The sequence below is a fragment of the Pseudochaenichthys georgianus genome, chromosome 22 (assembly GCF_902827115.2).
Source record: "Pseudochaenichthys georgianus chromosome 22, fPseGeo1.2, whole genome shotgun sequence".
Classification (NCBI taxonomy): Eukaryota; Metazoa; Chordata; class Actinopteri; order Perciformes; family Channichthyidae; genus Pseudochaenichthys; species Pseudochaenichthys georgianus.
This window is the reverse complement of record NC_047524.1, coordinates 11,306,974-11,367,921: the sequence shown is the minus strand read 5'-3', so window position 1 is coordinate 11,367,921 and position 60,948 is coordinate 11,306,974. Positions and strand designations below refer to the sequence as shown.

Here is a 60,948-nt window from a genome sequence, read left to right as displayed (position 1 = left end):
ACAAAATTCCCATAAAACAGTGTGATTGACTCCAATTCAATTAGCAACTACAAAAGAAAATAAATAAAACATGGATTCTGAATTTGTTATCTATAATAATATATAATATGTTAGATTAGAATGTTGGCCACAGACCCCACTTTGAAAATCCACCTACCTAACCCCAAAGACTTGAAAGGCAGACTATAGTTTTTGAGGTATCTCAAAGAAAGGCTGATCATTGTGCATACACAAATATGTCAGGTATCCAGTTTAAAGAATAAAATCTTTATTATTCATGTCAGAACATACACAGATGCATACAGAATACTACAGAGATTTGTCACCAAACTATTTAAAACACACAGTATAATACATAAGCAATGTACAAAACGATTTTGACGGATCCCCTTCTGTATCCATTTACTTCCTTTAGAGTCCTTGAAGTTTGCTGTGAACACACATGTACATAACTGATTAGTATAAGCATTACTGATGGTCAATACTATAATTTTCTGTTATGAAAGATCTCAAGTAACAAGTTTAACCTAAAAAAAGCATCCTACCTGTCCTCAATAGTTCTGCTGGCTGGGTAGTACACCTTAAATGTGAAGCCACTTTTTGGGAACGAACCCTGTAGAAACAGATTATTTACAAATGATAAAAGTGACAAAATACAATAGAAATTCAAATATCATTTTCTGTCAAAAGACCACTGTTTCTTCTCACCGGGTTGACACACAGGCAGTCTGTGTTTTTGATGCTGAATGGGTCGTATTTGTCTGCGAAGATGATGACATCAGGGATTGGGTATACCCGCAGGGAGTAGTCGTACGCCCAGAATACGGGACTGACATACAGAGGCAGTGGAGTCAAGTGACCCTGGGATAGGATGGTCTTAACAAACTGTGAAGATGACGAGTAAATGACAAGATCATTTATTTTAGAAAAATAAAAGGACAATTCACATTTGTTTTGTCAGAAAGGAGACCAAGTTGGATAATTTACCAATATCTTTGCAGCAACTACTCCATGTTTCAGTTCACTCGGTAAGAATGTTTTTCAAAGAAGCTGAAACTCACATGGTTTGGAATGTCCAGATTGTTATTGGGCAACCGGACACAGTTCCTGCACATCTTGTTGACCAGGTCTTCCCTGATAATGACGATCTCCTGGGTGCAGTACTGGATCCTGAAAGGAAAACAAAGCAGTTAGAGCTCGAACAGTTGAGTACTTTAAAATGTCAAGGTACCAGTCAAAAACATTCTCAAAGACATACAAATCAACCCTGATCATTCTCCATAAAAGACTGTTACCTGCATGGGTTAGTAGTGAACACTGAAAATGGCACCCTCTCTCTGAAATCCTCCGTGATGTGATCTGCCAAGGGAGGCCTAAGAAAAACATATGTAGCAACATTTGTCCAAATCACTGAGCAAAACTCACATCATTCTATTAAAAAGATGATGTTTCTGAATGTTTACCGTGGCAGGATGGTGCCAGGACCGGGGTCTTCTGGGCCAGGAACAAACACAAAGCGACAACTGCAGGACAATTGCAAACAAAATTCAAGTCAAACTTATTGAAACTTAAAAGTTGAACAGTGCAGGAGTGTATTGTGTTATCTACATGAGCTTCCTTATGCACATGCACAAAAGAAACAAGACCTACTCAATAGCGCTACTATGGGTCACTACAGGGAACCTTAAAACAGAGCAGAATAGAGGAAGAACTCTATGAGATCCTACCTGCTGTGAATGCTGGGGTATGAACATATAGCATCAGCAAGCGTCTTCAATGACTCTAAAACAGAAAAACAAATTAGATTCCGAAATACTTTCTATTCATCATTCAAAAATCTGTAGTTTGTTTGAAGTGATGAAGACCCAAAAGTCTCACCTTTGAGAGATTTGATCTGTGTTTTTCCATATGGGGCAGACGAGAAGTTTCCACAAAAAATGAAACAGGTAGGAGGCATCGTAGCATAGCCTGTAAGAAAAAACAAAAAGCAAGGCTAAGTGGGAACGATGTCTCATAAAGTGCATATATGGGACCTGTGAAGTCTATGATGCAACACCAGACCTGAGAACATGACATTGAGCTTCTCCATCACTTCAACGCTGTCGAGCCACACATCAGAGACAATGATAAACATGGCGTCTTCATTCTCTGCCTCCAGCTGCTTCAGCTTGGCTGAGGCCTTCACTGAGGTGGTGGATGGACCGCCAAAGAAGTTGAGATTGCCGTAGTATGCTCTGGAAATAAGGCAAGGAGCATCAGTGACTAACTGTTCTTACACATACATTTGTGTTCTTTTTAAATAAACAATTTAGAGTTAAGTGCCCCGAACTCAAACAGAAATGAGGGGAGTTGCAACAAACTTTGAATGCCAATTTTAATATCTTGTGAGTAATAAACATATATGTTTAAACATCCCAGTGCTATTATATTTGGTTAAAATCGTTAAAGATTAATGTCGTTATTACAGACAGTTTCAATACTCTTGATTGAAAAAAGAATAATGATGTTGGCCTTCACCTTAGTTTAATGACGATTTCGCCGCATATCAACAACAAGGTAAAACGGCCTCACAGATGTCATACTAGATTCTTATTTCGCTTTGGGGTCATTTTAAAATGTGAAAAGCTACAGATTAACTCCCATGTCTATCAGGTTGCACACATCTCTACTGACAGCTCACTGATTTTTCTTGTGATTAAATGTTTTCTTAAAAGCTTTTTCCATCCACTGACCTTGTGCCTGATGACGACTCTGTTGGTGGAAACCCAAAGCCATTGACGTGGAAAACCGAGTCCTCGTACCAACCTGCAGGACAAAGGGGACAACTTTCCTGCTAATAATCTTTGTGATAATACTTTATATTTTTAAATATTAAATCATCTTTTTGTATTTTCAATAATGCCATTTTTAGAATGAGTTGATGTCTTACCCTCTGCCAGCACAAAGCAGGATTCTGTGTACAGGCCATTATGAAACTGGTGAGAATCTAGTTAAGGAATTCATCCATTTTAAAAGCATTGTATATTGATCAATACAAATTCGTTTTTGATCACCAGCTATAACAAAGATTTTGAAAGGATATTGCTTTGGACATGTCCAGTTGTACTGTTCCACTTAGGTCCTCCAGGTAAAATTTACCCTGAAAAGAAATTAAGAAATGTTTAAGAAACTAGTTGAAAATATAAAATGTACTGAAGAACAGACAGGAGGCTTTTTCTCCCCAAGTCACCTCTTTTAGTTGTGTGATCATCCCCAGTACGATCACTTCTCCCAGTTTAGCTGTGCTGCCAAGCAGTGCTTCAATTGTCTTGAGCTAGAAAATACAAATAAAAAAGGAAAACAATCTGTTAGTCAAATGCAAAACATTAGGATGTGTTTTATTTTCTAGTAGTGTTTTAAGATGTGTTACCTGAAACTTGTTTTGACCCTCTTCAACAGCAGCTCCTATTGCAGGAGGGGTGAAGAGCTGGTGCCGATGTATACGCTACAAAACAATAGGTCTGTATTAATACAACGTGCAAACTACGCACACTGGACTGGCAGCAAAGACATTGAATCCAATTTGATAAAGACAGACTCACTGACCTGTTGCAAGATGGTGTAGCGCTCCCTGAAGAACTCAGCTTTGTCTCTGGCCAAACCACACAGACTGGATGCTGTATGGCTTGTCATACTGATGCTGAAGGAAGAAAGCCAACAAAAAAATCTGTTAACAACTTTGTCTGCAATATATGTAAGTATGTAAACTGGGTCTTACATCAGCAGCAAAAAGGTAAGAAATATAATTCTGGGATTATTTGAACACAAACAACAAAGAAACTGATTAACTCACGGTACAAATTTCTTCCGCTCCGAACTGTAAATGTATCTGGGCACATCAAAGGCTCCAATGATGTTGAAAACATTATCTCTGGAAGGGAGTTTTAACAACTTTTAGGCAAAGATGTAAGAGATAAGATAAAGCTTTATTGTTTCCCTTAGGAGAAATTTGTCTTGGGCATCGAGATAATACACATAAAACATTCAGGTCAATCAGTCAGAGATCACATTTCACATGGCAAAGAAACAAACAAGAAACATACAGGTACAGCACTTTTCCTATTGCATTCATACATAATCAAATATTGCACTTTTCCCTATTGTATGTAGTTTGTAAATCTATTATGATCAGTAAATCAAATAGAAACACTTACATGTTTTCATCACAAGACTGAGTGCAATCCTGAACAGCACTCTCCACCACAGACAGCTCTATCATGTTAGAGGACACTGTTGGGAAAAACAAACAGCGGTCACAACTTGCAAACAAACTTCAGGTAAACATAAAAACACATTACAGTGCTGCAGAAGATTCTGCACGAGGGTTGACTGCCTCTTGTCTCTCATACTGACTGCTTGCCAGGGTTTTGTAAGTCTAAGCGAGCTCTGCTGGACAATGTCTAACGTGATGAAACCATCCTGTTAGTGTTCCACCCTGCTTGTGCATGTTAGACAACATATACACATGTTATAAGGCTCTAAAACAAACAGTGATTTTGTGAGACAGGTAGTTCTGTACTTACATGGTTGCTTTTCCACTGCATCCAGGACCTTTTCAATAATGTCATCCAGCTCAGTGGCATTGACAGACTCCAGGACCTCCAGTAGGTATTTGCTGGCTTCCCTGGAGCACAAAAACCATGCATATAAAAACAAGAACAAATGCGTGTTTCTTACTTTTGACTGCTTATATGAAAGCAAACTAATACAAAGTTTCCCAGAGAAAATGTGTGTGTGCTGGCTTTCGATAACAAATATCCCAGAACACATTTATGACTTCTATATTTTGCCCAATTTTGCTTAAGAAATAAACTGCAATGTTTTCAAAATGTTCATATTAGACGATATTTTGTATTCAAGCTGGAGCATAGAAAGAGTCACCCTAAGTGTAAACATGAAATAAGTTTATCTTTCAGTATGATCGCATTTGATGAAAGCAGCTGAGGTAATTCCTGCAACCAGGTTCATTAACCTTAAATTGATCTTTTTTTATTTTCTACATAAGCACCAAGGGGATGTTTCAGTAGAAGTTAAAGTGCTGAAATTGGACATACTTAGTAGAAGTGGAATCACTGCAGAAATGTATACTAAAGGTGGGGGACTAAAAGCAGTTGACATTTCTTAAGAGTTGTTACTGTTTATTGTCACGTCAAGCGGTTTAAGGTACATTTCCAGGTTGTCACTGCCATAACATTAGACAGACATAGCCGACCGCTTCCAGACTATCACTGCCTTTGAGGCGACAGATATCTTGTATGAAGTTAACGCTCTTGTTACTTGCAGTAACGTTACAACATTAACAAAACGGTTTAATATGATTAAAATACATACGGTCGAAGTATAAGTCCCCGCATTTTGAATCCAGCAGACACTTTTATCTTAATTTTGCGAGCAACATCCATGGTTGTTACAATGAAGCGTCTCTGTTGTCACTGCTCGACTCAAGATTTGGCGCTAAATGTCAACTTCCGGATGTATTTGATCACTTCCGCTGACGAACAACACAAAGTCCTCTGTATAAAAAATACAGAGCAGCACCACAGATTGGACCTTTATATATACAGTCTATGGATTGGACCCACACATGTTTTTTTATCTTAAAAAAGGTTATAATAAAATAAAATAAAAGTAATAATAAAATACCAATAATAAATTAAATTACAATTATAACAAAAAATAGTAATATATTCAATTATAATAAATACAATAATTAGAATTATAAAAGTGATATCAATTAATAAAACATTATAATGACAATAAAGAAATGACAAGTACAAATGCAATGAATTAATACATCAAATAAAAAAATGATATCAATACATAAACAATGAATAATTAAATAATAATTAATATTGATAACATATTAATAATATTAAAATAAATCATAATAAAAACAAAAATAATAAAACAATAAAAAAAGAAATAATGAAAAAGAAAGACATTTTTGGTCCCCGCACATATTGCACATATTCCAGTTTGGTGCTGTAACTCTGCATTTATACAGCTGTTATTGTTGTTACCGTCATAGCCAGAGCCTTCAGAGAATTAATTTAGTCATTTTTACATTTTCTTCTGGGAATTGCTGTGTTCCGTCTCGACCGTCTGCAAATTAGAAATAAGGTTGTGTTTTCGGGCAGAAAGCTTTTACTTTGTAATGTGTACTTGTAAAGCGCTTTGAGCACCTGTAAAAGCGCTCTAATAAAAAAATGTAATGCATTATTATTATTGTTATTATTATTATTACTTTGAAAAGCCACAGAATACCGGAAGTTGTATTTTGAAACGGTTTATGACAGTAGAGCTAGAGGTATTTTTTGCTATGCTGTGTTTTAGTGTTTACAACATGAGAACAAAAGGGACCGTCAACTAAAAGCCTTCTGAATCAGGTGAGTATGAGTATTAGTATATTGGTAGAAAAGAAAATGTAAAAAATATGTGTATTGTCGTCGTCGACAACCGTTGTTGTTGCCACTGTAACGTCAGCTCAGGGTAACAATGTTATGTAGCTTTCAATTTTGTACAAATACCAAAGCCTATAATGTACTTTTACATTACATTTCATTTAGCTGACGGTTTTATCCAAAGCGACTTACAATAAGTGCATTCGACCAAGAAGATACACACTTGAAGAAAACATTCGGTTTCATAGAGCCAAGCCACCATACTTACGTTTATGTTAAAGCAATGACAACAACATAAAGGGATAGAAAGCTTGCTTGCTTTTTAGCTCTGCTTGCCGTTATGAGTCACTTCCCTTACTGCTTTCAACAGCAGCCGATATTGTTGGCGACCTTTAAATACATTTCTTTAACAAATATATCATTTTAACCTCAAACCTTTTCTATTGATAGCACCCAGCTATGGCCTCCGCATCGAGCCCCAGCTCGGAGCTGGTGGCCCGGGAGAAGAGCGGACACACGGCTGTGGTCGAGGGGAACCTGCTGTATGTGTGGGGAGGGTACATGGTGAGCAAAACAAACAATAAACAACATTTCTAAACCAGCTGTTTAACAAAGGAAAGAGGGTGGCTACATTAACCAGAATTTACTCTACTCTCAAGTTACTAACTGGTTACTACATGTCAGGTGGAAGTGTTTAACTTTTCTATTATTAAATGAATCTGTTTGTTTGTTTTACTTTACTGATTAGAATTTTTCTACAAACCGTATTCTCTGCTTTTTCAATATGAACCATAGCTTAAACATTTCAATGCTGTTTAGGCAACATTGTGCATTATTAATAATAGATCAATAATAATCAAGTGTCGGAATATCAAATTAGCCAGTTTGCATAACAAGTACTTGTAGGATACTTTAAGTTTATTCTGCAGATAATACTCTACTATAACATTTTCAGCTCTTTTACTTTTTGGAAATGTCTGCAATATGGTAGTACTACTTTTACACACGCAAAGGATCTTACTACCTTTATCACTGTTTATGCAGAAGCCATTCTTTAACAACTGAAACATTTGAAAACTTGAAAAAATATAGCAAACCAAGCAAACCCTCATTAAGCATGCTAATATGGCTTTAAGCACATTCTCCGAATTTGACTTATTTTATTGCATGAGATTTTTTGTTTGTATATCTCCATAATAATGATTTGCTTCCATATCATGACAGACTGAAAGACACATTCAGGCTATAGGTGTTATGTCATTATAATAGCCTTGTTTTATTCTCTACAGTCCATTGCTGATGATGAAGTTTTCCTGCCTAGTGATGAAATCTGGGTGTACGACTTAGAACGGGGTGTATGGTAAGAAGATTAAATAAGTACTAAATGTGCCGTATTTTTGTCATAACAAAGAATAGTAATGCACACAATCTTCACATAATATCCACACACTCTGTCCTAATGTCTATTGTCTAACATTCCTTCTGGCGACTTTCATTGTGTTTTTGACTTGTTCCAGTCTTGTCACATTTTTCTTGTGTTTGGATTGTAAAGCACTTGCCTGGAGCTTTCTGCTTTGTCATTGTTGTAAAAATGTGTCATAACATAAGAGTATGTGAGTAATTAATTCTCATTTTAACATTTTAAACCTTTTCTTGAAGGGAAGTGTTTCACATGTCAGGGGAAGTCCCTCCCTCTATGTCTGGAACCTGTGGCTGCTTACTAAATGGACACTTGTACATATTTGGAGGTTGTGATAACAATGGACAGACCAATCAGGTAAGGCAGATTCTCAACACACAGTACGTTATCTAATTATGGTTGAATTGATGTGAATAATATGTTTTTATTCATATTTTTGTTAATAATTACTATCATTCTGTAAAATCCCTCCTAAAGGTCACATCTTAGAATGAGCAAATGTTGACATGAAGAAGTGATCAGTGTTTGACTTTAAACAGATATATTGTGTCGACCTGACAGACGGCAAATACACGTGGAAGAAGATCAATTGTGACATTGCTTCTGCCCCGTCACATCGAGACAAACTGTCTTGCTGGGTTTACAAGGGAAAGTAAGCACCATTAAAATCTCAATATTGCATGACTACTATTTATTGTATTCACCATATTACACATGATAATAATTGTGATAATCTTTCTTTACTGTTTTCCAGGATTATCTACTTTGGAGGATATGGTCACAAACTACTGTCTAATGTTGATAGAACAAACAGAAGCTTTATTATAGATAAAGCATCATGGGTAATCAATATTATTGACTTTTGACACCGTCACTGGGTTCGATAAACACTTGCTTACCCAACAGTGTCGATAAGGCATTACATAAATATTTCTGAAAACATCAGTGCTCCATTTTTCTGTGTTGTTTTGATTTAGTTTTAAAGTGCTCCAGGACAGAAATGTGAAATGTCAGCATCTGAGGACGAAACTGTGATCTCACTGGTACTGACCAACAATACCCTTAAATGCCTTCATATAAATAATTTTCAATTTATGTTATACTTTCAGGTTGAAGAAGTCTTCTGGGGATGGAACAATGAGGTTCATATGTTTGACCCCATGCAAGCCAGTTGGAGTCAACCACAAACCCATGTGAGTATATTTGAGTGCGATTTATAATTGTATGTCTTGAATGCATGCATGGATTTTGGTTTGTTAAATAAGACCTCAAACGTAAGGGAAACTATGCTGTATTGGAAATATGTTAAGACAATTTCAAAATCCACAGATTACTTTTGTGACTGTTTTTGTGTGCAGGGCCGTACTCCAGATCCCAGGGCCGCCCACGCCAGTGCCACAATCGGAAAAAGAGGATACATCTGTGGAGGCAGAGTCATGGTGGGAGTTGCATCATTTTCAGTTCCTCTCATATATGAACAAGTAGACAACAAGAAGTCACCAGTAGCAGCAAGGACATCGGAGAAACATAAATTCAAGTCTGTTGTTAGTAACTTGTGCTTTACTTTTTTTATATTCAGGAAACCAGAACGAGTGACATTCACTGCCTGGACCTTGAATCATGGACGTGGTCAGAAATGTGCGTATCTGTTTGTGATCAATAGCGAACTGCAAGTGTGCCCAAATTACTTTTTTTTCAACTTTGTAATGGATTTTAAAAAGTAACTTTAGCCAGGTTTGTCTTTTGACACCAGTGTGCTAAATATATTTTCCAGAACGCCAGGCTCCTCCATTCCAGTGGGCAGATCGTGGCATTCGCTCACAGCAGTTTCAGACAGCAGCATGTTCCTGTTTGGAGGTCTCAGTGCAGACTGCAAACCAATGAGTAAGAAAGTGTACCCACCCCTTCACTTTGATTTCCTTATTCCTTTGGTCATTTTATGTTATTCATTGGTTGGAATTCAATAACATGTATTTTCTAAATCAGGTGATGGATGGTTGCTTGATGTTGAAACAAAGATATGGAGAGAAGTCGAGCATCCCTTCAAGAATAAGCCACGGTAGTAATTTATGAATATGTGGCAATTGTGGAAAGATAACTGTGTGTTTTACATGTATTACTTTGTAGGAGAGTTTTCAGAAATTCTGAGATGATTTTTAAAAGCATAATTTCTCCTATGGAAGGTTATGGCACACAGCATGTCCAAGCAAAGACTCTGATGTGATCGTATTTGGTGGAAGTTGTGACTACATCCTCCTAATTGACAATGTAAGTACCAAAGACACATTTTCCGACTAAGAGATGTGAAATTATACCTATTTTTGGCAGATCTGAAATCTTTACAAACTAAATTCTATAAAAGCCTCGGAAAATCCCTTTAAAACATGCAAACATCTGAAACTATATGGATGCAAGTTTGTTTTTAAATCAGCAGGTGTTTAATTACAGCTCTATAGAGATGTGTACAGGTATTGTTTACTGACCTTAAGAAACTTGCATATTTATTTTTCAGAGTCACTGCAATGACGCCCTTGTCTTCCAAACACAGCCATATCCTCTATTCAGGTAAGAAACAGGATATGATTTATAAAACCCAAAGAGATCATTTCATAAAAACATTGCAGAAAATAATCTACAAATTTAACCAGAAAAAAATGAAAAAGACAGACACAGACATTTTGTTAAACAAAGTTGGAATTTAAAAATAAAAACATTCATTTCTGACGGTTAACAGATCTGTTTTAAAATGTATTGTGTAAGGATCCATTTCTAAAGAAGTATCAACTCCTTTTTTGGAAATATGAATGAAAAAATGACATTTTTTTCTTCTCACAGGATTTGTGAGGATTACATTGCAAAGAATGTGAGGAACAATGAGACACTCAGAAACCAGCTTTCTCTCCTACCTCCAAAACTACTGACGGCCGTACAGAGGAGAATGTCTTACTACAGGCCTTCAAAGAGGCTGAAGTATTAGTTTAAAGAATGTCTTAATTGCCAAGAACAATGCATTGGCACACCAGTACTGTACTCTTTTCAGTATGTATATCTCAGTCACACTGTGGGATAGCTTTTTAATTTTTTTAAAGAGTGTGCCAAATATTTTATGGTGTTTTATTTTATGGTTTTAGAGATGCACATTTTATTTTGTACAGTTTGCCTGCTGAAACACCCTTAACAAAATGTTTTTCCTGTGATAATTAAAGGGTGCATCAAACTGTATGTTTGGGGTGGATTATTAGGAAACACAGGTATTTTAAGTATAAGTCAACTCAGCCAACTTAAACACACACACTGATTCTTACAGAAACTTCACACATGACCAGAAATACAGCAACAATCAACATTATAAACATTATATGCAATATAAAACAACATTAAAAAAACCTTTCTCTACATGCCAGGTTGAATTTCCCCTTTTGTCAATCATTGACATACAGTATGCCATTTGTTTACACATCCATTATTAATATTCAAGTATGTGTTCATGCTACTGTTTTCCACCACTAAGTGGCAGCATCCCATAGTTGAATGTGGCTGAAACAAAGCTGCGTCTTAAGTGAGCCTGACTAAAAGTCTCTGTTGCCACACATTCCTTCTTCACAAGGGTGGAAAAGTGCAGGAACTGTGGCCAGGAAGGAAACCTTAAACAAACATCCCAGCTCATACCTTTGGGTCGCCACAAAAACTCTACCCTATACCCGGCCCTGCACATCTGCTGCTGGAAAATGTGATGCTTGCATATAGCATGGCCACAAGAATGTGGTTTTAATGCTACTACCTCAGTTTTAGCAACCAGAGAAACATGTGTGCTCTTTCCTTTACCTATTAACAGCAAAGTTAAAGTAAAGTAGGTAATAGGTAACAAATAAGAAGGTGTGTGCTCTGTGGGAGGCCTGCAGCGTTGAGGGGGTGACAGTGACACCGCTGCAGATAACACACCAGGAAGGCTTCTCTCAGCTCTCTGGACTGCAAGGAGAACCTCCTGGCACCTGTTCAAGTTGGTGTTATAGCTCTGCGATTACACTGCCACATGTTGTTAAATAAGACTTGGGTGAAATGCAAAGGCCTGGAGTGCAGCAGTTTAAGTTCAACACAAACAACGTAGGATTTACCCGTGAAATCCTGCTTAAATACAGTGGATGTAGCCTTCCTTGGTAACAGGAAATTGTCAAAAAAAAACCTGCACCCATTTCTATTTTAGAAATTGCTAATGCAAACTTTTCTGTGCCACAAGGACAGCTGAAAGAGAAAACAGCTTTGCTGCAGCACTCTCAGCTGGGGGTCAATTAAACTCTTTCTCAATAGTGTTCATCAGCTCCTCTTCTGATCCATCGTACATGATGGCTGGCATGGTGAGGGAGGAGCTGCCAAACGTCCTGGGAGTGTGGAGAAATGAGTCATCAACATAGTGATATAACACTGAACATATTAAGTGATACTTTCTATTTTTCAGTGATTTCACAACAGATATACATTGTTTCAATAGATCAATCCACAACAACATAAAGTGATGACTTTCCAAATAATATAATTACCTATAGGGGCCCTGTATGAAATATAGTCTCCTCCTTGTGTTTAACACATGTTGAATTGGGGATGCTATTCTTAGTTCCGGTTATCACACTCACTTCCAACAAAGCAACAGACATGTGTTTGTTTCTGTCCTGCTTGCAGACGTCTCACTAATCTGATCGTCCCTGAGAATAATGGGTTGGTATTTCGATCCCTTTAAGGTACATTTGATCTGACCCTGCTCAGTTTTTACTACTCCACTGAGCTCGGAATTGCATTATTTATAAGAGCTGTACTTACGATTGTTTTTCTGATGTGGGAACAGCTTCCAACAAAGCCCCTCTTGTCAAAAAACCCTGTGAGGACTGAGACACACCAGAGATAAAGAAGGAAAGAAAGGATGACATGTGTTTTCATTTTAGCACTTAAAGGTTCTGCAGACCTGCTGTTAATCAGAAAACAACCTTGCTGTTATAAATAAACTGAGAGATAAATCACGTGTTTTCGAATAATAATGAACACAGTCTAGTATATACAAATCCTTACACTGTGCTGACTGGGGCACGCAGGTTGTGTGGAAGCATCACTGCTCCTCTTGTTTACATCTCCGGATCCACCGTGTGAGCCACGTGGCTCCTCGGAGCTGAAGTCATTTTCATCCTCTTGGCTGAAGGGACACAGTCCGTATGTTTTAGATCTGAGTCCTATCTTCTTGGGAGGAGTTTTCTTCACGGAAGTTTTCTCTCGCTCCACGTAATCCCCAATAACAGTGTCCATCTCCCCGTCAATGTCATCTTCCTCCCGAGAAAAGTCAGAGTCGTGCCCCTCGCTGTGGCACTCCCGTTGGGCACGGTTGCGCGCGTTGCGCAAAATTGATTGAATTGTAAGAGGCTTAAAAGGCCGGCTTTCCTGTTTTGGTGAAGTTTCACCGGAGGTTGATTTTGTACCCTTCACTTCGCCGACACACGCAGGTGCAACTTTCTTCCCACGGCTTGTACCGCTGCCCATGTCTGTCCGTCTGGCTGCTTCCAAAATCTAAACGCAAAGTCCCATTTCCAAATTCCTCTGCAGGCACACCAAGAGCCGAGTTGAACATTAACCAACGATGATCCTTGGCAGTGTTTAAGGTCAGTTCTAAATTTGGATTACGGCTGTAAAACAGTTCTCTGGCTAAACATCTAGATTTAAAGGCCCATTTTCTTGGAAAAATGTCCCGCTAACATTCTAATGACGCTCCGCAGAAATGTTCACAGAACTCTCTGTACACTTTCGGGTAACTCCACATCAGGATGAGGAGCAGTGTATCAGTTACATAACACCAGTTTGGCTCAGGACCCCAGGGAGAAAACTCCGCCTTCTTAGAGGGAACACACACCCTTTATGTTTCGAGTATTTGTACTGGCCACAAATAACTTCCACTTTCCTTCAGACCCTCCACATATATTTTCCTATCATAGAATTTAAATTTTTGTTTCCATGAAAACAATTAAAATAAGAAAGCCATTGAAATGTTCAGCCACTCCCTGGATTTTAGAAAGAGATTACATAAGAACCCTGACAGTATGCCCATGCAAAGGCTAACAGGGTCCAATTAGTTTGATATATCTGCATTACATCAGCAACAATGACCAGCCTTTTGCCTGTCTGTGTTCAGCTAATAGATTTTATTGAGGCATTGAAGTGAGGTCAGGAGTGAGTGAGTTCCTGTCCTGCCGCTGGGTCTAGGAGACCCGCTGCTTGCCAGCCCCTCCAGTGACTGATTAAGACTCAAGCACAGAGCCACAAGAGAAGAGGCATTCCTTTCCGACAGCTTGGGCTTCCCAGAGATTCCCCAATAAGCTTTTGTTTGATCCTGCACATACAAAAGACACAGCAGGAGCATCTCCCCGCCAGAGCTGTCCGACAAGAACCCAGAGTTCACTCGAGTAAAGGAGTTGTTTGCTATCTTTCATTAAGTGCCTCATTCTCTCTCTTTCCGTGCTTTTGTGAGCACTGTGTGCCAGACAGCTGTGCAACCTGTTCCCTCTGGAGGATGACCAAGTCAAAGACACCTGCCGTTTAAGCAACTGACATTTTCTAAACTGTGAATGTGAGAGGGGGGGGAAATGGGAATACAAGTCCCAAATGCCTCATAGAGGAAATTCCTGCTTTGTTTTTTGATGTGCCAGAACATATGTAAGAGGATCGGGATACATCTAAATTATTGTTCCTTTACTTGCTTCACTTCCCTTGCTTAAGCTGCAAACAAGTAAAAGACAAATACTTAGAGGTTACTTATAGTCTTCATGAAAAGCCCAATGTGGTATTGTGTTTTTAACCATTTCAAAATGAATTCATTGCAATTTCTACATTTCAGTGATGCTGTCCAAAGATAATATTTTCTTTATTTGAACATTTTCTCAGAAACTAACTATAAGGGCCTGGGGAAAGCACTTGAATGCAGAACATCCTCTTATTTGTGCACTTATAGAATACATGTGTACTATACGTCTCCAAAAGTCCAATAACATGTAAGTGTGTCCAAAAGTAAAAGTATACAAACACGCTTACTTTCCCCCTCTTATATCATCCTGTTTGTGTTTTTAGGAACCCTCTTTTTGTTTTTCTCTGCCTTCACCAGTGTGTCATCAGAAAGATCAGGCGCACACATCTGGAGGAGAACTCAACAGCTTCCAGACAAGGGGGAGGATCTGCTGCCAGACGGAGGCCACAGCCCAGCTCGCTGCATAACTGTGGCTTCTCTGACTTCTCCCACATTCAAGAATATTTCTCCGTCGATGATCCGAGACTTAACACAGTGGAGTTCAGTCTTTTTAAAAGTCTTGTTCTCCTCCCGATTCTTCTTGATTCTGCCGTGTTTGATTTATCACCTCCTCTAAAACTGTTTGAAATCAATTAAGATGGGTTTGTGACTGTGAATAAACATTATGCAAACTGCTTTTGGAACTGTTTCAGATACAAATGCTCTTTGTTTCCTTCCAACAGCAGGAAAGCATGTGTGCACATTTTTAATTATTATGACTCAACTGCTCCATTTGAAGGGCATACATGTTGTCATGTTTGAGTCAAAGACACATTTCTGCCATATGTCTGGCAAAAACGAAACCTCTGGAGAGTATTTAACAAGCCAGCTGCCTGCTGATAGGCATTCCAGTAAAACTGTCTGGGCCTCTTCCACGCCAGGTACACACACATGGACATGACAGGGTCAAGAAGAACTACACACTAACATAAACACACTGCATCCTGTAGTTCTACTTTTCAGAGGAACTCCTGTTTACTGGCACATCATTATGCTCCACTCAGACCCAAACCCTGAGCGGTGAGGATCTGTAACTCATCAATAACTTCAACCAAAATGTCTTCTCTCTTTACTAAGGAAAAGTGCAAGCGCTATGCCAGCAAAAAAACACTCATAGAATAAAGTCGAAATGTTGGGAATAAACATTTCAAGATTGAAGTTGAACCCTGCAAATATACCAAACTACTAATGTTAGTGCATTTGCTAAAAGTCTAGCTTTATTCGTCAACATTCTTGTCTTAATTCTTGCATTGTTAAATAAGAAAAATTGCATTTTATTGTTTTTTTCCTAAAGTATAGCTCTAATACTCTTCTGTAATTGACCAACTTTCTGTCATTATTTTAAATGAACATGATATACTGATATTTCCAACAGAAGAAGACACTTGCCAAGTCCCTTCCATCCATTGAGCCACGGCGCAGACGTAATCAAGTGAACCGATGAGAAAAGCTGAGACAGAGGGACACCGTAACTCTGACATGGTGACATAATGTTGTCAGGGTAACAGTAAACGAAGCCAGGAGGAGTTCAACTGTAGTAAAAGAGCAGGGGCAGCCTTGTTTAACTTTGAGCTATCCCTCTTAATCTGCTGGATTACTAAATGTAAATTAAGGTTTTTGCTTTGGTGCTGACGTTGAAAGTACGTCAACGAGATGACCTCATGACCTCTGAAGGAGGTTTGCGGGAAACTTTTTCAGCGCTGACTCCAACCTTTTACTCCCAACCCCTTTCATAATGACATACCCAATAATTCTCATTGGCAGATTGCTTTAAAAGATCAGGCATCAACCTTTGTTCTGATCTCATGATTTGGTTCATGTTGCCAAAGCATTTGTCCGAGTGGTTAGTTTAAAACCAGCAGATGGAGCCAGCATTCAAGAAAAGCAAACCACACAATATCTCATCTGTTTATCAACTGTCATCAAGGCGACTAGTATCTTGCACTCTCTTTCTAGGTTTAATATCTGGAGAGGTTCGGCTAAATTCACTCGGGATATTAATTAAGAAAAAGTGAGCAAAACTGTAAAGGAACAGCTCCTTGTCCAAAGGCTTGTTTGAGCCAACATATGATGTATTTTTGTTAAGTGGGGATGTAAAAGAAAATTACAGATGTTTCTGAGCTCACTAATGACCGCATAGGAAGCACACTGTAATCATTAAAAGCCACTGAGGGCAGAAAATAGAGACAACATAAAGATGAAGCACTCATTCAATTTTGAATAAATGGCAGTCGAAGTGGCCCAATGTAACATTTACAGTAAAAATGTAATGAAACACAAGAAGGAAATAAATAAATACTACAGTCATTAAAATCAGTAAGTACTGTTTTCACATGATAAAATACTCAATATTTATAATTAAAAAGGAACAGGCACAAATACAATGATGTGTTTGAAGACAATAGCTAAACGATGTAAATACATTTTTGGTTGGATTTCCACTTTCTTTCCCATGATCTTTTGCATGTTGTAGCACTGTATGCTGCGGGTTTTCTCAGCCCAGTAGCCTGTGGTCACCACTGCAGTGACACATTTTTCTGTCAAGAGGCCATGTAATCAACAGAAAACAATTACTGCCTCTCTTGTGTGCTCAAAGCACCCAATACCAGCATCTGCTCACCTCCTAATTAACTACTAGGTAAGGGGCTTCATTTGGAGAGGAACCCACAGCATCAACCCTTGCATTATACTGGTCTTGTTTGTCAGCATCCTAATGTGTCAGATTGGAAGTGTCAAGTCTGTTCAGTTCATCATTTGATCAACTTTACCTATATGTCTTGTATTTATTTATAATTGTTGTTACTCTTTCCTCTTCTGATTTAATCTACTGTAAACTTGTGACTTGAAGGTATATCCTGGATACTGTTTGACTCATTAGGCTCATTTCACTTGTTTGCTCACAGGCTAGTGCAAAACTGGTTTGCCTCCACCATGTTTTAAATGCCTATCCTTTTTTTTAGGGATGTTTTCATTTCTATGTATCTGTATCTATTCAAGATACCTCCTCTGGCAGACAGTGTGTCACGTCGTTTAGAGCTCGTCGCTGTGAAGCGTTGGCTCAGTCAAGTCCTGGCTCCAATGTTGATGTGGAAAGAATACACCACGGTACATCCGTAGTACATCTGCTTCTCAGAGTTCCCTCGTGTTCGCATTGGCTGCATTGGGTGCTTTTGTGCATTTATAACAGTGTGTTGGAAGCACTGGGAAAATCATCCCTTGTACATGGCTGGATATGAAGAGTTTAAAGTCTTAAAAGTCTTGCCAAGAATAGAAACATGCGGGTTAGTAAATCTTGCTTTCGTTTTGCATTGCTACATGTAGCACACTAGCACTAAGGATGGCACCGTTGATCAGTCGGCCAACTACTTGGGTGGAGGCGGAAATATTTCACACCTGCTGGATTGTTTTTACGTTTGTGAGAATATCCATGATTCCTAGAAAAATTAATCCCACTGACTTTTTCATGTAATTCCACTTACCAGTTGACATTTGTGTTTTAAGTGAAATATATCCCAAACTGCAGGGTGCATTGCCATGAAATGTAATGCTAAAGTGTATGCTTCCCTATAAGATTAATTATGATAAATGTACTTGTGATCAATTCACTTTCCCTGTATCATCATTAGCAGGTCAACATTTGCATTTCTAATACTTGGGTTTATGACAAAATACCTGCGAAACTAATGACATTCCCATTAGGCTCAGCCGTGTGGTGTTGTACATATTAAAATGCCGAACTATGATAATGAAAATTAGTCTTGTGTTTGCTCTGCAATAATGTTGATCAGGCTGATGTGTGTATTTGCCGGTGCTCAAAGAAATTCAGCTTTCAGTTTCAGTCATACTGGCATTACAGTCTTGGAATAACACAATGTCTTGAACAGATCCATTTTGTTTTTTTCCTTCATGTGTACAATAGCACGGTAAATTGCAAACCAAGCTTTTATTCTTACAAAACAAATCCACAAACCATTATAGCCAAATAAGAAGTTATGCTGCTAAAATATTGTTTGCACTGTGTGAAAAACAGCTGCTGAACAGCACCTGATTTCCTGTCCTTTTTCCTTTACTTTCTGTCTGAACAACTGAGAGAATATGAAACTTGATCTGATTTCTTCCCTTGGTATTTCTGTTTCAAGAACATTTTGAAAGCAGAGGTAAAGTACAGAGGAACCAAAAGAGGAAACAACCGAGGTTTGATGCTGTCCATGGTTCTGACAGGCCACAGATGGCACTGAATACACAGCTGCACTAAAAACCTTACTATTTATTGATAAAGTCCTTGGGGTCAGGGATTGCGTGCTGACCTTCTCAAATCCCCACGTCCTTAAAAAATGTATGTGGATTACAACAAAATCTTTCTTTTTCAAGTGATTTAAAAAAAAGGAAAACTTTCACAGTTGGCTTAAAAATAAAGAAAACATCCACATTTGAGTTGTCAGACAACAGAGCATGTGGTGAGTTGTAGAAAGCATACTTTTTTCTCTATAAAAACAAGTATGGATTGAATGCATGACATACAGAAACACAGCTCAGTGTTTACTGTGTATGCTAGTACCTGCCTGTCAGATATGGGAAAAGTATAGTGTGCATTTGAAAGAGTTCCATGCATATGCACAACCCCCTCACCATGTTATATAATAGGACTGTTGATGGCTGGCATCATTATCGGCCCTGTCTTTGCCAGTCTAAAAATATTGTTCAGGGTTTCAACAGTATGTGGCGTTTATGTAACTGAAGCGAACAGGAGAGGGGTTTGGATCACAAGCTATGACAGAGCCAATGTGACAGAGAGGAGGAAAGATCCAGATTCTAATAAAAAGAGAGCAGGGAGGTGTGTGTGTGTATGTGTGTGTGTGTGTGTGTGTGTGTGTGTGTGTGTGTGTGTGTGTGTATATAGAGGAGCGTTGGGAGAGTAGTGCCAAAGGTGTGGAGGAGGTGAAGGTAACTCAGTTCTATTATCATGCCCATCTTACTATATATATTCTTGCAAGGGCCACCTGCACTTTCAGGAGTGTGCAGCACATTTTCTTCACACTGTGGTTAATCTTCTGCTAATTCAACATTGTGTTACATAAACAGCCTCCTGCATTTTAATTTTACAGCCCTTAGGTATTATCCCAATAAAGTATATCGCAAACAAACAGCACTTTCAACTGAAGTGAAAATGGCATTAAATGAATTTCAAAGTGTAACATAAGTTTTACAAAACATAGGAAGAGTCCTGAACATAAGAGGATAATTGACATCCAATTCAAATCATATTTTGGCTTTAAAGACTTTGAAAACATGTTTTCGAGAGCTCGCATAGATTTGTGTTGTTTATGTTACCAGGACTCCGTTAATCACATCTGCAAACACCACACCCGCTCAGAATAAAGCAGATTCGATTGAGGGTTAAACTCATAATCAACCATTTGCTAACCTCTACCCTGAACAAGGATTGCTAAATGACAGCATAGTAGCCATAGCTAGCCACAACATATAATTTACTAACTCCAGTAGAAGATATTTAATAGAACTTCAGCAAGAAATAACATTTTGCCTTACCCAAAAAAAGCAGTCTCAACACAGTTTTGTGACATCGTAAAAATCAGACATAAATGTTTCATATCAGATAGGTTCACTATGAATTCCTCTTCACATTGAGGATATTCTCTGCAGTGTATCAGACTCCAGGGAGGGAATTTACTCATGTGTGATTAGTGCAACATTATTGGCTAAATGTTTGCCCCTAATTAAAATGCACTTAAAGCCAACAGAAAGCCCTCTTCGTCATTTACAGCATGCACAAGCCCTGGTGATTTTTACTGCTACATTTCCAGCATTGTTGGCAAACAGGCACAAAAGTATACATTTTCATATAAATATCTGGCAGGTCACTATCTTTGTGTATATATATTATAAATGGACAAAATTGTACCTGACAATGGGTTTTTTAATTAATAATTTACCTCTTGTTTGAGGTCTTTGTCATATCTTTGTTAGTGCTGTTTATATTTCTGCATGATAACACTTTTGTATTATTCTATTCAATTTGTATTTTGCATAAAATATCTCAGTACTAATCTGTGCAAATAATGTTGGATTTATGGTACTGTAATGCCTATTTCTATTTTAGTTTAAATAGTTTAGTAAAACAACAACTTTTAAAAACATTATAAAACAATAATGGGGACCAATAGTCTCGACCAGTCTTTAGTGCCACATATCAAAATACCTTTTATGGTGCTACAATACCAAGTTTATAAAATAGGGGTGACCTAGGGGTCACGGATCCCTGTCAAAGACCCATGATCTGAGCATATACATATTGGAATGGACAGTTGAAGATTAGGAATTGTGTGTAAAAATGTAAAGATCCCATTCAAATATAATAACTCAAAATAGTACTGTGGTTGTGAGTGAAGACACCTTGCTTGTCTTGATAATAACTGTGCCTGATGTAGAGATGCAACACTAAACACCGAACCCTAACGGCGGCAGCGAGCTACTGAAGCAGAAGGATGTGCTCTGTGTGGAATAGTGTTACCTATTCTTGACAAATTACACCTGGTAAGCAAGTTTGAAACACGTTACCTCGGTGTTTACAAGATTTATGAGCACGTCGCCTGCGTCCACATCTAATTCTCTTGGATCGGGCAGACACGGCAGAAAGTCCATGATGGAAAAAAAGGAGATATCCTCCACAGTTTTTTGTGAAGATGTGTGCACTTCCCCGTCATTCAAAAGAAGGTTGTAAAAGTTAACAACCTCTGCACATAATAGGAAAGTAGTAAACATACTCTGACATAGGGCAGGTCATGCTGATCAAAGCCTTAAAATGGGGTTTATGTGAGGGTGAAGCAGGAGCGGGTTCGAGATTTCAGCGTTTTTCATTTTCTTATCTGAAAATCCATTGGAAAACTTCTAGCTCCAGACTAATTTTACCAATTTATTGTGAAATATGTGTAACATAAAAATATGTTTTCATTGTTTTATAAGAAAATGTCTGAGAAATCGATGCATATCATCTCTTCTTTTCATATTGTTCCATGTAAATAAGCAAATAAACCAGAGTGTGACGTTTTGCCCATTTCAAAAGATTTCCCCCCCCAGCTGTCTTTCACAGAGCTCCACGCTGCTGTTGTTCTGCTTGTGTTATCAGAGCTCAGTGGGAGCGGGCTGAATAATTCAATGCTCCCAGCAGCACTCATCTCGCTCACTCTCTCTTTGCACTGACCTAGTTTACATCAGGAATGTACAGGTCGGGCAGGAGGCTAGTAGAGACACTGAGCCCTGTAGCTTTGGCTGTAAACCCTAGTCTGCAAAAACTCATCTGAATACAAAATCACATTTAGGTAAGTAACAAAAGTGCTTATATATTATTGCGTGTCACAGTGTAGCTCCCTAAATGTACATTACTGTTTTTGCCCCCATCAGAATTGAACTGAAAATGACAGTCACAGTTGCCCGAAGTCAAACAGGACTTTAGTCTGAGCTCCATCCAGAGGCACAGTGTTAGCTCAACCACCTGCTAAAAAGGAGAAAGGTTACGCCTGTTAAAAAGACCACCAACATACGAAACTCAGTGAGAGCAGTGACATCCCTGATGGTGCTCAGAGCTCCCCTAAGACCTGTCAAGATTGTTTGAGCCAAAATGAGCTTAAAACGCAGCATGAAACACAGGCTGTCAACTCTCATCTGGAAGTGGGAGTGTGTGCGCCACAAGGACTTGTTGAGAGGTGACGGTCGAGATCGTTCACGCAAAAAAATCATGTTTTGGAACACAACGTTTTTGAGATTGTAAATGCATGAAGTAGTAAGTGTAGTGCAAACGAAATGGACTTTTCCATGTTTTCCCTTTTTATTTTTTCAACTAAACTACGGGTGCAGCAGCAGATGCCAAACAGTGGAGTAAAGAGTTAATGACATGTCCCCTTGAGAGAGAGAGAGAGAGAGAGAGAGAGATGAAAAATCCTACTAGTAAAAATTGAATTGGGCAGCCTCTCCCTAACCAATGGTAAGGAAATGCGACAAAGCAGCAGTTTCATTGAAAATCGATACAGTTCTTCTCATTAATGGCGTCATACTACTGTGTGGAAAATGGTGCAGATTTTTGAACATGCAGGGAACACTGAAGGAGTGTCAGAGGAACATGCTGTACATACACTAATAACACAATATGAGAAACACAACAGATTCTTTTATATTTAAAAGAGCTCTTATCGCATACAAGTTTTAATAAACTGAGTTCAGCTTTCGGAGATATTCTGATATATCTCATTACTCTTACCTATCATGGTCGCTGCACATGTCCCACCTCCTTTGACCTCTGCCTGAACTCCCATTAGCTACAGCTATCACAGTCTGACATGGATATCACTGCTTCAGGTGAATATTCAAATCACACCTCAGCCGTGGCCTCCCCTGCCAAGTTTCTGGTAATCCATTCTGGGCAAAAATGAAAGAATTATCATCCCATTTGCCAAAAAAACCTATTTCCTTAAAGACTTGCAAGATGTTATTTATGGAATACTGATTAGTAATGAGAAATTAGTAATAATCTTACTTAAAACTTCTCTCTTCTCCCTTCCTTCTCGAATACTGATTGATTTTGTATTCACTTTCATATTAAAAACATGTTTGACAAAATATATTACATTTTGTTTAATGCATATTTATTACTTTGAGGCCATCAGCAGATGATTGCTCACTAAGTCGTGTCCTCCTTTGAACTACTTACAATTTAAACGTACCACTTAACAATGCGTCACTGATTCCAAAAACCTAGGCTTCTAATTTCGAATTCTAAGGTGACTGATTTTCTGGTTTAAACAACAGCTATTGCTGGCAGATTTTAGCGAGCAATGATTCGGCTTGTTTTTAAATGATTCAGACCGGCTCATTTTAATATAATTACCCAGTAAAAAAAGCACTTGAAGGCTACATGCATAATATTACCCTAAAAGACTGAAGCTGAAGTTCCTCACCAGTTGATGGTCCATATAAAGAAACAGCACTTTTCTCCTTTTACTGCGTGGAGACCTTTTTTGTGCTTACATGACCCCGCTTGGTTGCTTAGCATACCCATACCCATACCTCATACTCAGAGGCACAATTGAGGTGTAATGCCTGTGTTCCAATGTGCAACATAACAAGATAAAAGGCTTTTGGGATAAGTTTTAACTTAACCACACAAAATACCTCTTTGGCATTAGTCGTTACGCTGAGTTACTGAAGGCAGTAAGTCAGTTAGCCTAATAAGAGCTTGACATGTCTAGTTATAATTGGTAATATATTGATAGCTATTCAATCTATTTCAAGGACAGTTTAATACAAAAGTCAATTGCTTTAATTTATCACTTAATACAATGTCAAAACAATGTCAATATAGTTCTATTTTTGTGCTCAACTCTTAGGATTTAATATCAGTAATTTCCATTTTTGTTGTTGCCATAATGGACAACAACATTCCTGTAACTAATAAACACAGCTGAAGGTCAAGCTACTCCTTGTGTCCAGCATCTAAAAAAAAGACTACATATTACCTCTGTAAGTGCTTCCAACAATATGTCTCAGTAAATTAAATTTCCCCAGCACACAGGCTGGCGCTGCTGCCCGATCCCCTCAGACGCTGACCTCAGTCAGGCAGGAGAACTAAGTGAACGAGCCCTGGCCACGAAGGGCCATCCCTGCTTAGCTCGATCTGCACTGCCAGGCCCGACATCAGAGGTGTTATTACCATATAAACGAGATAAGGTCTTTGGTAATTGCTGTCTGAAATTAAAGCCAAATAGTCATGCGTTGGAGACAGTTTTTCTGCTTGTGGAAGGAAATTGGGATGTCTTACAGGAGATTGACTTTGATTTCCTAAATTGATTTATTTGTTATAAAGACTTTAAGATTATACGTGATGATGCCACACATGTTAAATAGGCAGAAATATGTTGTACAATACTGTTTATTTACTTAAACTCCTGTCTATAGCAGAATACATATTCCAGAACATAAAAATACAATGTGATTTGAGTTTTGATACCATAAAACCTGTTATGATTCTGTTTAGTTGTATTTTTGTTGTGTGCTTTTGTGTGCTATTTCCTGTCTCACCCCTCTCTTCTCTGTTTTCCTCTGCAGGGCTGGTGTGTGAGAAGGGAGTTGGCTGGCTCCTCCCAGTAGCAGACGAGGCACACCTGTTTCCACTCACCTCTTTACCTGTAGATATAAAAGCCCGGTCCTCATGCCACTTCCCTGCCAGATAATTCCTCTGTGTTTCGACCCTCCGGTGTGTCTCGCTGCTCTCCTCGTTGTTTGGATTATTGTTTTGATTTTTGCCAGCCAACTTCCTGACTCCACTGCCGTATTTTTTGTTCTCTGCTTGAATAAAGCTTTTTGTTTATCGACCATCTCTCTCCAGTCTTTTACTTTGGGGTCCAAAATCCTATAGGCCGTAACAGAATTATCTGGCCAAAGCATGGACCCCGCAGAGACTGAGAGATTGAAGCAAGCTATTTCGACACAGGGAGCTCGTGTGGGGCAGCACGAACAAGCCCTACAAAGTATCCTCTTCCGCTCATAGACTCAGCTTTTGGTTTCCTCCATCAAGCCACCATCTTCTCTAAGTTGGACCTCCGAAATGCCTACCACCTAGTTAGGATAAGGGAGGGAGACGAGTGGAAGACTGCGTTTAAGACGCCCCTGGGACATTTTGAATATTTAGTTATGCCTTTTGGGTTAACTAACGCCCCTGCTGTGTTTCAGACACTCATTAACGATGTCCTTCGTGATATGCTTAACAGATTTGTCTTTGTGTATCTTGATGATATCCTCATTTTCTCTCGTGACCCCCAAGAACATGTCCAACACATGAGGTTGGTGCTGCAGAGACTCCTGGAGAACAGACTTTATGTTAAGGCTGAGTTCCTGGGTTTTGTGGTGGAGAAGGGACAGGTCAGAGCCGACCCTGCCAAAGTCATGGCAGTGGCCGAATGGCCCACTCCTACAACGAGAAAGCAACTCCAAAGGTTTCTTGGTTTTGCCAACTTTTACCGCAGGTTTATTCGTGACTATAGTCGAGCAGCCGCCCCACTCACCAAGCTCACCTCAGTTAAGGTTCCCTTTGTGTGGTCATCTGAAGCTGAGGCTGCTTTTGCTATGTTGAAGTGTTTGTTTTCCTCTGCTCCTGTGTTATCTCACCCTGATTCTTCAGCCCCTTTCGTGGTCGAAGTGGATGCCTCCGACACTGGTGTAGGGGCAGTCCTCTCCCAGCTCTCAGCCTTCGACCAGAAGTTGCATCCCTGCGCCTTCTTTTCCCGCCGGCTCTCCCCGGCAGAAAGAAACTATGATGTGGGAAATCGGGAGCTTCTGGCAGTAGTCTTAGCCCTGCAGGAATGGAGGCACTGGCTTGAAGGCACAACTCATCCGTTTGTGGTATGGACGGACCACAGAAACTTAGCTTATCTCCGTTCTGCTCGCAGGCTCAACTCTCGCCAGGCTCGATGGGCACTTTTTCTGGGCCGGTTCAGCTTCACCCTCACCTATCGGCCAGGCTCACGGAACATCAAGGCAGATGCCCTGTCACGTCAGTTCGCTCCTCCGGTTGAGGAGCCATCCGCAGGAACCATTCTTCCATCCTCCTGTGTGGTGGGAGTAGCCAGGTTGGAGGTTGAGAGGGTGGTCCTGGAGGCACAAGAGGACCATCCAGCTCCTGAGGGTTGTCCACTGGGTCGGCTGTTCGTTCCACCGCACGCCAGATCTTCAGGGCTCCAGTTGGGACATGATTCTAAGATAGCTTGCCATCCAGGAGCACTTCGGACTCTAGGCCTCATCCAACAACGCTTCTGGTGGCCCTCCATGTCCTCTGACGCCAAGAAGTATGTCGCCGCGTGCTCCATCTGCGCCCGCAGTAAGGCATCCCACCGCGCCCCTGCTGGTCTTCTCCGCCCTCTTCCCATTCCTCATCGGCCTTGGTCTCACATCGCCATGGACTTCGTGACGGGTCTTCCCCCATCGGAAGGAAATACAGTTATCCTGACGATTGTTGACCGCTTCTCCAAGGCCGTACACTTCGTTCCCCTACCTAAGTTACCTTCTGCTCTGGAGACTGCTACACTAATCACCCAGCATGTTTTTAGATTGCATGGCATTCCTCTGGACATTGTTTCTGACAGGGGTCCGCAATTTGCCTCTCGAGTCTGGAAAGCCTTTTGCCAGGCATTGGGGGCGTCGGCCAGTCTGTCATCAGGTTACCACCCGCAGACCAACGGTCAGACTGAGCGTGCGAATCAGGACCTGGAGGCAGCCCTTCGCTGTGTCTCTTCTCACCATCCAGTCTCCTGGGCCTCCCACCTGCCTTGGGTTGAATATGCCCACAACTCCCTGGTTTGCTCCGCCACAGGAATGTCTCCATTTATGGCTTCTGTTGGGTTCCAACCCCCTCTCTTCCCCGCCCAGGAGAGGGATGTGGCAGTCCCCTCAGTACAGGGGCATCTTCGGCGGGCCCGCAGAGTCTGGCATGAAGCTCGGGCAGCTCTCGTTCGCACTGCTGCTCGCAACCAGAGGCTTGCAGACCGCCATCGCACTCCAGCCCCGGACTACCAGCCCGGTCAGAAGGTCTGGCTGTCCTCCCGTGATCTGCCACTCCAGACTGACTCCCGCAAACTGGCACCCAGGTACATTGGCCCATTTGTCATTGAACGGATAATTAACCCCGCTGTGGTTAGGCTCAAGCTGCCTGCTTCCTTGAATGTCCACCCATCATTTCATGTCTCACTTCTCAAACCAGTTTCCTCCAGTCCTCTGAGCCCTCCGGCCTCCCCCCCTCCTCCCCCCCGGAGTATTGACAATCATCCTGCTTTCACCGTCCAGCGGTTGTTGGATGTACGAAGGCGAGGCCGGGGGTTCCAGTACTTGGTGGATTGGGAGGGGTACGGACTAGAGGAGCGTCAATGGGTCTCCCGCTCCCTGATTTTGGACCCTGCTCTCCTTAGGGACTTTTATGAGAGGTACCCGGACAGGCCTGGTAGGACGCCAGGAGGCGTCCGTTGAGGGGGGGGGTACTGTTATGATTCTGTTTAGTTGTATTTTTGTTGTGTGCTTTTGTGTGCTATTTCCTGTCTCACCCCTCTCTTTTCTGTTTTCCTCTGCAGGGCTGGTGTGTGACAGGGAGTTGGCTGGCTCCTCCCAGTAGCAGACGAGGCACACCTGTTTCCACTCACCTCTTTACCTGTAGATATAAAAGCCCGGTCCTCATGCCACTTCCCTGCCAGATAATTCCTCTGTGTTTCGACCCTCCGGTGTGTCTCGCTGCTCTCCTCGTTGTTTGGATTATTGTTTGGATTTTTGCCAGCCAACTTCCTGACTCCACTGCCGTATTGTTTGTTCTCTGCTTGAATAAAGCTTTTTGTTTATCGACCATCTCTCTCCAGTCTTTTGCTTTGGGGTCCAAAATCCTATAGGCCATAACAAAACCTCTATTGTTGGTCTGGTTCAAAGACCTGTTAATCCCCTTAAAGGTCACCTATTGTGCAAAAATGTATTTCATGCATAAACATGTGTCCCCTCCGTGTAAAGAGATTCTGAAAGTTTCAGGAAAAAAGATTCTCTCTCTTTTTGTCCTGATCCATTTATATAAAAACCTGTCCAACCAGATTTTGGCCACTTTATGATGTCATAATGATTTTTTGGCTTGTGTAACCCAGCGCCATATAGATAGAAGAGTTACGACAACGGAAGTCCAAAAACGGTTATCGTCACGTGGTTCATGTAGATGAGGATCGTTCCCCGGAAGTTCATCCATGTGAATGCATTGATAACAGGAGATAGAACTACGATTGTTAGTAATTATTAGTGAATAAAGGTTTTGATTTGTAATATGTATACAACAAATCGATATGTGTATGTATTTACATCAATGTTTTAAAAAATAAAATAGAATTTGCTAATATTAAGTAATAATATTAGGATTAGTGTGAACAACTAGTTTACATGTTAGGCCTTGGTTAAAGAGCCTGTTGCTGTTTATTTATAGCTTTGAATTCTTTAAAACCAATATTATCTTCTTAAACTTGTATGGTAGTCAGGAGCATCACTTTCTAATGTTTATTGATATATTTAGAGGGAGGGGATCTAAAGTAATGCTTTAAAATTCAGATTAGATTAATTTCTACCATTTTCTTAAATTCATGGTAGTTTCAGTAATCCCCTGGTAATTGAGGACACAAGTTATCTAAATGACTAATGTCATCTCTATGGCTTTCAGAAAGGACAGGAGACCGACAGGTGACTATCAAAGGACTAGCAGCAGCAGCAGCATGATGATGATGATGATGATGATGTTAAATGTGTTGTTTTAGGAACATCCATTGCAAATACATGGAATTCAATAAACATTGAATAGCATATCATGCAGTTTGTCGGTGCCTTTTCCTCCGTGTTGTCCTGGTTTGCTGTGCTGCCTCCTAGTCGCCACCATGGTTTGCTGTGCTGCCTGGGGATGCTCCAATCGCTCCGAGAAAGGAGTACGAATGTACGGCTTCCCCACTGACACAGAGCGGAGGAAAAAATGGCTGGCTCAAGTCAGCAGGAGCAATTTCACGACCAACAGCAAAAAAATATGTGAGGTAATTATATACAAACATTGCATTTGCACTTTTTCACAAAACGAAAACCACACCATTGGGAAAGCTTCATGTTTTGTTTAATACAAAAAAACAGGGAAAGGCTTGAAAAACACAGAGTTGAGACTCAGGGTGCAGGGTGAGGGTCTCAGTGCAGGTATTCAGGCTCCATTGAATCCCCCTCTGGTTCTTGTGCTGAAAGAGGGAGTAACAGACAGGAGAAAGGGTTATACACACCTATATAGCACACCTATTGCCTTGGGGAGATAAGGTGTGGTCTTTGTTCCCAACTGAAGTTATGGAACTTTATTATTTGTGAGTTTAACAAAGTATGACAAATGGCATCAGTAACAGATGTGATATGAATTTCTATAAAGTTGTCTCACATTCTTGGTCATATTTTATATACAGTATGTAATGAGTATAACATGTCCAGTAAGTATAAAGTGTTTCCTAATACTGTGTATTCAACCACTATGGAATATGTATGTGGGCAGACAAAACTGAGTTGTTCTGTGTGTGAAGTAACCTCAAGTCACTCCGCAGGCACATTTTGATGCAGACCAGTTTGTCAAGACAAAAAAGGGCAAGACTAGGCTGAGAGCAGAGGCTATACCCACCATCTTCGTGCATCGCCCTGTGGTCAAAAAGAGAAGGGCCCCTGCACCACGATTCACCCCGGGACCTGTATCTACAAAGCCCATAGCTCATGATCACAGCTGTAGGAGCCAATTAACTGTGGGTATAAAGGTAGGAACCTATGTGTGTTGGGGAGAGGTTCCGCCAGAAGGCCCATACAGTTTTTGAACACACACACAAGGAGCACACACGGAACACACACACAAGGAGCACACACGGAGAATACACACGGAGAACACACACACACAAACACGGGATTACAAGCAAAGCAAAGGTATTGTGTAAACGGTAATATCGTGTGGTGAATATGGAAAGAAGCAAGTAAATGGAAACCAGTAAAATGGAAATAAATGGTCTGTTTCAAACTGGAAACTTTGTTTCTGACCTTTATTCGGCAGCAAACTTGTGTGCGTCAATTACACCCACCAAGCGGATCCTCAGAGGCTTAAAGCGTTGGCTTAGCCTCTCCAACAGCTATAGTGTGAAAGGTGACACAGGTATAATAAGTATGAACTCTTAGTAACAAAAGTAATATTTCTTATTTTTAAGTGGTATAATATTTTAAATGTTCGAAAATGTACAGTGCCATGTCTTCTACTTACAGTAGTCTCAAAGATTGAGGGAAGAAGGGAAGGGATCACTGCCCTCCACCGGCCAGCACCCAGCCAGAGGAGCGCAAACAACAAAAACAAGCAAGGTGTCCCGTCATGTACCTGGCCGTTTGGGTTGGCAAAATGGAGTAAGAGAGGGACTTGAAAAACCTTGGGGGCTCTCTACTCATGTTGTTACAGTTGTCTTCGTTACAGCTCTCAAGTTTTTTTGTTGTTGCCATTTCCACATCTTTAGAAAATATGAAATAAAAAATTGAAGTGAAATCAACCTCTTCTCTGGAGAACACACTTTGATTTCTCTGTCTTGTGAGTTTGCAGTCTTGCAGTTTTGCTCCTCCACCTGTAACATCACTGCCCCTCCACCTGCCATAATACAGTGATAGAATACATGTTTAGTATGCTTACTTATAAAACAGTAGTATTAAACTTACCTTGTGTTTTCACTCTCACTTAAGTCCCTCTCCCTTTGCCATCAATCCAGAATCAGCTGAGCTGCAACATTATACAGACAGGTAATAATCAACAGAATCACAAGGACACAATATGGCTCTGCTAAAAACACTCACTCTTACATGCACCAAAGTTATATTTATCTAATATTTAACTCCCTCCACCCCCGCATACAATCCCGTTTAGAAGCCCCTCTTCTCTAATTCAACAACGTGGGAAGAAATGACATTAAGAGAACGGAATGTACAATTAAAAGGCTGTTCAACGTGTGTTGCTAACTTACTTCGGTATCCTAGCTTAATCTGTTATCTGTAAACGTTCCCTAAATCTACTAATTTAGGGATAATCCACTGACATCCTTTAATACACATGTTAATTTGAATCAGATGTACTGATAATATCCGCAATATAAATCTTTAAACTTCTTCTTACCTTTAAAAGTCTGTCACGAACGGTCTATTATGCTGCAACTCCACAGCTCTGCTAGCCTTGGCGCTAACTTCCGGAGAACGATTGAGAGGCTCCACGATCCGCCATTGCTGTAAAAAAGTGGTCCATTGGAGTGAACTGAGATGTCGTAACTCTCAGTCTATATGGCGCTGGTGTAACCATTAGCCAATATATTATATTTTCATCTAAAGTAACAAACAGAGAATCAGCACTTTTGAAACAGGGCTGAAACAGAGGGGTTTATGGGATGGTACAATGCATGATCTGTTTGGTATGTTTTGTATATATCTGAGACGTATAATATATTGATGAAAAACAGTATAATAGGGGACCTTTAAAGCTATCTGATTACAAAGAGCACTTAAATACCAGTCACGTAACAAATTAGTCCCAATGTTAGCAGTGAGAAAATTAGATCTTGATAAGTGCTGCTAATTACATCTGCGGTGAGGTGTGTCACTCACGTCCGCTGATTTTTACGAGTGTTGTGCCATATCATATCATGTGCTTTGGTGCTGAGAGAGGGGCAATGGCATTTATTAGTTGTTGGAATAGCCCACCTGGGAGAAGAGCAGCCGTGACATTTCAGCAGTGCAGCAGGGCAATTACCCAGCAATAATGCGAGCGGCCTTATGTTGTAGTTGAACTTATCTAGGCTTTGATCTTCACATAGATTTCTTTGGTTGGACATTTAGAGATGAAAAAAACGATATCTGTCCTCGTTCTTTAGACCAGAATATAATGTGTTTTAAAGTCAGAGGTTTCAACCCAAATATTGATTCTAAAATATTTGTAGGCAATGAAAGTGATGTAAAAAAAAGAAAACTGGGATAAATCTATCATTATTAGGGATTTAGCGTTTATTTGAACTACCAATACGAATGCATTAACTGTTCAGCTTACTCTAACTTGCATTTTGTTCACCATTGTACATATTTCTTTAATAAATGATTTACAGGACAGGAAAAAAATAGCTCTCCAAGCTAACAAACGTGTTAAACGTGAGTTAGTTTAGCTAGGTCATTAACGGTTTGAACTGTTTATTCAATAGTTTGTACCATGTGCTCCTTTCCCATAACTGTCTGCCAACCATTGCTCTTTTTTGGGACAGTCTTCAGCCTGACACAGAAGGTTAAACAGTGATTGCTGCAACACGGCTAATAAGTGATGATAGCTTCCTATTTTTTGGACTCTCCGGCCCTCTGTCACCTCAAAGGTCGGCCCTGTCAGGACACCTTGTTTTTGGTCGATCATGTGAATTTGCAGGTCGAAGTTCTCCAAAGTTGAAAATTGACACCAAAAACTTGCACTGGTGTACTTTATCCACTGGAGCCATTTCTCCCATCGCAGCGATTCCACCGTAATGAACCATCACCACGAAAAAGAGTGACCATTCCCTATGGTTATTTACATGCTTGCATGAAGGTTTTAGCATGCGTCTTACCAATTGAATCACATATTTAATTATGTTTTATGGTTTTATGGTCTTATTAAAGTTTAACACACTTTTGGTCTCCATACATGATTTCTGAATGCATCTTCACCTATTGACACGTTTATTTTTAAGGACAAGCTACACATAAATGATCACAATTTCAAACCTTTGGTCTCATACTATGAATTATTCTCCTTTTCTCCTTCTCTTCTTCTGCCCACATGTGGAAAGTTGTTAATCCACCTGAAAGACACTCACCATTTAACCTTACTTTATAGTTTGTGCCTCTGGACAAGTGAATACATTTAAAAACATGAGGGGAGCAGTCAGGCTGCATTTGATTATCTCTTGATAAGGCACCAGTTGCGAACTATTGATCCTCTAAACTGTGATAGCGTAAAAGGTCGAATAAACATTTACAAGTGATAATGAACGATTTTCTGCACCTACATTGGTTCTATTTAATTATAAAACATACTTTTTTTAAACTTCGCTCTCTGTTTTTGCAGTCTTTCCCATCTGTTATAAAACACGCTACAGCAGTGCATTATTGAAATTAATCACGAATAAAAATCTCCACTAATTACAAAACAGTGTTTCAATTGCTCTCCACATGAAAACGCCATTCTCCTCTTCCCAGAATGCCACATTGCCACAGCCTGAAGGTCATGGCAGCCTTTTAGTATCGCATGCTGTCTAGGACTTTCGTGGTTGACCTTTTTAGCTGTCTGTCGCTTCACAAGATAACACCAATCACCATGCAAGGGTTTTATTGCATGCAAGGTTACATCATTAAGTCCATGTCCGTGGTTTGCCCGTTGTATTAGGCATGCAGATTGTGTTAATTGTTGACACTGTCATCGTATATATCGTTGTTAACAGACACATACACAATAACTGACTGAGAGAGAGGTGGTAGTACGTTATAAACATAGGAGCATTTCTGTCAGTGATGAGTGTGGTTTAACTTGAGTGATTCCTTCTCTCATACATTTTTTAAATCTCGCCTAGTTATAATTACTAAGAAAACCATCAGGATCTCCTCTCTTATTTTGACAGAGACACTTACTTTCATCCTCACTACAAGAACAAGGGGGTTGTTTTTGTTTACGAGCTTCCCGTCACCTTGGAAATTCTGCACTGTTTAGCAAGTCTGAGAGACATGATCGCACTGAACATCACCCCCTTTCTATTTTTGAGAATATTTGAAGAGCAGCGTGTAGTGCTTGATTGCATCATTTCATTACCTCTCATAACTTTGCAATAGTATAAAAACACAATACTTTAACTTCAGGTACAGTATGTGCTGTCCAAAATCCCTTAAAAATATGTCTTTCTAAAGTGACTTTATTACACATATCTCCATTGGTAAAACTATTGTTCTACCCTGTTATTCGGACACATGTCGCCAGTGAGGAGGTGTCACAAGCCAATAAGGCTGGAAACAACTATCAAACACCATCCTCTGTTAATAAGTCTTCTGACATACAAACACAACAAGAGTTCTCTTGGTATTTCATTTACTGAAATGTAATTCACAGTTCAGAGCAGTCACAGCTGACGTTTGAACATTGAGCATGTCAGGCGTGCTGATCATTCACGGCGCACTTTGGGTATTATGAATATTCAGAGTTGTAGCCAAATGTCACTGAGCTAACCCGTAACAATAATGGAGCTTGAAGTCTCCAGACAAGTGGGCATGAAGCTGAGGGGAGACATTTTTCCATGGCTTCAATCTAGATTACATCATCTTCTTTTGTATGTGGTGCGACAACACCGAGTTCAACCAGAGGCAACATGTGAAGCAGGGAGTTCAACTTCTTTCTTTCTGAAACCAACACATCCTCACTCCCAGGTCGGCCTATAACAGAGCTAAAGATCCAACATAGTGCACAGTGATTTTGTTTTTAATGGTAAAAAAAAGAGTGGAAAGTACAAATCCTGCTCCCCTACACATAACAAGTTTAAACAAGACAGAAAATAGAAGTCTCAGGATACTAGAGATACAAAAACACTAAAGATACAAAAACACTAAAGAACAAACAACATCAGTTACTTTGGCACAGCTGCATGTTACACTGAAGGACAGGAAAGACTAAATGATAAGATAAGATAAGATGGACCTTTATTAATCCCCGTGGGGAAATTCAGTTGTACAATCAGCAACAGGGTAAGTGTGAAAAACAGGACAGCAAAGATTCACACAGATTAATACAATCAAAAATAAAATCAAGAACAAAATTAAAATAATAATGATAATAATAATGGGTTTAGGGGGTTTAGATGTCGTTTGAAGAGCTGGTGCGCTTTAGGAACTCGCTCTACTGGCTGAGTTTATTGTAAATATTATTTATACCTGACACTCTGTCACAGGGAATCTGAAAGCCGAGCTGGCGTCAGCCTAATTACTGGGAATAGTGCCTGTCAGGAATTTAGGGCAGGACCTGCAGTATGGCACAGACATTAACATAAAGGATGTTGAAAGAGATTTAATGGGATTTTTCAGCTTTTTAGTTGAGCAAAATGACAGCAAAACAGTCGTCTATACAGGAAAATGCAGATGTACCGCAGTTATTCTGACAACAACTCAGCTCTATTTTATTGGCAACTGTAAAGCCTAAGTCATGCTAATTCACTCTTACAGGACTTACACAATATACAGTACATATTTACATATAGCGACATTGACATACAGACACGCAACCATTTTCCTGCATCTTTTCCCATTGTATGGCCACAGAATGTAGTCATGTAGAGTTTTAAACTGCTGAATATGTGAAATTCTCACTTTTTTTGTAATCTGCTGATGCTAATATCCGTCAGGGAGGGCTGCTTTAGTGCAAGCAATCGTTTTAAAAGAGTAAACGTGTTTTGTATGAAGGAGGATCTAGTTTTAGAAAGTAACTCGTTGTGTAACTTATGAGGGTTTTTGGCTCGTATGCGCTTGCATGCAGTGGTAAACTCACATCCAGCTGAGGTCCTTCATGTGTCCACATTGAAGACCAGATGAGATCTGATTTCTTCTCATTGGCCCTGATTTGGGTCATCTGGACCTCTCACTGGACGGCTAAGGGCCAAGAAACCAAAAAGAAACAAACATAAGAACAAACAGACCCACAGTTTGTCATTTGGATGTAAAACAGCTGTTAACCTCGCCAGAAAAGCATCAACTTCTCTTGTGTGACACGGTTTTTAAAAGAGTCCAGTTTGAAACAACGTTGCATTCTTAAATATATTCAGTGGTTTTTCACAGTTGTGGTTTGCCGAGGTTTGCTCCTGGTGTCAGAGAAGATCATTAAATATTAAACCACCACAGCAAGCACTACAAGGCGAATCTCTCCTCATGCAATAACAAGAAGGCTGCTTACTTACCCTCATCTTGCCGTAGAGAGATTTACTTTTGTGTTATTATTTTGCTCATAGAGGTTTCGAAAAAGTAGGACACACTAATTGAAAAACTGCGATTCTCCTCTCATGTGAATAAACCCTCTGAGGAGGAGATGTGTGAGCTAACTTGGTGTCCATCACTTTGGTGTATTTTAGGTTTATGCTTCAGGGGTGGAAAGTACCTGATTACTTCAACTAAAATACTGTTCTAAGGTACACACTAGAGGTAATAGTACTTCAATTGATTGTTTATATTATATGCTACTTAATACTCCATGACGTTTCAAAGAGAAATATTGTTACAGCTACAACGGCAAAATGCTGAAAGCCTAAGAGGCTATTGATACATCAGTAATACCAATATTTCCAACAATATCACCTACAGGCTAACAGCTTTTTATTTCAGATATTTAAGTAAAAATAGACTTTAGTTAATTCTGTACTTTGATTTTAGTAGGATTTTGATGAAGTTTGTTGTGTTGGTGCTTTATAAAGCAGTGGTTCTCAACTGGTCAGGCCTCGGGACCCACTTTTTCCTTAGTGAATAGATCGCGACCAGACATTTTGAACCACTCAAATCTATTCAACAAAAAATCGTGCAGTAATATATACACTTTTCAGCCCTAACCCTAACCCTTCACAGAACTAAAGTATGCTTTTAAAAAAGGTTTAATGAGATGATGGAATCAAAGCTGAACTAACATAAAAAGGCACACATGCTGAAAACCCAACCCCAGAAGGGGGGTCTGGGGGGATCCTCTCCCAGGAGATTTTTTGAAATACTAACATATAAACTACGCATTCTGGTACACTCTGAGAAGAAAATAAATAAATCTATCACTACCCGACATATTAATAATATTTTATGCCATTGTTTGTTTTTCACTTTGTTCTGAAGCTGAACTTGCTGCTCCACACAGAGAGAAGAGCAAAGAGGAGAGAGTCTGTGTGAATTACTTTAAATTGTGGGTAAGGGTAGATAGCTCCCATTGTTCTGTGACCTGTCAATCATCAAACCGGGGGTCATATTTCATTATGTGTTAAAAAAAAAGTAAAACATTTTTTTTCTTCACTCACACATCTGCGACCCACTCGAAACGGGTCCGCGACCCACCAGTTGAGAACCACTGGTCTAAATAACCTACTGAAACCACTGTTTATTGTCACTGTTTCAATGTAATTTGAAGCTAAAATACTTTAATGTTACAGATACTTTTCTATCTTGTGTCTTGTGATTTCAAATGTTACATTTTAATTTTACTTTTTTAATGTTTTTTGAATACCTACATGGCATTAATGATCCTCCTGCTGTATTTATGAATTGGTAAAAGAGTTGTTAAATGAGAGAGCAGATGCAAAAAACATTCATCGAAACCCAAGAAAAATAAAATGAAATTGAAATTATAAAGTGTATAATAGCTACAGGGGCTGCAGCAAAAACGAATTCCTTTTGGGATATAAAACAGAGGGTCAGCTGCTGTGTTGCACATCAACAGCTCTGGATACCAATGAAAATAGATTTCTACATCAAAGAGGTTTTTACATTGCACCTAAATGGATTTCCCTACAGGGACCGGCAAGAGATGCTAAATTGCACTTTCCCTGTTTCGAATATAGAATTAATTAGACATAGTGAATAATGAGCTGAATGTATAACATATTTCCTTGGAGCCATTGTGGTACTGACCAAAGGAATACAAATGTGGTCAGGAAGACAGTCAAATAAATTCACTTAACAATGGTTGTGATGTAGAGGTGTTTACATGGCAGTGTTCACACTGATGGGATCCTGCATATGAGCCTTTTGCTGTCTCTCTATGTGCCGGTTTGCAATAAAGTCAGCTTTGTTCTATAACCAGAACACACCATCTGCCAGTGTGTCAACATAAATGCAAGAGGGCATTTAACTGCATCCTGCTTTGAATTTAATGTCATTTCAGTAAAGCTGGAGAAAGAGAGAGAAGGATACAAACATTATGCTTGGGGGCTGCAGATTTGATGAAGCCACCATGACAACCATACCACAACTTTATAATTTACGAATGTATTCATCAATGCCTGCACTTTTAGCAGCGACCAGCAGCGTTGAACCTCGCTCTGTGGATTCATCCGCACCTTTTCCTTACCCTTTGGCAGCCACAGTCTCGCCCATATGAGTCTGACATTTGGCATGGAGGTTAAGTGTTTGTGAGGTTGTGTTTGTGTGTGAATGCATACGCAAACGTGGTCACAGCTATGAATGTCCATGCTTGTTTTTAGCCATGCTGGTGTTGCTCCAAGGATGCTAAGTCGGTCCTTCCACAACTTTAATAAAGACTGAAAACATATTTTAGATTGTCATACAATCTGCAGACATGTCCCTCTCAGGATTAATGGTAAAACAATGGTGATCCCTTAGTGTTTCATTCAATTCATAACAAATTTCATTTGTCCAAGGTTTTGTGCATGTTTATCTGCTACAATCGATTTGTGGTGCTGTTAATGCACACTGTTTTGCCACATTGCAATTCACGAAGTAGATGGAGGAGCTGCTCGTACAAAAAAAAAAAGTTTTCAATTTAAGGACATTTGCGTTCAAATGTAAGTGTTATTTCAAGTTGTAGTTTGATTGACATCAATTGTCACACAATGTATTTCCTGTTTCAGGATGGTATTAAATGGTATGTTTACATTTGTGTTTACTTACAGTTTGTTATTTAGTATTAGTATTGCACATTTTAGAATGCATAAGTATGTAGAATGAACACATGTGCATGTCTTGATCAAGCATCATTTAGTACAACTTTGATGAAACATGCTTTCCAAGTGTTTCCCCCTATTTGGATCTGAAATGTGAGGAAAGAAAAGATGTGAAATGCAAAGATGAATAGCTTCCTTTAGAAAACCTGATATTTATGATTCATTAAAAGCTCTGCTGCTGTTGTGGGGGTGCAAGGAGTTACAGCTTTGCCCTATGAGATCCTTGAAGCCCTCTTAACTAAATGTGTTTGTATTTTTTATGTTTCGGTGCCAACCTCTATTAGTATCATGTCACTAAGTGCCCTTGACTCCAGTCGAGTTGGTGAGGTCCGGGATACATTTACAGTCCCCCCCCAAAAAAACACAGCTCTGCACAGCGCAGGGCGAATGAAGGACTCCTCCGTGACTGAATGATGTTTAGTTATTCAAGCTGCGTTGACCTGAGGGAGAAAGTGAAGTACTCGCCAACTTCGAAAATATCTCTAGAGATAAAACATATTTTTGGTAGCTTTTACAGTAAGAGAGTTAATAGGTTGCAACGGTACAATGTCATATAATACGCTATGGTACATTGCACTAATATTGAATAAGTCTACAAAATACTGTTATTATATCTTGTGTGATGACAGCTCTACTTTACTTAGAGCACTGCCTATAATTCTTTTAACGTTACATTAGCTGCACGCTGAATGTGTTGTGTGGGTGGATGAATCACAAAGGGATATATGTGCAGGTTTATTAAACTATTCAACCATACTTTTATGTCATTAAGTTTCACGACTTCACGACAGTGTGAAAGGTACCCTCAAAGTATTTTTCACAGCAGTAGGGAGGTCTTTTCTTCCCAGGTGGTTTATTGGCAATTTTCTAACCTTGCAGCGTGAACATATCAGCATGATATGATTGCTTCTGACAGGATATATTAGTGTTTAAATGCCTTAAATGATGTGTTACGCACAATTACTATATTCAATGAAGACTGTTGGTTTACATTGGCAGTGTTACATTCAAAAGTGACTGTGAATGTATGAGTTTATATTGCTGGTGAATGCTTTTATGTGTTTATATTTTATTATAAGAGACATTAATCTGCATTGTAACACCTGATGTATCCTAGGTTAAATAGTTTGAAGTAATTTTACAGTGCACAAAAACCTAGATTCAATACACAGTGGTGGACTGTAACAATACTTAAGTAGGCTACTGTATCATTTTATACTTGAGTTTTCCGTCTTTCTCGTCTATTTCATTACATGTTTTTGTTTTTACTCCATTTTTTAAATTAAGATATTCCATTTAAAGAACACATGATAAGCTTACAAAAAACACAGTTTATCCCACTATAAACTTACTTCTAAAAGGGTGTCATTTAAAAACAGTCTAAGCTTCAAAGAGTCTTAGAGAAAAGCCTAAAAATATTATACAACTTGTTTTTTCCACCCCAGGAACAGAATCATCTCACAACACCTCAGATTTATCTTGAAGCTCTTCAAGGGAGCCTGTCTACTTGCTTAGATCCCACTGGGCTAAATTGCCAAACTCTATATAAATTAGTTAAATCAAGAAACAACTCAACCAGCTAATAAGGTAAAGTAAATAACACATTATTGATCAGCATTAACAATCTAATATCAGTATAGTTAGATATGCACTTGGATAAAGGATCAGAGTACTTACCATCACATACAATACAAAGTTAACACAATCTTTTTGGCATGAAGACAAATAGTGTGAGTAAGTCCGTATGTGGGAATTTCTGTTTAATGATTTGTGTCTGTTCTCTACTTTAATGATTTGTGTCTGTTCTCTACTTGAGCCTCCACATGCCTGAGCTCTGCTTGCAGCAGGACAAAACAGACGAGAAGTGCTGTGGCATCCAAACACAGAAAACCTTGCCTGTCGGACTTAAAAAGACGTCCTGTACTTGTGTCAGCAGTCCTTCTTTCCCCTAAAAAAGTGCAGCCGGAGCCTCTCTAGAAAGATTAATGACCATTGATCCCCGACACAAGCCACCAGGGCTGTCGACCACTGTTTTCCTCCATTAAACACTTTTTAGGTTGCCCCTCCATTTTTAACCAAGCCAAAGGAGGTTTGTTTTGTTTTCTTCAGCAAAGTGTATGTGTTTGCTTATTGATGCATTTTAAAATGCGCTTCATTGTGAATTCCATAATGTCTGATTTTTGTGTTTACAACATATTTTTGTAAGTAAACAATACAGATGTGCAAGGTGAGAAGGATCAAATCATAAGAGACATGTACTCTCAACAACAAAGTTAGATCACACTCTGCTTCAGGCCCTCTCATTTGCAGATTAAACAAGAAGCTGGTATAATCATCCGTGGGTTTATGAGAGCTCGTTCCCCATTTGTGTTTCTTTCTGCATGACCTTCCTGATCAGATGAGCATTTCAAAACACAAGGGGCAGAGGGTCACTGCCAATATGAGGCTGAAACAGCAAATTACCATCCGCAGGAATATTTCTCCCGTAAATCAGCTCCCACTTTATTCTGATCTGGAGGTAACAGTCTGACTTCTGCCCCAAACGCTGTCTTTGATGTAGGGAGAAGGTTTGAAGTAGGAGTGATTAAAAATATACCAGCAATAGGCTTTGAATACATCGTAAGCAGGTTTTCCATACAGGAATAATTTCTCTTTTTTAAAAAAAAACCAATTTGGATTGAAGTGATTGCATATAAATTCTAACACATATTTGACAGAGGTTGATGGCGAATAGTAATTTATTTTATTGCAAGTCGGATACTGGTGTTTTTCTTCCTCACTTCGACATGTTTCGCAGATGTGATGATATCAAGCTTAGCAGGGAGTCTGCAAAATGATCTTGATAAAAGGCAGCTGGTGTCAACATCTTTCCTCAATTCAAAACATACCGTTTTGAGCCCTTTCCAAAAATAATTGGCAACACTGTCAATTTCATCAGTGTATCAATTGAAATGTTACAGATCTGGTACAAAAGTATACAATTATAGTTACAAATCTTAGTTACATTTAAAGGTTACCTATTATGCAAAATCCAGTTTTTCATGTCTTTTATACATACATATGTGTCCCATTTGTGTAAAGAGATTCAGAAAGTTTCATGAAAAAAGATTCTCTCTCCTTTTGGCCTGATCCATTTATATAAAAACCTGTATATACCTATATAAAAATGAGCTGATCAGATTTTGGCCACTTATACCTCATTCACACCAACTGTGTTTCAGGGCCGGTTCGGAGCTGGAGCTTGAAAAGCACCGGGTTTTCGTGTTCACATCGCAGTGGAGTAGCCTCTTAGCTCCGGAATCCGGTTCGTTTCAAGCACATTGTCCGGCCAGAGCAAAAATTGTCCGGCCAGAGCAAAAGCATCGCATACGTCACGCTTACATCGAGGCGGGGGCAGAGACAGGATCAACTCCTGAACAACAACAAAAAGCCCGCGTTTTATCCAGTTTGTACACAACGATGGAGAAACTTAACAAGAGTTTCAGAGTTTCAGTGATTCTGCCATAGACTGTATAAAGGTTTCTGCTCATGGTGAAGCAACCTATGGAAGCAACGTGTCTGCATGTTAAGGTGGAACCTGAGCATTCACGTTCAACACCTCTCATTATAACTAATTATAAATCTATAAAAATATAACTATTAAACTTTACTTAACGTGTTCATTTGAGAACAGCTGTTACATACCTGGGTGAAGGTTACAGTTCATTTAAATGAAAGATACAAGTTAACGTTACTCCACACTCATGGTTCAGTCCACCTTAAGAAATAAGACTGACCTCAGAAGCAGTTGTGTTTTAAAAAAAACTTTATTGACACGAGTACACTTTTTTATAAGAATATAGTCTAAACCACAGAAATGAATCCGGAAAAGCTGCAGATAGAGCCATAAGAAATTAATGCAACTGATTTCATCCGCACGGTTTGGCTTTATGAAGCAGGCACGCAAACGGTTACGTCATGACGCAAACGATGACGCAATGACGCATTACTAGTCGGACTCTGGGCGGTGTGAAAAGAGCCAGAGCTAAACCGAAGAACCGGTTCTGAACCTGAAAACAGGGGCGGACTGGCCATTGGGAATACCGGGAGTTTTCCCGGTGGGCCGGTGCGGTGCGTGGGCTGGAGGGCCAAAAAAAAAGGGTTGGCAGGGAAACGGGGTTCAGGGGGAGTGGCTGTACCCGTAGGATAGAAAAGGTGGAAGCGACGTCTGACTCAGAGGTCGCGCGGCTGTGGAGAACAACGTGTTGCCCACATTCTGTTACTGAGTTTAGGCTAGTTAGCTAGCAGGTTTATTGTTTTGGGTGCAGTCACTTTTGCCTCCACTTGCTGTTCAAATAAATGTTGAAAGAAAAAGTAAATCTGTTAACAGTTCTGTTTCATATGGGTGTTGAGAGATGTATCCATAGATTTAGTCCCTAATTTTGCTCTCAAAGTGCACCAGATTGATGCATTTAACTTCAACATTTAAAAAAAAAAAGATCTTCCCGGGGGGGCATGCTCCCGGACCCCCCTAGAGGAGGTGAGGTCCACCACCTGCCCACACCCCCTGTTAAATTGTCTCACCCACATTCCATGCTTCCTACGCGCATGTTTTATTCCATGCGTCAGGCAAATTGGGTCCAAATGTTATTGCATCAATGATCTGTTAACATTAAAATCAATAAATATATGCTCTAACTATTTTGCTCTAGGCAACTCAAGGGCTCAGGTAATGTGATTACTATATGAATAATGGTCCAAAATAACAATAAATGTATATGATTTTTTGTTAAGTAACATACTTTTGTCGCCGGCCGGCCGATACATGCCGCGCATTAAGTGGGCCGTTCTGTCAATTAATCCCCGGGTCACTTTTTCCTCCCAGTCCGCCCCTGCCTGAAAAGCTCTAGCACGGAGCTTGAACCGGAGTTGCGTTGGTGTGTGAATGAGGTATTACCCCCAGTTTCCACTGGGTCCGTCTGCGTCGTGCTGCGCCGCGGTTTTGGTCCGACCTCCTCAAGCGCCATAACCCACCGGACGCGTCCCAGAAGCGTTTCAGAAGCGTAACTTCGTGCGTGCAGGCTCGCAGTTTTGTTATTGATTCGGGCATCCTGGACATTTGTACTTCTACTACATGAAAGTAAGTAGGCTACGTAGCTAAATGTTTTATTTTTGTGTCTGTTTAAATTGTGTTTATTGTTGTTATACATTTCCTATTTTGTTGTGTTGTAGTCTACAGACACAGTTAATAATAATTGTAATAGTCCACTTCCATGATGAAAACCTTGTCGTCCATTGTGCGTATCGTAGTGGAGGTGTTGTGATGAAGGAGGGGGGTCTGCTAAATTAGTATATGTGGGGGATGGGCCTGGCCCGAATGCTCACCTTTCCACTTCCTGAGAGGGGGGGCTGCCTGCCCGACCTTACGTTACGGCTGCGCCACGGCAAAAATAGGATTCATCCTAATTTTAGAGAAGCGCTGCGCCGCTTCTGGGCCGCTTCTGGGACGCTTCTGGGCCGCTTCTGGGACGCTTCTGAGCCGTAACACGGCGCGTGTGGTGGAATAGCACCCATTGACTAGAGTGGCCGCAATCCTTACGACCGCCGCGTTGTTATACATTTCCTATTTTGTTGTGTTGTAGTCTACAGACACATCCATCAATCCATCCATCCATCTTCTCCCGCTTATCCGTGGTCGGGTCGCGGGGGTAGCAGTTCCAGCAGAGAGCCCCAAACTTTATTTTCCCTGGCGACATCAACCAGCTCTGACTGGGGGATCCCAAGGCGCTCCCAGGCCAGCGAAGAGATATAATCCCTCCACCTGGTCCTAGGTCTACCCCTTGGTCTCTTCCCAGCTGGACGTGCCTGGAACACCTCCCTAGGGAGGCGCCCAGGTGGCATCCTTCCTAGGTGCCACCTGAAGGAGGAGCGGAGGAGGAGCGGCTCAACTCTGAGTCCCTCCCTGATGACCGAACTTCTCACCTTATCCCTAAGGGAGACACCAGCCACCCTGCGGAAAAAAACCATCTCGGCCGCTTGTATCCGCGATCTCGTTCTTTCGGTCATGAGTGGTCTACAGACACAGTTAATAATAATTGTAATAGTCCATTACATAGTATACGTTGTCCATTGTGCGTATCGTAGTGGAGGTGTTGTGATGAAGGAGGGGGGTCTGCTAAATTAGTATATGTGGGGGATGGGCCTGCCCCGGATGCTCACCTTTCCACTTCCTGTGAAGGGGGGCTGCCTGCCCGACCTTACGTTACGGCTGCGCCGCGGCAAAGATAGGATTCATCCTAATTTTAGAGAAGCGCTGCGCCGAGCCGCTTCTGGGACGCTTCTGGGACGCTTCTGGGATGCTTCTGGGATGCTTCTGGGATGCTTCTGGGACGCGTCTGAGCCGTAACACGGCGCGTGTGGTGGAATAGCACCCATTGACTAGAGTGGCCGCGATCTTTACGACCGCCGCGGCGCAGCCGTAACACGGCGCAGCCGTAACACGGCGCAGATGGACCCGGTGGAAACTGGGGGTTAGTGATGTCACAACCAAACCTCTCGCAGAGGGGCATGGCATACAATAATATGTTTGGTATTTCGAGCCAAACACTTCAGAGACATGTTTTATATATATCTGAGACTTATATATACTTTGAAAAGAGTATAAAAGGGACCCAAGGTTTTAAATATAACCAAATAGTTCTCATTATGTCACTCTCAAAAAGGAGTTTACTGTCAATCTCTCTACATAGAGGTTAACATATGCATATAAAAACTGCTAACCTGTTAGCTTGAGGGGTGTGTGATTTTTGAGGAGACATTTCTCCAACAGATTAGCTCTGCCTTCAAGCTTTTGACCCAGCATCTACCTCGGCCCAGGAATTCAACTATAACTGACCTTTAATATCCTCCATGGGCACAACAGTGCATAAAAGGGAGGTAAGAGCAACTGTGCACTTTCGTCAGACCTGTATAAAATATGTACATATCTGTTTTACTGCTTTTTTCGAACGCCTGGGCGCATCTGTCAGGTAAATCACGAGTTGTTTATCTATGTTGCTGAATTAATGATGTTGTTCTCTGTGCATCCAGATGAGTTGATACTACGCCTCTACGCATTAGAAATGGACCTACAGTGCTGACGTCAGTGATCTGGAACTGGTAATGGTGTGTGGATAAGTTGCCCATAAAACCAGAATGAGGGAACACGCTGTCACAGCAGCCGATCATTAGGACACCGAACAAGGAAATGCTCTGACGGATACTAATCATTCAAGATCAAATGCATTTCAATTAACCAATAACATCTGCTCACACAGCCATTCTGGTGATTCACCATATGTTTTGCAACCTTAAAGTAGCGATGACGAGAGATGGATGTGTGGCGATCTGTTGCCAACATGCAGAAAAACAGAAGATTGAAGTGCATGAATTCTGAAGATGTTTTTTCACCCATAGTCATGAACACATGTGACTAAAAATAGAAATATTCTTGTTGAATGTGACTTTGAACTGTCGAAACTTAACAGGCAACTAGAATGATATTACATCTTTATCATTTATGAACATATGGTTTAACAGGAACTGATGGCTGCCCAGTCACTTGATTGAGCTGATTTAAGCATAATTCCCAATCTGCTTTACCATACGGATACCTGATGTTTTAATAGAGGGTTTACCTTGTACAGATGGTCTAAAAATAACAGGTAAACAAACATAGAATTTCCACTCTGGTGATCAAAGCTATCATCTAGATTTCCACACATGTCTCTCATGTAATAACACAAGCAAATCAGATTCATTCATTTAAATAATTGCATTTGTTCCTGTTTTAGTCCCAAGGTAATTAGCAAACATTTCAGCTCAGAGAAAAAACTGCTCTTATTAAGTGGGATAAACAGGGGCTGTCAGCTCATCTTCCCATGTCTTGTGTGTAATACAAATAAGCGTGGCGTCTTGAAGTTGCAGTAGCTCTGAGAAGGTTTTTCATCCATAGCTGAACCATTTTCTGCTCCCCTGGGATCCTTTGCATCAATTCAATTTATTTCAGTAAATGGACCAATTCACCAGGGACATTTTGTATGTCATTTGTGTTTTTCATCAAGCGATACCTTCCTCCGCATTTTCCCCCAAACACAAAATGATTAAACACTTTCTGAGCAGACATCTTGAACCTACAGTACATCTGCATGAGATGTTATTGTGCGCTGACAGCGTAAAGGAGAAGAGCTGAGTGCATGTATGGAGGCATTGTTAGTATGGTGAGAAACACATTTTCTGATATTGCATAGTAAATCATTTGACTTTAATTAGGTTTACATTACATGTCATCAGTATAGATACGCTTGAAATCCAGACTCAGGAAGTAGACTTTGCAGGTGAAAGAATATTATAAAATGACATCAAATCCAAAAGAAACCAGCTCAGGTAATAATACGTTCTTTCCTTGAAAATGCAGCTGGTTCTCCATATCCTTCCAGATGTCTGTGTGCGATATATGCTCCACCCCACTGTCCCACACTGACAAGCCCATGTCATCCTCGTGACATTTCCAGAGCTTCACATTTCATCACGACGGTAATTAATCATCGCCAAAACAATGTGGCGGTCTGGAACACCGGGACTGAGGAAGAGAGCGAGAGCTGCCAAGGGCCTCTAGCACACGGCAGGGTGCGACAAGCAAAGGCGTTCCCATTGTGAAGCCTCGGCTGCGACAGGGACCTTCATCCCACGGTGACATCTGTTAGCATCACGGGCTGCAACTCTAACCCAAGAGCAGGATTTAGATACTCAGGCTGCTCCATGTCTGCACAAATGATCACAAAGACCAGATCTCAAAAACACTTTCCCAAACACGCTCATTAAGAAACCCTTATCTGTGAAAAGAGGACAGCTTGCAAAGAGCTTGTGAAATATTTTAATTGTATTCATTGACATACTATTATTGTCATATGAAACATTAATACTTCTCAAATGTTCCAACCTCCTGAATATTACCAGTCACAAGCCAAATGCAGGTACTGATTTTATGTAGCAAGATTAATGCTATAAAAATGATAGATAAATATATTCATCCATCTTTGCAGTTTGGAAATCCATTTTTACAACCTTTGTACCAACCTTTGTTTTTTCTGAAAGACAAAGAGATAAGCAAAGAAACAAACCATCTTATTTATTTTTGATTTTATTAATCTGTGTGAATCTTTGCTGTCCTGTTTTTTCACGCTTACCCTGTTGCTGCTTTGTACAATTGAATTTCCCCTCGGGGATAAATAAAGGTTCATCTTATCTTATCTTATCTTATCTAACCGAAGATATAACTAGTAAAATTGCTTTTATATACTCATTATGAAGTATTATTCTTTAACTAAAGATGAAAATGACACATCTCTTCTACAAAAATGTATTAAAAGAAAAGTAGAAAGTGTCACAAAAACAAAATACTCTGGTAGAGCCTTGATATTTTATTTGAGTACAATAATGGAATAAATGTACTTGGCACCTCTGGAGCCTTGTCAGGGCAGTAAAACATAGTGTACAAGGCATGATGAGGAAACACAGCCAGCAGGCATGAAATAAGGCTGAAAGAGAGCCAGATGTGGCCCGGACTTTCAGGGTGTATTAAGTGTAAGAGTAGAGATAACCTACTTCAGGTCTGTCAGCTCCACACACATTCTCTGAAACGCCACTATGAATACATCAAATGCATAACAGCAGCCTTCTTCTCGAGTGTCATCATTATTTATGAAAGTTACATGTTATAATATATAGAGTCTTTAGGTGCAGTTTTTCAACCACATTTTGTATGAAATTAGCAGCAAAACCCAGGTTTTTTGGCTTTGGTTTTCGCCAGTTATCACCAGCTTGTCACCTTGTCACAGTGACCTTTTACCATGTCGTTGCTGTGTGTTTGCTTGGGTGCTTTTTTATCAGGGGACGAAAATGAAAATGGAGGTGCCATGTCTTGCCAGCTTTTAATGTTAATTGGCAGTGATTTGTGAAAAATAAATGGCTTCAGTCCAGGACAAAGCTGCTTCAGACGACACTGCATTAGAGGAGCTTTGTTGTTATAAAATAACATTTCTAAAATAAAGGAGGGTTAATGCAGCAAGATACTCACTCCTACACTGCGGTGTTCACACAGCATACAGAATGAAAACGATAACTCCCCAAGTCAACCAAACAGGTGAGGTCAGATTATTATCAAAGCTGCTGAACCAGAAAGTTTATACGGTGTGCTGTATGTGCTTGAGGGGGAAGACACTGACAGTTCAAGGCCTTTGAGTCTGCAAGAAAACAGGGAGTGTGGAAGAAATGCAACTGCAAGCACTGGAATTATTAACATTTAGGTATGCTTACAAGACAGTTTTACATCAAAGTAAGCAAAAAAAGACTGAAGTAGTGCTGTGTGGATGGATGCTCGCATCCACACTTTTATTCACTAATTTACAATTCATGTAAAGTCACTACCACCAACCCCCACCCTGCTGCTTGACCCCCTCTGCCTTTTGGAGAGGAAGAGATGGTGTCAGAAGAAGAAGAAAAACAAGAAGAAAGCCGCCTCTGGGCCAGTGCACATCTTCTAACCTTCACACGGAGCTGATCATCAAACACAACGTCTTTGACAGGTTTGAAGAACGTGTTTTGAACTCGTCTAAACAGGGACGGTATTGAGGGTGAAAGAAAGACTGGTCAGTGATATAATTAACAGCGTTGTTCGAGCGATACCTTTTAAAAGCAATAATGAATATGGTTTGTTATTTGTTTTAATGTTATAGCCTTGCAGTAGGTTGGGGGTGAATTGACGTTTTACTATTAACATCTGCTACTATTAAACCTGCATCAATTGATTTGTTTTGCCCCCTAAGGGAAGTAAAACGAGCCGTAATCCTTGATTCCTAGCCTCAACCAGTCGCTCTGTTTTTGGTCCGTACCAACTCCTGAGGGACTTTCTGGCTCCAACATGTCTCTTTATTTCACCGTATGCCATTTGGTACTGGGCAGGTGTACAATTTGTCTTTTACAGCTTTCTCATTGAAAACAGCTGTCTGCTGCTTCTAGAAGAAATGCTGATAAGAGCAATGAGAGAGAAATTGTGCGATGTTAAACCAAAGTAGAGAAATTCATATTTTATGATTACTCAAATAAAAATGTAGAGTTGCCCTAATAATCTATCCAAACCCTGGATATGGTGGAAGCAGGTCAGAAAATGTTTAAGTGAAAAAAATGTCAAACAATTTCCATTGGCACTGACAAACCATCCAGTATTTTGTCTCTGAGTTAAGAAGTGCTTAAGCTAATACATTATTAGATACATTTTCCAGAGACAATAAATACTTTAAGTATCAACTAAATAATATCCAAATATAGCACATAGCGAAAGGGTTGGGCTGGTGGAGGGAGGTTTGGCAGCAAACAGCTTTGTATTGAGTGTGTCGGTGAGAAGTGCTCAGTTAAAATGGTCGTGCTGCACACCTGATGGTTATTATTCAGCTGATGGCCACACAGCTGCTGAACGAGCCAATGATTGCGAAGCATGACTGAAACAGCTGGTGCCAATCAACTAATGCAAGCACAGTGTCAGTGCTCTGTCTGAACTAATGGGACGCTCTGTTTACTATCTGACATGCTGAACATGGATCAGTCGGCATTGACTATTAATGTGCTGAATACACTACTTTAACTTTCAATGTTCAGAAAATGTTCCCAAATTATACTGATTCTTGAGATTATCGACTAAAGCTTTACATCCTAAAAAGGTCACATGTTGAAGTCCATTATAAACTGGAACCATATTGACGTATTATTACTTATATTGTTTTAGGTGTGTTGTTTGCTTTGCAGTCCACATTTTATTTGCTATTTTCCTCTGCAGCTTTGTGACAGAATCAAATCCACCAGTTCTGAGTCTTGAAGGCTCAGGGTTTTGTTTAGTCTACAGAACAGCTTGTGTTACCAGCCTGCCTCAATGTTCTGTAAAGCTGCTGGTAGTTGGTACAGAGGCAGCTGAGAAACTGAGTTTCAGTCAGACAGTCTATTCCTCCGATCCTTCAAGGCAGTCCGCTAGTCTGATGGATGAGAATTGAAAGGCAAATCAATAGAGATCACAGCTTAAATGAAGAGTGATTTTAATTGGCTTACTGTTATTGACGTGTGCTTCCCTCAGCTCATTGGACTTGCTCCGGGGCCACATGAGGGCCTGCGCTGTGGCTCCAGCAAGTGAATATTCGCTGATACTCAGCTGTTTGCTGAATGAAATGACGACTAATGAGGGGTGACAATAGCAATTCAATGTTTATCAGGGGCATTCAGATATGTCTATGTCTGCCTGTGGTACGTCTATTTTCAGGGAATGTTAGGAGATCACACTCGTGATGAGAAACAGTCCGATTCTCACAAATCAAAATGTGCACTCCTGAATTTTAAGCATGTCATCAATAATAGCAAAAACTTAAAAGGATTCAGACATAGAAGTACGTTGTTCCCATTAAAATTAAGTGTAATATCAATCAAGTTCGAAGCAACAGATAAACGTTCCTTGATGTGAAATTGTTGGAGATGGCTTTGACGGCCAAAGTTTCTCATGGATCCCAATAAATAATCTAAATGTGCTGGTGAAATCTCCTTTGCATAAAGAGGTGGGAGCTTTAGGACATTCAAAAACTGAACAAAAGAGGCAGAGAAGATGTAGAGTGCAGTTTTAATTTTACATTTGGTATCTGCCACTGCTGTAGAAGCAGTAAAACTCATGGTGTGGTTTATAGATTTGAATGTTTGTGTTTATGAAACTGGATCTCAATTATTGAAGGCTGTTGGAGAAAGAAAATATATTTACTGTTGCTCGCCTGCTTAGCATATTCTTGCAAAACTATGTGGACATTCACCCAATCCCATATTAGTCAAAATAATACTTGTAACATTTGATGCAATTGTCTGTTTATGTTGCTTTCGTTTAAACATAGTGGTTCATTGCTTCAAATCGTGCTTTCTTCCTGCTCAACACATCCCAATATTTAAACATTTTACACAATTTGTCACTGTTGTCATCTTTTCTGATATCAATGTACTGATATTAAAGAAATCCAAAGAGAGTGTCAAGATCCCGCTCTTCTGTAATCGTCAGCAAGATATGCAAACGCTGCACATGATTATGGAATAAGACCTGAAACATAGCCTCTAACTTTTGATACAAGCACAGTCAGCAGCAGGGAACGCCTATAAGATTAACACAGAGGACCCCTCTCCTTATTGCGTTAGGGCTGCCTGAACAGGCCGTTTTAATAATGCATACTCACTCATGCATATTCTCCGCGCTGTGTCAAGCACAGTGGAATTAAACAAGTTTATCATCTAAAAAATGACATGTTCCATATCAGCCTTTTTCACTGAGCGTCCAACGAATGGCAAGCACGCTTTTCTCCTATCATGAAGATACTGAAATAAGATGCCTATCAGCAGTCGTCGAGAATTTATAATTTCCTACCGCGGGCCAATATCTTCATAACCTAATAACTAAGAAACCGCTTTGATGCTGGGGAAGCTTTTAGTGGTGGGCAACTGGTCACCTGAGGCTACAGGGAATGAATAAGTGTTCGAATTAATATGCCACTGTGCTAATCACTAAATATAAATGAGTATGTATCGTGCATATGTAATGAGTTTTATCAATTAAATTAGGACCACTCAACAATAGTTACATATCTTGATTCATAATGTTCTGCACTGAGACACTGTCTCTTAACAAATAAGGAAATGGAGGTGCATTTTTACTGTGGGCTTTGATTTAATGAATACAATCACACCATGACATCAACTGCTTTTAGAAAGTTTAATAAATCCTCAAATCATTTTCTTTACATTTAAAAAAAGGGTACATGGTGCTAAGAAATTAAAGTCGTGACCACATTGGTATCCATACTTTATGAGCTACAAGCCAAAACCAGAAATGTATTTTAAAACAAAAAGTAGGACTATACGGGTAATTTCGAAAAGATCTAAGATTAGGGGAACATCTGGATAATTGTAAGCATGACTTTGTTTGTTTATTTCTCCCTGACATTACTTTGAATCATTTACAAAGTATGAATCGTCAAACCCTCTGGCAAAACAGAACTCCTGCTTTCTGAGCTTACATTGTCGATGAAAATATGTTCTCAGCAATAGGCTTCTCAATAGCAATAGGCTTGAACTCAGTCCAAAGGGCCGACCGATAATCTCTCATGTCTAGAAAATAACTGGTGTTTCTTTGTGTGTGTGTGTGTGTGTATTACAAAGAGAGAATGGTCAGAGAGAAGAAGACTTATCTTCTCACAGGATCAGTACCATTGTTAAACCTCCTTAATCACCTGCAGTGAGCGGAGCAGAACAGAGTAGCCTGATGCTGCCAGATTTCTTATTTCATTTTTAATACCTCCCGATCGGATCCATCCAGGATTGTGTTGCTGTAATCCCTTGGCTCAATATCCCCCATGTTCAATATGTTAATGTCTCCCACCAAATGGATCATTCGTCAGACAGACTTGGCAGATGGGCTTGCAACCGTTTCAGAAAAGACAGATGTATCAACATCCCTTTTTAAAACCTCTGTGTGCTTGTCAACACTTGACTCACCATCAATACAACAATACATGTGTGTATTTGTGTGTTGGAATAAGAGAGAATGCATTATAAGCAGGACCAGTGAAGTACACAAGCTCTTTTTTCCGAGGCGTATAAAAGATGGTGCACAGCGGAGGATGAACATTACATTGCCCCTACCCAGAAGACCCAACATAAAGAAGCTTTTGCATGTTCGAATTGCCAGAATCATTTCTCAACACATCATTTTTTTAAGCCAGATAATGATCTATTTCTCAGTCCCACAGTGTCCTACTTACCCTACTTATCTTAGTTGGAGAGAAAAATACTCATTTGATGTTGAGGATGCTTCTTAGCCTTGCTAATGCTGCTGTGTCCTCGATTATTATCCTTATTATTTAACAGCTTAAGGCACATTTCCTTAAGGACGAGATTCCCTTTGCATTTATACGTGTTGGATGCTTTATTGGGTGAGGAGAGCATTGTGCATTTGTTCACTTGAAAAAAGTGAAATGATAATAGTGAAGAAAGAGGAATATTAAATCAATGTTTTGAAAAAATATGTTTTCATAGAGAAGCACAGGCTGTTCTTTCCTTTCTGATTCAGGCCTCAGCATCTCAATATTGAATGACCTGAAAGCTATTATGATGCTTTTGCATGCAATACACAATTTATTACTGCACCTTCTGCTGTACCATCAGAGGCTCGCAAGACAGCGTGATGTTACAGAAACTCTCCGCAGCAAACTCAAACTGCTTTTGTTTCTTTTTGTCTATTAATCAACTAAACCGTTGAGGTTTATGAATGATGAAACTGATTAATTTGCAGGCTATTTTCTACCTGCAGCTGCTGGCAATGTGAAATTGAATCATCTTGATGCACTCACCCATTCATGTCATTTATACTCAAGAAAAAACACAAACCACAAGATTCAGGAGACTGCATACAGACATCGATTTGTATTGTGTCAGTAGATGTCTGCAATATTTCACACAAGCGTAAATGTCACAAAAAGATTCCCACAAAGGCAGATGTTGTTTACTGTATCTATTGAAGTCTGAGTGTAGACGTCTCATATGCTTGCTGGCAGACAAAGATGGCCCCCATAACTTACTTTAAAAGTTGACAGTAATATTGAACTAGCTCAACATCAAAGCTGATTGCCTCATGCCTTTTTATCCGAAAGTATTAGACTGATTGATGATGAGGTTTTGTTTGTGGTGCTGAATTCAGACTTTATAGTTTATGCTGAGGGAGGAATGTAAACCAGAATGCATTTGAATGTATTTCCATTGGAAGAGAACACCTATTAAGTGTATCCGTGCTGACCCACAGACGGCTCGGGATGGGCTACGACATACGCTCCGCTGTCGAATGTTCGGAGGATACAAATTAAAGCTGCGTCGAGTGTTCCAGTCGGACGACCGGCAGCTCTCAGAAAACAGGCTTTCATGTGCTCAGGCTGACAGGCTTTTGATGTAAGTAGAAGAGTCTGAAATTAGACTTGGAGGATATCAGACTGGCCTTTAGAGAAAGAGAAGAGACAGAAGAATCCCTAGATGTGAGTTTGGGGGGTATACCTGATCTCTATTTACAGTATGTATGCCTTTAACATTATTTTTAAAGATGAGATTTCACTTAAGATCTTTAGCCAATATGTTGAGTTGTGTAGTTTATAAACAGCTTATCTGCCACACATTGAAAGGTACAATACATCAGTTCAAAGTCTTAAAGCTCTCATTAGTATTCTAGACAGGATTGTTTTTCTGGCTCTTCTGTTAATGTAGACAATATCTCCAGAGAGATAGAAAGTGTTTGAGAATCTGAGAAGCTTCTTTCTCACAGAGAAAAGAGAATCATGTGCTCAAGCCAGGCTCATCCACTGTTTTACTCAACACATGCACTGATAGATCATATTGTCCTTCTTGACCTTCAACATTGGCTACAAATATGCATAAAATATATTGTGTGGCTCTGTGGCAGCATTCAATCATATCACATAGTCTTTTTAAACATATGGTTACTGCCTTGCAATTTAACTTTTTTTTTTTGGAGGAAAATCATATGATCCAATCAAAAGCTTTTTGGTGACATTGTTTTGCCATTTACTGTTCCCAAAGTTTAAACTAAGTGCTAATTCCAACGCTCACACCAACATACAGGAGACCTGCTGGTTGTTGCCAGGTTTGATCAGCTGTAGCTAGCTAATTAAGGTAGCATCAGATACATATGTGTATTGTATATTAAACGTATCACTATGAAAGAAATGTTGATTGCATAATGTGTACATTTATTGAATAATGGCACAATCAGCATTTTGACTGGTTCCTTATGAACATTGCTTTCACTTTCTGATTTCCTCCATGCACAATCTTCCAGGAAGATAACTATAATATATTTGTCTATATATTTCTTGTTTTTGCTGATGGTCTAAATAAGTCACAGAATGTGTCACTAGAAAAATGCTGTGTATTAAAAGACAAGTGATAAATCTTTCTTTGTAACAGCAGCACATAACCATTTGGAAATTTGGAAATGCCAAGGTTGGCAAATTTGTTTTAAATGTTGCTAAAAAGATACCGTTGGCATGGCTGTTATCTTGGAAACTAAATGCTAACAATTGACATGTTAAACAAGTCCCCACCATGTCCCCGCCATTACCCAATCCGTCACAAAAACACATCATTTGAATATGTAATGAAATGCATTTACCAAGGAAGCCTAGATTAAGTCTATTCTTGGGGGCTTTAGCTGAAACATTAATCTTTCATTAATTCTGAAATATTATAGACCTAATCACAATATGAGCACTAATTCATCTTCCATCCATCATTTAAAATGGAATACATAATTTTCTATCAAATTCAAAGCCATGTGTGGAAGACTGCTAAAATCTTGTAGGGGTCAAATCTAGACCTCCAATGAATATATAGTATCTTATTTGATTATGAAGCTCCGTAATTAAATCATTGAATGAAAATGCTAATAGGAAGCCAAGTATTATGTTGGCTCGCAGCAGACTTTGACCAATCAAGCCTAAAAGCATTACTACAACAATTTCTAAGTGATATCGCTTTTTTCCGTAGGTCAAGCGCTCTTTCGTTTTTTCATTCTATCAGATTTTAAGCCACTTGATCAGAGAAGCAGAAAGAAAACACACAACTTTGAATCAATCTTTAATGGCTTTTTAGAAAAAAAAAAAATAACATGTTTTCGCCCACACACAGCGCCAATTTGGGGGATACTAGGATCTCATTACTCTAGCTTCTGCTTAGCAACCATCCATCTTTTCCAGAGTAAATGTAGGAATAAAATATCTTTCAACATTTGAATTTTTATTTCCCTTGCCCTTGCATCTCTATTAGTGACAGGAACAGGATTGGGAGAGCAGCCGCCTGGCTCTCTGACTGAAGGACACTATGCTGCTGTCATGTTCTCTGCTAATTAGGATTAATGGCTACCGTGACACTGCCTTACTCCTTATCCTCTACAACCACTCTTAGGATCCCACTTATCCTCCAGCCATGTCTCTTTACCTCCACAAAGAAGAAAAACGGCCTGTGTGGAGATTGAAGTCTTGTGGAGATTTCTCGACAGCTTTCTTTCAAGACCAACACTTCACACAGTGTTTGATGTTTCCTCAAGGTTTCCTGACGTGAATGAAAACGGTTTAGCGCCCTTAGCTTCATGCATGTCTTCAGAAATCAACAAAAGTTGGCTTGCTGTTGACATGTTTTGTGTTGACTGCTGTTTTTAGTTTAAACAAAAAAAAAATGTTTGTATAGGGCACGACTCGCTGGCTTATCAATAATTAATGAGGTGGTGTTACTGAGCTGTGTTCTCTGAAGGACGAATTAGAAAGCACAGGTTGAACGAGCGAATTCAAACACACTAAGTAGAGCGGATGTGTTGAGGAAAACCAGGCGCATTAATTGACCATTACTTCTCCGCTAATCTTAAATGTGAAGACCCTCAGATTCCATTAGCTTTACCCTTGAATCTAAAACAAAACACTAATACCTAGAGTTTGTGTGGATGAGGTTTTGTCTCTCACTCTCACTCTCATGTGCAGTGTGCAGTGTAAATGTCCTTCACAAGATCCACCCGTGAAAGGTGTGCGATAGCAGCTTACCCTGTGAAATTAATTAAAGTAAACTCAAGGCTTTCAGTGTTTGGAATCCGATTCCCTCCAAGCGCTTTTGTATCTTACTTCACATGAAAGATATTTCTGTGTTTTTGAAAACCAATGTATGTTTATAAGGCTGAATATGAGTTAACTGATTGTGTGCCACATATGAGCAGCAGAGCAAATTTCAATCGTACTGCAACTAAAAAGAGTTGTTTTGAATAACGTGCAAAGCCAAAGAGCAACATAACATTCTTTTGGAGTCATGTTTGTTGCAAATGTCTAAAGTCTAATATTCATTTTTATCTCACGTTTGGGCTCATTCTGCTCCTAGCTAATTTTGTCACTTTTCCCTTTTAGACAAAGTTAAACAGTAGCAGTAAAGCTTTGGGATGTTGAACTAAAATAATTTGCTAAAATAAGTTGCAAAAATGCTTCGTGGAGCTATATGGAACAACTCCACAGAGATAGTTCTCTTCAGGCTCATCATGAAATTACCCCTTTTACATCAGGGTCAGCTTCAATAATGGGACAGTAAGTTTATGATACAATTTGGTTTACTCTGAACTCTGTATAAAGAGAAAATACACACAGTGAGTGATAACAATTCAGATAAGTATACAAGTGCCTGAGACTGATGTTACCTTGTTTGAATGAAAATTGAGGCACAGGATGAACATCACGCAATAGAAGAAACTGCGATTTGGTTACCATATGACAAGAACTTATTCAACGGACACACTGATTACTTGTTATAAATGCCCGTGCAGGCAGCGGCACTCCAAGTTAGTTAATCTTGAGGCAGAGAGGGATGAGAAGTCGGCAATACAATTATGCACACGGGTGTTTTCAGTTTGCAGGGATTGTTTTCTTTACATTTCCATTTGGACTGCTGTCCATTCCAGGTCATTTCGTGCTCAAAGCAACAAACTAATTTCTTGGCAGCTGTTTCACATTTTAAACATTTCCATTAGCAACCCGATCCATCCACATAATGAAATATTGTTTAAAGACAAATCTATTTCCACGGTTTTATTTGATAACACCAACTCAGATTCAGATGTTTCAACAGCATTGATGAAACATAAACCTGATCACTCTGCAACAAAATATGACATCAGATCACTTTGGTTAATATCTTTTATTTAATAAGCAGTGAAATGGAAAATGTCTTATAACAAAACATATTAAGAGGCAGCATTTATTCTGTCCTCTTTACTGGAAAGAAATATCCCTTGCAAAAAGCCAAAGGCCCAATTGTGAATTGATGAATAACTATAAATATTCAAGTAGTGAAACTGCCTTTTTTCTTTAAATGAGGAATGGGTGGAATGGCCGGGGTGAGTCATGTCTTCCTAAATACAGAGCGATAAGTCTCTCCGCTCGCAGTTCAAACACTGAAAGCTTATGTCCTTCCCTCTGGCAGAGGTGAAGTGAATCGGAGGGAGAGGACTGGGATAGGACGGGTGACTCCGAGAGGAATCGTCTTGGTGTCGGATTGCACAGTAAATGACCCGGAGGTTAATGACGTTTGATCGGTGTTTCTATCATGTGCTTCAAACACTTACACTGAATGTCAAATGAGAGCCTGAATCTGAAATAAACTGGGCTTCAGGCCAGATCACACAAGTAAGTGATGCCGTGAAATTAATCTGAAAATCCTTGCTAAATATTTGTTTGTAGTAGCTTAGTGATGGAGTGACTACACTCATAGTTGGTGTACTGTTGGATGGATAACTAATAACTTGATGGCAATTCACAAAAGTGTTCTAAGCTTCTCTATATTTTCTTTTGACTGTTCTCCCCCTTTGAATGGTGTTTATCATTGTAGGCTACATCACTCTACTAGGCTACACAGCGAGTTTCGATGGTCACTCACAGGATAAAAGGTGTATGTATATTCAAAATATTGTGCTGCCCAACACCTGCCTCGTTACTGTTTGCAAACCACTGCTTCTATGTGTTAGGTACGGTCAGTAGGGCGGACGTGCAGGCTCACATGGAAGTAAACAGTAAAACTGATTTGACTGTGTGCCTACGTTTGCTTGCCCTCGGACAATTAATGATGATTTAATTCCAATGTCTACACACACACACACACACACACACACACACACACACACACACACACACACACACACACACACACACACACACACACACACACACACACACACACACACACACACACACACACACACACACACACACACACACACACACACACACACACACACACACACACACACACACACACACACACACACACACACACACACACACACACACACACACACACACACACACACACACACACACACACACACACACACACACACACACACACACACACACACACACACACCTTAATAAAAACAGACCAGAGGAGACCCTCGCTGCTCATCTGGGCCTCTGTCACAGACGCCTCCTGTCGCCAGGCTCTGTGTGACTCCTCTCCTGAGTCGGTTGCCATGCAACCCTGGCTGCTTTAACATGCGTGGGAGAAAGGGAGCAGGGGATACCTCTTGCCTGTGGAGCAAAAGCAACCACGACAGCGTCAGCGTGAGGCGACGGGTTCATTCACTGCACCCCCCTCTCTCTTTCTCTCTCTCTGCTTCTCTTTCTCTCTCATAGCCATCCAGCGCTCACTCTCTGCTCAGTTAGTTGGAGATACACGCTCAGCATCTGGAGCGCAGGAAAGGTATGTTAGGTTACACATCATGTAGAGCAAGCAGGGGCTTCCAGCACTTCAGCAGGGTGCCTTTTTTCTTCCTTCCGTGAAATATTTAAGAGCCAAGAGAACTAAACATGTTTTACATGAGCAGTACAAAAGTTTGACATAAGCCTTTAATAAGGCTTCTTAGGGGAGTCTTGGCAGGAGGGACAAGACTGAAATCTTCTTCTTTTTGTTAAAGCTTTGCGGAATAAAGACAAAGGAGGATGGAATTGTTCACATGAAACAGCTTTGTTACCCTCCCACCCGCATCTGCCCATCAACTGACTCCATTCTTCAACTTGACATCATCCTTCCTCACAGACAAGGAGGAGAGGTGGGGAAGCAAACAAAACAGACAAGAGGAAGAGGAGGAAGAGCAGGGAGGAGGTGGGCAGCACAGTTTCCCTCTCACAAGGCTGAGGAGGAGAAAGTGATGGCAGCTAGAACTTGGCCACTAGTGAGATGAAATTTGAGGAGGAGACGCTGGACCGCTGCAGGGTACGACATCCAACGAGAGCCCTGAAATTGGACTGCCTGGAAGACGAGACCGCCCTCTCTGGACCC

At 40.0% G+C, this 60,948-nt stretch overlaps 4 protein-coding genes and 2 long non-coding RNA genes across 8 annotated transcripts in view; 2 read left to right on the top strand and 4 right to left on the bottom strand.

Annotated features, from left to right (window-relative positions):
• Positions 1-280: 280 nt before the first annotated feature.
• pole2 (polymerase (DNA directed), epsilon 2) lies at positions 281-5,492 on the bottom strand. The gene is made up of 19 exons (XM_034111813.1): positions 5,371-5,492; positions 4,563-4,663; positions 4,194-4,269; positions 3,833-3,910; positions 3,586-3,679; positions 3,410-3,484; positions 3,230-3,313; positions 3,083-3,139; positions 2,930-2,978; positions 2,733-2,805; positions 2,062-2,234; positions 1,879-1,968; positions 1,728-1,782; positions 1,464-1,523; positions 1,296-1,373; positions 1,062-1,170; positions 709-885; positions 546-613; positions 281-430 (listed from the first exon to the last, which is right to left on the bottom strand). The coding sequence occupies exons 1-19, from the start codon at positions 5,439-5,441 to the stop codon at positions 412-414; spliced, it is 1,587 nt and encodes a 528-aa protein (XP_033967704.1). The 5' UTR covers positions 5,442-5,492; the 3' UTR covers positions 281-411.
• Positions 5,493-6,310: 818 nt separating this feature from the next.
• On the top strand, positions 6,311-11,077 carry LOC117467911 (kelch domain-containing protein 1). The gene is made up of 14 exons (XM_034111832.2): positions 6,311-6,425; positions 6,891-7,004; positions 7,730-7,800; positions 8,100-8,217; positions 8,400-8,512; positions 8,615-8,702; positions 8,970-9,053; positions 9,219-9,299; positions 9,440-9,498; positions 9,635-9,744; positions 9,847-9,919; positions 10,044-10,128; positions 10,373-10,425; positions 10,696-11,077. Exons 2-14 carry the CDS (start codon positions 6,900-6,902, stop codon positions 10,835-10,837), a joined length of 1,182 nt encoding a protein of 393 aa, XP_033967723.1. The 5' UTR covers positions 6,311-6,425; positions 6,891-6,899; the 3' UTR covers positions 10,838-11,077.
• Positions 11,078-11,176: 99 nt separating this feature from the next.
• On the bottom strand, positions 11,177-13,803 carry LOC117467913 (uncharacterized). The gene is made up of 3 exons (XM_034111833.2): positions 12,922-13,803; positions 12,676-12,740; positions 11,177-12,239 (listed from the first exon to the last, which is right to left on the bottom strand). Exons 1-3 carry the CDS (start codon positions 13,381-13,383, stop codon positions 12,146-12,148), a joined length of 621 nt encoding a protein of 206 aa, XP_033967724.1. The 5' UTR covers positions 13,384-13,803; the 3' UTR covers positions 11,177-12,145.
• A 15,537-nt stretch (positions 13,804-29,340) lies between these two features.
• Positions 29,341-30,105, bottom strand: LOC139432891 (uncharacterized). Its single transcript, XR_011642476.1, has 2 exons — positions 29,898-30,105; positions 29,341-29,472 (listed from the first exon to the last, which is right to left on the bottom strand). It is a non-coding gene; the product is annotated as an uncharacterized lncRNA (long non-coding RNA).
• A 465-nt stretch (positions 30,106-30,570) lies between these two features.
• Positions 30,571-31,002, bottom strand: LOC139436020 (uncharacterized). The gene is made up of 3 exons (XR_011645227.1): positions 30,959-31,002; positions 30,797-30,890; positions 30,571-30,629 (listed from the first exon to the last, which is right to left on the bottom strand). It is a non-coding gene; the product is annotated as an uncharacterized lncRNA (long non-coding RNA).
• Positions 31,003-49,409: 18,407 nt separating this feature from the next.
• The window catches only part of LOC117467893 (protein TUNAR-like), a 20,416-nt gene continuing 8,877 nt past the window's right edge, over positions 49,410-60,948 (top strand). The window contains exons 1-2 of one of the 3 annotated variants that reach the window (XM_071207231.1): positions 49,410-49,592; positions 60,584-60,948. The exon at positions 60,584-60,948 is cut by the window's right edge and continues 129 nt beyond it. The gene's annotated coding sequence lies outside the window, so the exon portion shown is untranslated. Of the gene's footprint in view, positions 49,656-60,333; positions 60,370-60,583 lie in introns of those variants that run through there. The other 2 variants (XM_071207230.1, XM_071207232.1) reach the window with 2 other exon arrangements.

Excerpts from the sequence above, each read along its gene's own strand:
- pole2 (XM_034111813.1), bottom strand. The coding sequence starts at position 5,441 with ATGGATGTTGCTCGCAAAATTAAGATAAAAGTGTCTGCTGGATTCAAA. Across the intron at positions 4,664-5,370 it reads CGGGGACTTATACTTCGACC|GGAAGCCAGCAAATACCTAC; the intron begins GTATGTATTTTA and ends TTTGTGCTCCAG. Across the intron at positions 1,374-1,463 it reads CCTGGCACCATCCTGCCACG|GCCTCCCTTGGCAGATCACA; the intron begins GTAAACATTCAG and ends TGTTTTTCTTAG.
- LOC117467911 (XM_034111832.2), top strand. The coding sequence starts at position 6,900 with ATGGCCTCCGCATCGAGCCCCAGCTCGGAGCTGGTGGCCCGGGAGAAG. Across the intron at positions 9,300-9,439 it reads TCTGTGGAGGCAGAGTCATG|GAAACCAGAACGAGTGACAT; the intron begins GTGGGAGTTGCA and ends TTTTATATTCAG. Across the intron at positions 10,426-10,695 it reads CAGCCATATCCTCTATTCAG|GATTTGTGAGGATTACATTG; the intron begins GTAAGAAACAGG and ends TTCTTCTCACAG.
- LOC117467913 (XM_034111833.2), bottom strand. The coding sequence starts at position 13,383 with ATGGGCAGCGGTACAAGCCGTGGGAAGAAAGTTGCACCTGCGTGTGTC. Across the intron at positions 12,741-12,921 it reads CGTGCCCCAGTCAGCACAGT|TCCTCACAGGGTTTTTTGAC; the intron begins GTAAGGATTTGT and ends GGTGTGTCTCAG. Across the intron at positions 12,240-12,675 it reads CCCACATCAGAAAAACAATC|GACGTTTGGCAGCTCCTCCC; the intron begins GTAAGTACAGCT and ends CCACACTCCCAG.